Source organism: Psammomys obesus, unplaced genomic scaffold (genome assembly GCF_907164565.1).
Source record: "Psammomys obesus unplaced genomic scaffold, mPsaObe1.curated_primary_1811, whole genome shotgun sequence".
Taxonomy (NCBI): Eukaryota; Metazoa; Chordata; class Mammalia; order Rodentia; family Muridae; genus Psammomys; species Psammomys obesus.
In genome coordinates, this window is record NW_026596079.1 from 25,122,792 (window position 1) to 25,194,880 (window position 72,089).

Genomic DNA, 72,089 nt, shown 5'->3' on the forward strand with positions numbered 1-72,089 from the left:
ACTACCTGCTCAATGGCTTGAGTCTTCCGCTTGGTCCTCCCAGAGTCTGGCAATGCCCACGACTCCAGGTTGTAGTGACCCTCCATTCCCCTTTTCATCCACTGGAACCATGTCTTCATATTTTTTCGTTCCTCTTTGGAAAACCTCCAGCCTCTCTCTGCACCTAAAACCCAACCTGAAGGACTTTAAATGTATTCACTTTTCTAGTCAAATTTCTAATATTATTTAGAAATACTAAGAGCGATCGATGAAATGGAAAGTGATTCTCTATTTCTCTTTTCTCGAAGTCCTGTCTCTTTCTCTCTGCTTGCTCTACCATATACTGTATATGTGATTCAATTCTGGTTCAAAATATTCTTTCTATGATGGTGAACTTTCAAGGTTATAAAGGGCTATTCAGATTTAAAATGCATCTCTAATTACTTATGCGTTTGCTAGCTCTTGGATGCATGAATAAATGCTGCTTCTTTCTCCTGCCACCAGCTGCCTGTGCTCTAGGCTTTTAAGCCAATGGATTTGGTATAATAAATTCAAATGTAATTTTAAAGCTTTTTTTTAACTGTCCTACTGTATTTCTGACTCTAAAAATGGGTTACTGTTCACTCTTTCTCAGACTCAGGCATGTTTTAAAGCCCAGGATCAATAACAGAATATGGTTAAACTTGTTAAAAGCTCATGCTTAGATAATCTTAAACCAAGTGACAAAATTCCGAAGATACTTTTAAACTGGGATATAGTAATTCTGGAGACGTTCAATTATTTACATTGTTAGAACTTGGTTATTAGGCTCTTTCTTCACTTTCAAAAGGTTAATAATAATTGCCTCAAAAATATGTTGTTTTTGCTAGTGTTATTAATCTATAATATAGCTTTACATTTTTATAAGCTATAGACTTTTCATAAATTAAATCATGCAGGAAACTGTCATGCTCTATGCTGGTACACTATGAAAAGGGCCAAAAGTTCCCAGTCTCTTTATGGACTATGTTTATGATTTTAAGGGTCCAGCTTAACATGGATGAAACCTAAAGTCCCAGTCTTTAATGATTAAGAAATGCAAATTAATAGTCACTCATCTTATAAATGATCAAGTCCTTTAATGTGTCCAGAAATACATTTGTAGTCATGCATAGAACCAATACGATCAATTGCAGGATTCAGCTTTATTTAGCATCCTGTACATGTTTTCAAAGTTAAAAAAAAAAAGTAACTAGAAACAAAGCTTATCTATTCAGATCTACTTGAAATAGATGTTGTCCTCAAATGCTTATCTGCAGAATGTGGCATAATTATAGATCATAAAATTCTGTTTTGTGTTTGCAAGGTGTAGTTTAGAGCAGATAACTAAAGACAGAAAGATTAACTCAGATATGCTAGCCCTCAAGCTTTTTTGGAGACCTGCTGAATGTGACATTTAATATAAATTATTATGTCATGGACTTATTCTGACAGGCAGAGACTCCCACATCCTAACAGTAACTCTCAGTAACACTGGATTGTGGTACGAGAACTACTGGTCAAGACCACCCCTGATGCTTTGCCCGCTGCTAGGACCCAGTTGAACTGTGGGCAAACTGGACACCTGGAGAGTTATTGTCTCACATTGCTGAAGATGAGGTGAGGTCAGTCTTTCCCATGTTCTTCCTCCACAGAAAAAGCGTCTGTCTTCTGTGCCTGATGACCTGATTGTCTCTGCCTGCATTGACATGGAGACCCCAGGAACTTGGGACAACTGTCTAGGTAGTAGACTATGGACTAACCAGTCATTTCTGTCACTTTGATACATAAATTCATTTAGGTTTCAATTTATCCTCTCAGGTCTCTGATCACAGTGACAGGTAAGCTAATGGTAGCTTGACAGCTAGAGAACAGACAATTAGCTCATTGCCCTAAGGTGATCCACTATGTTAGTTCATTAGCCAGTTCATTAGCTAGTTAAAACTACTAGATCTGTTGCTATGTTACTGTTGTATTAAGACTGTTCAGAGCTTTGACATTAGTCAGTAGACTTCTGATTTATTAATCTAACTGGTAAAAAAAAAAAAGTCTACTATATGGTCCAAAGTCATGATTTTAAATTTCCTCTGGTTTGTCTTTTAAAAATGTTTCTCACTGTGCTAGACTTATATACCTCCAGTGTATATAACACCCCTTCCTAGATAGAGGGAAGAAGTCCTTCTTTCATGATGTGTACTCATACTGAAAATCAAGATCAAGTGAGCTTCTGCTCCTTCTATATCACAGAAGGCTTCTGTTTTCCCTGAGCTCACCTTAAAGAGTGTTGATGCTGTTAACCTAAAATAATTTCCCAAGACACTGCTATGCTACGATACAAAGATGAATGTTTACTGCCTTTTTCTACAGTGTGTATTTCATTGCAAATTACAAATAATGGTGATGCTAACATGCTTAAAACTTATCTTCTTTGTAAACTTAAAAGGTTTCTTATAAGCTGCCGGAAACCCACCCAAAGCCCCCTCTCATGTCAAATGGACTCCAGGTAAGTACTGCCAATCAACAACCTAAGTTCTCTACCTTTGCCTATTTCAGAGGTTGGGATTCCTTCTCCTTTCCATAGGTTTGGCCCTCCCCTCCCATAACTACCAAAACCATGGGGCCAAAAGTTTCAAATGTACACCTAAAAAATAACTTTCTCCCTAATCTGCTTAACTTTGTCTTCTGCCCACATATATATTTGTCCTAGTAGCCTGTCAAGTCCATGACAGTGTCAAAGCAACTATTCACCGGTGCTCCAGTCTAACCTTGCAGATTGTGTCAGCTAGACTTGCATTTTTCTTCCTAGCCAAAGGTGTTCTCAGATCCTTGACAGCAAGTAGGACAGCCTGCTCTTTCCGGACATGGCAAACATTTCAGCTTTTTGGCCCCCTCCCCAGTATCGACACCTCAATGTCAGAAGGAAGCAGTTATAGATGAACACACCACCCCAATTCATTCATTATCAACCGAAGGCTGGAATGGTGTGCTTCAGACCCCGGACTAGCAGCTCCATGTTCTCCCAGCATTCCTCAGTCCCAATCTGCTGCAGGACATGGCTGGCATACCCTGCCCTCTATCTTGAACTTCCCAGGGTAAGGGCATCCCCTCACCCTTCCCTATATAATCCAGATATTTTGGTGCTCTTCTCTCTCTCTCTCTCTGTCTCTCTCCAGTTGCATGGCAGTCAAGAGCTGCTTCCAATGAACCCACACTTATATACTTTAACTTGTCTTGCATGAGAAGCAGTCCTCATTTTTTAATTAAACATAAAGGGAAGGATGCTGTTCCAATAGTCTGCTTCTAGGTTGCCTAGCAACCTGTGACATCATCATTTGCCACCACCATGTGCATGCTAGATGTATGCCAAATAAAAAAGGTCCCGCCTGCCCTCCCATGCTCTTACTTCTTTTTTGCCTACCCTCTCAGTTTCTCTCTCTCTCTCTCTCTCTCTCTCTCTCTCTCTCTCTCTCTCTGTCTCTTTCTCTCTCTCTGTAATGGGTGCCTTATCTTTTTCTCTCCTCCCCCCTTTCCCACAATAAATCTCTTTCATATCAGACCTGTTGCTTAACCTTTTTGATCATTATTATAACAACCATCACTTCTGTTCCTAAGGATTTAAGCATGTGAATTCATCTCGCTGTGCTTCATTTTCCTCTTCAGATGGTGACAATAACAGCGTCCCCCATTGGCTTAGAGTGAGGTTGTGTGAGCTGACACTCTGAATGGCACATGAGGGAAGAATATTGATAGAGGTACTCATGCTGCCCACTATATACAGAGAAAATGAGTACAGCACATAAAAAGCTAGAGTTCCCTTCGCAAGTGGTAAATTATGGGTGATGCTCCTTTTAGTATAGTAACCTTTGCTCTTAGGCTAGGTAGCTCCTGCACTCAATACTCACTCTGTTTGTTTTGGAGCCAGCCAGGTTGCTTTAGCAGGTGATCCTCCTGCCTCAGCCTTGAACACTGGGAATGTAGGAGTATACTACTGGAACCTGCAGTGTGTGTGTGTGTGTGTGTGTGTGTGTGTGTGTGTGAACACATTGTATGCATTGCTGGACATTAAACCCAGACCTTTTGCTTTCTAGCTACATCCCTAGCCCTCCTACCCTAAATTCCATGAAACTTCCTAACCTGAGATTTGTAGGTTCACTTTTGAGAGAGCTCTCAAGCCTGAGCTTTTCTTCCACAGTACCTCTCCCGATCCAGCGCTCTCCAGGATTTTCTATTAGGAATGTCAGAGGCTCTCATGCATGACCAGCCACTCTTTACCCCATGATAAGGGGAACCTGAGAGAGACCAGCTGAGCCATATTAGAGCACAGTGAAGTTACAGTGCCATGGAAAGGGTGCTCTGATTTCTCTGCTCTATAAAACACCCCGTATAAACTATAAAACGAAATATTTACATTTTACATACCTACAAGTACTGGGTTGATTTAGTCAAGTGATTTGGTAGATTTCCAAGTCCATGAGGCTTGCAGGTTCTGGTTTTGTTTCACCTGGTGCAAACTGATACTCTAGCTTCCAGACGCGTACATTTTCATGGCTGGGTCATTCTCACAGGGATCTGGAGGCTGTCCTGGTGCTGAGAGAACTTAAATAGAGGTTGTGGTGGTTCTCCTAGTTAGAGACCACTCAAGTTCTTGATAACCAGAATTGGAAGTGTGTGTATATAATTAACTTTTCATATATGTATTATATACATATATGTGTATATGTGTGTAATTAGTTTTTCTGATTTTATGAAAGGGAATTTTAAGATCATATAACTTCTAAAAGCTGATGAGTTTTTTGAGCTGGGACGAAGACAGAACAAACACCCTGTCAAAGTTGAATCATGAAGTGAGAGTTATAGATTGGAAAAGGAAAGAAGAAAGAAAGAAAGAAAGAAAGAAAGAAAGAAAGAAAGGAAGAAAGGAAGAAAGAAGGAAGGAAGGAAGGAAGGAAGGAAGGAAGGAAGGAAGGAAGAAAGAAAGGAAGAAAGAAAGGAGATCTGATTTAACTATTCAAGAGGTAACTCAAATGGTAATTTATAGTTTAAAAGGGCTTTATTTAAAAATCATAGGTTTCCAAAGAGGTGGCTGTGTATTTAGAATATTATATGCTCTGGCAAAGTAAAAATATAGCTTTGGCCATACTACCTTACTAAAGTAATGTCTTATCTAGCTTTTTGTGGTTGTGATAAAACACCACGACTAAAATGCAGCTTAGGCAGAAAAGGGTTTATTTCATCTTATGGCTTGTAGTCCATCATCCAGGAAAGTCAGACCAGGAACTCAGGGCAGGAACCTGGAAGCAAGAGCTGATCCAGAGGCCACAGAAGAGTGCTGTTTCCTGGATTGCTGCTTATGATTCCTCCCTCCCTCCTTTCCTCCCTCCTTTCCTCCCTCCTTCCCTCCCTCCCTCCCTCCTTCCTTCCTTCCTTCCTTCCTTCCTTCCTTCCTTCCTTCCTTCCTTCCTTCCTTCCTTTCTCTCTCTCTCTCTCTCTCTCTCTCTCTTTCTTTCCTGCTTTTTTTCTTGACATGGTTTCACTGTATAGCTCTGGCTTTACTGAAATGCACACTGTAGATCAGCTTGGTCTTGAACTCACAGAGACTCACCTGCATCTACCTCCCAAATGCTGAGATTAAAGGCAGGTGCCACTATGGCTGGATTTGGGGTGTGGATTTCAACTGTCTCTGCTCAGGAGCAGAGTGGCTTTGGGGTCCTCTATTTTAGCCCAGTTGCTTCTGCTGCACAGAGTGCAACCGTGTTGAAAGGGAGCAGAGGTGTCCATCCTTATCATGCTTGTTCATCCATGCACTTAGCTCCCTGTTTTCCCCTTGAGGCTGATAAATGGAGCCCTATATCTGGTGGAATGGTTGGCTCACGTACGTGTCCTTGTGGCAAGAGGCTTGACTTGTACATTTACCTGGCAGAAAGGGCACTGCTATAGCCTAGATCTTGAGTATTATACCAAAGGCCCAAGTGTTAAATGTTTGACCTCCAGCCTGTGGCTTATTTGAGAGGTGATGGAATATTCAGGAAGCAGCACATGCCTAAGTCCCAGCAATCCAGAGATGCAGAGACAGCTGCAAGTTCAAGGCTACCTTAGCCACATAGAAAGCCTTCATATTTTATTCAAGAAAATAAAATAAAAATAGGCTCATTAGGAAGAAGTAGGTCAAAGGGGGCATGCTCTTGTAGGGACTATAGGAACGTTGACCTCTTCTCTCTCTCAATCATTGTGATGTACACAGGTCTTCTCTGGCATATGCTCCCACCATAACATATTATGCTATGGCAACAGAGCCTAGTGATTGTGGATCTAAGCCCCTGAAAACATGGTCCATAATGAACCTTCTCTCCTAATAAGTTGATTGTCTATGGTATTCAGCTACAATAAGAGCAAGCTGATCCACACAGCTCTTTACCTTGGTCTTTGGTGGCTAATGAAGAGCCCTGAAGAGGAGTGATGAGGGCCCATGGCAGGATATTTATCTTGGGTGCATTTTGGTCTTATTGTCATTAAGGCATAAAGTTCTATGGCAGTATATTAAGTATATGTACTAAGATGTATGTTCTCTCAAGACATGCACTTTACCTTGAATGGCATCAGTGCTTTGATAGATTGATTCACCATAATAGAAATGGCACTGATACTTCCAGTGTCAAATCTTCCCTAGCTTGTTTCCTTTTCCTCCTTGTGGAGGAAGGAAGCCTCCCTGTGAATCGCCATGTGGTAAGAAGCCCAAACCATGTGGAGTGGCTTGGAGGAAGCAGACACCAAATAAGAGCCCAAGATGGATGAAGGAGGGGCAGGCTCCTTACTGAAGGAGCTGTCTTGGAGAGAGAGCACCACCACTATCAAGCTTTTAGCTCACTGCAGCCAGAGGCTTCATCTGCACTGCAGCCCCCAAGTTAAAAACTTCCAGTCATCCCACAAAGCCACAAGAGAGAAGCTAAGTGGTTTAATTTAGTTTAATTTAATTAATCAAAATGTATATTTGTGTGTGAGAGAGAGATATATAGAGACAGAGATAGACAGAGAAATAGACAGAGAGACAGAAAGACAGAAAGATACAGAGAGAGAGACACACACACAAAGAGAGATCTGGGACTTTGGAATTAGGTACACAAGCTTGTATAGAAAGCAGTTTTCCCTACAGAGCCATTTTTTTTTTTAGCTTCCAACACTGTAATATTAAATATTAAGTTCTGGATGGCTGTGTGGACCATGATAACTGAAATCCCCCCTCCTCTCCTGTTCCCGACAAAACCAAACACTCCATGTTTCCAGTTGAATGCTTTTTTGCTTCTTGAAACTTTATGGCCAGGAACTGGAGCCATAGGGGAAACAAAAACTGTGGAACATGACATAAATTTCATTAAAATAGACCCTGGCAAGAATGTCCACAATTCTTACCAGAAACTTGGACTCTGTTCTTTTACTTTATATTTCTACCTGTTCCACTCTGACACAAGATGCATGAAAACATGAATTCCATTATTTGTTCATGTATTTAGTTATTTGATATGGCTACCAGTGACTGACAGTCCAGAGTTTCAAGTCACTGGGGTCTTCCATTATTTGATAGACATTTCATTTATACCCCATGGCTTCCTTAGTTAGACTATGAATTTCTTGAGGGTCTTCTTTTTGATTCCTCATGTAGGTTCTATTGGGCATTTAGAACTCATAATCTTTTAACAGTTGATGAATATGGAGATAAACTGGGTGGATTAAAACATCCAGATGTTGAGAAAAAGTCTTGGAGATATTTTGTCATTGGTAGAACTATTTTAGTATGTATCAGGCAAAGGCTAAACATCATTCCTTCTTTCCTTCCTTCCTTTTTTTTTTTTTAAACTGGGTCTAGATAGCTTAGGCTAGTCTCAAACTCCCTATATAGCCAAGGATGGCCTCGGACTTCTGATCCTTCTGGTTTCTCCTCCTGAGTGTTGGTATTATAATCATGAGCTGTTATGCCTGGTTTTTATGATCCTGAGGAATCACCCAGAACTTCCTGCATTTTAGACAACCACTCTGCTAACTGATCTATATACCCATTGTGTATGTGTGTGTGTGTATAAACACAAGGGTTTACAATATAGACTGGCTTTAAATTATAGATTCTCCTACCTTTGACCCTGCAGTTCTGAGATTTCAGACCTGTCACATTGTGTTATTCTGAAGTGAAGTGTCTTAGTCTTTGTTTACATCATTGTCACAGCTTGTCAAGCTAGGATAACATCATTCTTATTTTATAGCTGGTAAAGCTGAGTTCTGAAAGGGAAATCCTGGTCATGATCATACAGCCAGTGAAGTGTTAGGCTTAGGATTTGAACCTGTAAGGCTGCAGTTCAGAGATTCATACTCTACTGTCTCATCTTTAGTCATTCTGCTTATTTAATGAGGTCTGTCAGATATTGTGTAGTTTTTATATGTCTGGTTTCCCAATTATCCTATGTATACCTATACATTCATATTCTAAATCTTATAGTCATGGACTTCCAATTAGCCATCTCTCGTATCTGGTTCCCAACTTAGTGTGGAGAGCATATCCAAAAACATGGAACCAATATGTATGTCTATTTCTGGTAGAAGCAAAAGGCACAAACCCATCAGCCTCTGTTACTTACAAGAGCTCTATATTAAATTATATTTTGGATCTAAAATGGAAAAAGTACATTTTACTACCCAGATTTTGATGTAGAAAAGTGCAAAGGCAGGAAGTAACTGATACTGCACAGTTTTCTTCAATAAGAGATGATGTGTAAAAACAGTCACATGTTCAGAGAGGGGGCCCAATGCTGAAGTCTGCAAAGGAGACTGTCAAATTCTGTAGTTGAACGGGCACTAAGGACTAGGATTATACATTCTTCCTTAAAACTAGACTATTTAAATCTCAAAATTCTACCCACTCAGTTCCATTTATATTTCCATATTTAGTAGTTGTAGCAGTCTGTCCCTCCTGCTTCCGGCATGGGTCATGGTTGGAAGACCTGAGTGGATGACAATATCACACAGCCTTGTTTTCCAAACGAGGACTCTTGGTCAATCCATTTGTCTTACTTAAGCAAGAACTGTCAACTTGATACAATCTAGAATCACCTGCAATGATGATTCAATTAAGAATCTCAGTGAGTAACTGTCTTTATCATTTGGTCTGTGAAGGACTGTCTTGATTGTTAGTTGATGCAGGAGGGCCCAGTCCACTATGGGAGGCACAATCCATAGAGAGAGGTCCTGCGATGTAAAATTAAAGCCAGAGAGTAAGCCATCAAGCAGCATTCTTTCATGGTATCTGCTCTAATCCCTTCTTGAGCTCCTGCCCTGACTTCCCTCAATACAGGAGTGTGACCTAGAACTGTTAGCTGAAAAACTCTCTCCTCGCCTAAATTACTTTGGCCATGGTATCTATTACAGCAACAGAAAGGAAATAACACTGTGCATCCTTCCTTGGGTGAGGAAAACTCATACATAAGAAAAACTCTGGCTGGGTGGAAATATGAGTAAAAGATATATGAACAGGATGTGTTTGCTTGCTAGGGCTGCTATAACAAAACTATAGGAGCTTACTTTCACAAACTGGGTATAATTGACATTGTTTTAGCAACATTCAGAACACTGGGTTTATTATTTCACAAACACTGTGCCAAGTCTCAAGGTCTACTCATATAGGTAACCTATGCTGAGGCAGCTTCTGTTGTTACCATTTGCATAAGAAGAAGCCTGGAACCTAGAGAAGTCAGAAACCTGGCCAGAATTACATAGCTAGGAAACAGCAGTGCCCAAGTCCAAGATACAAGGCTGTGTGTGATGCCAGTATTTCTCTAAGGTGTTCAGACTTATTCACCCACAGCTTTTGGATTGATGAAAATTTTAAAAGTTCTCTCTCATTCAATTTTGCTCTCTTTCCATTTATACACACAAATACATACAGTTTGCTGACCACTTGTATGTGAAAATCACACTTTAAAGTGCAGTTCAACTGCTGTTGAAATTATGTGTGTGTGCATTTATACACTGAGCCAACAATTCTGTTTGTGGGAATTTACTTTATAAGAATGTAAGATTAGCCAGGCGTGGTGGTGCACCCCTGTAATCCCAGTGCCGTGGAGGCAAAGGCAGGTGGATCTCTGTGATTTTGAGGCCAACCTGGTCTACAAAGTGAGTCCAGGACAGCCACGGCTACACAGAGAAAACCTGTCTCAAAAAAAAAAAAAAAAAAAAAGTAAGATTATCCCGAAGATATCAGGGCAAAGATGCTTGTGGCAGTATGATTTATAATTGCCAAAAATTTGGAATAGATTTAAATGTTAATTAGCAAGGCAGAAGTGAGAAAAATGACATTTTTTTCCCTTTTCTTTTGCTTTTTTGAGACAGGGTTTCTTTTTTTCTTTTTTTAAATTTAATTTTTTTAATTTTTATTATTAGTTGCATTTTATTAACTCTGTATCCCAGCTGTATCCCCCTCCCTCATTCCCTCCCAATCCCACCCTACCTCCCTCACCTCCTCCCTGCCCCTTTCCAAGTCCACTGATTGGGGAGGACCTCCTCCCTTTTCATCTGACCCTGTTTTATCAGGTATCTTCATGACTGGCTGCAAAGTCTTCCTCAGTGGCCTAGCAGGACTGCTCCTTCCTTGGGGGATGGGGAGGTCAAAGAGCCTGCCACTGAGTTCTTGTCAGAAATAGACCCTGTTCCCCTTACTATGAGAAACCAATTGGTTACTGAGCTACCACGGGCTACATCCAAGCAAAGGTTCTAGGTTATATCCATACATGGCCCTTGGTGGAGTGTCAGTCTCAGAAAAGACCCCTGTGCCCATATGTATTTGGTCCTTGTGGAGCTCCTATCCTTTCCATGTCATACTAACTTCCCTTCTTTCATATGATTCCCTGTACTCTGCTGAAGGTTGGGTTATGAGTCTCAGTATCTGCTTCGATAAACTGCTAGGTAGAGTCTTTCAGAGGCCCTCTGCAGTAGGCTCCTGTCCTGTTACTTGTTTTCTCCTACGTCCAATGCACATCCCATTGAGACAGGGTTTCTTTGTGTAGCAGAGTTCCCTGGCTATCCTGGAACTTGCTCTGTAGACCAGGCTGGCCTTGAAGTCAGAGATCTGCCTTGGCTCTGCCTCCCGAATTCTAGAACCAAAGTTGTGTGCCGCCACCTGGCTGAAACTGGCAGTTTCTGTGGTGAAATAAGGCCTGTTCCTAGACACTGATAATCTATCACAATGAATTCTAGGATGTTATGTTATTTAACTAAGGTGTCATTAGCAAAGCACCCCATTTGGGGTAATAGCAGGGCTAAACAACACAAACTCATCCCACTGCGGTTCTGAAGGCTGGAAGATCAAGATCCAGGCATCTCAGGTAGGGCAGTTCCTCTGAAGCCTCTCTCGTGGTTTGCAGATGGTCGCATTCCTGTTCCTTCTGCCTACGCTCTCCCAGTGTGCATGTGCACCTTGGGGGCTTTGTGTAGCTTGTTTCTTCTAAAAAGGACACCAGCCAGATGGGATTAGAGCCTTCCCTCACAATCCTGCTGTCCTATATCTTTGAAAATGGCCATAATGTGGAATTCTGGGGGTTTAGGCTTCCTCATAATAACTCTAGGAGCAACAGAGTTCAACCCATAAAGTAGATGAAGTCAAAACATGGGTTATCTAGTGATTAGCATCATCGTTTATGGGTAAGTGTAAAAAGATACATGAAGGCTGAGGTAGTCATTAAACTACTATCTATGAGGTTCACCAAGGGACTCTGAACATTCTTACTTTTAGGGAAAAAAAGGAATATAGTTGGTGATACTCTCCCTTCATAGTCTGGAACATTCTGCACTTACTATTCTGCTTACACAGCTACTTTCCCTTTCCTACTGTTCCAGGGTGAGCAAAGGCTGTCTGGGCAGTGCGGGTGATGGGTCATTTTAATTTTTGCCTGGTGGAAAAACCTCATAAATATTATTATAGTGAAAATGTAGCTTAAGAAGTAAACAGCAAGAAGAAAAGGGAGGGCAGGTGAGGATGATGAGGAGATTTACTGGACTCAGTTAATTCTTTGTTATTGTTTCACTGTTTCGTGGTTTACTGACGTTCTGGGGATGGTGTCAGGGAGGGGGCAGTGATAAGTTCCACAATACTTGATATCGTTCCATTTTTACTGGCATTATCTTATTTGTAAAGATTAACCTTTGCCAGCAAAGCATCATATTTCTTCTTTATTGGGAATAGTTGAAAAAGGGGGGTGGGAATCCTTCAATCAGTTCTCACTGTCTACATTCCCTTGATCTGCTGTAGGGATTAGACATGTCAATTTAGTAATCGCAGACTACCTTCTGTTAAGGGTGGGCTTCTGGGTCACATTCTCAAGCCAACACCTGTGTTCTTTCAATGTCAAAAAACTTTAACATTTGTTTAAAGGAAATGTGATAAAGAACCAGAATCTACTGTCAAGGGGAAGCCACACACCTTTCTCCTAAGTGAAATCTTGGTCTTTTATTTTTTTCTTTTTCTTCTTCCCATTCCTTGCATCTCACAATTGACATGCTTTGCCTTCCCTCCAGTGTCCTGGGAAGACATGCTTTAAGGCATTAGCTTAAGGAGACAGCAAGGGATTGATGGCTTGCCGTGCACTGAAAAGACTGTGCACCTGCTCCGCACTCAGCTCTTGAAGGAAGGGTGCTTTGTTATTCCTTGCTATGGAGAGGTTCGGGATAATGTCAGAGTCCTGGGGCATGTGGAGTCAGGGCTGACCACCGAGCCTTTTGAGTTTGGAAGCATTTCACCCCAGCTTGGCTAACACTGTACGGAAGCTCTGAAAGGTTCTTGAGCTGCCAGGCTTTGGCGCTAGGCAAGATGGGACAGGAAGGACTGCCAAAGCTCTGGTTTCCTTTGGAAATAGGACGGAGGAAGACCCTTGGCTGGGCCTAGGGGAAACTGGTTAGGTAAGAGCTGTGCAGTTAGAGATTCTGCTGCCAGGCCTTGCTTTATAAAGGCAGGACAGGATGCTGAAAGGAGAGCAGTGAATTAAACTGCCAATCTCTCTCTCTCTTCTACCTCCTCCTCTTCCTTTGTGTTTATTTAAAAGACAAAAGGAACAAGTTCTCTCCTGCAGTAGTCAGTTCTACCCTGGGCTCTCTGTGGACAGTGTGGATGTACCCTTTTTTGTTGGTCGACTTTAGTTTATCCTGTGGTTGTCTTAGGATTTTTAAATTTGAAAGTTTTTTTTTAAAATAAATTAATCGTATTATTTTTGTTGTTATTATTATCATTACAATTATTATTGAGGAGGGGGTCCATTTATCTCAAACTGACCTCAATCTAGGCATGTAGACAAAGATGTCTTTGAACTTCTGATCTTCCTGCCTTTGCCTCCCAGGTACTAGCAGGAATGCCGGTGTTTGTCACCAAGTTTTTACCTGGTGCTGGGTCTCAAACTCAGGGACTCCTCCATGATAGGACCAAGCACTGACTTTAATCCTCCGCTAAAAGCTTACTATTAAAAAAACAAACAAACAGATACATATAAATATAAGAATTGCACGTATTTTTGGTACTATGACATGCTTGATAGAGGTAGATGTTGTATAGTCTTTCAGTCATGTTAAATATGTTTGCTTCCTCTACTGTACAGTTTTATATGAACTTAACACAAACTAAAGTCATCTGAGGGAAAGGAAATGCAATTAAGAAAATGTCTCCACCATGCTCCTCCTGACTGTGAAGAACAAGAAGGCTACTTTTGCAGTGATACTGATAACTGCAGATGCACAGCTGAGAAAGAGGGACATGGAAGACTTCTGTGACAACCCATACTCCCCCTATACGTCCCCCTCCAAAAAAAGAGTAATAGCCTAAACAGGAAGCCATCAAGATAACTCTTTTTTTTTCATTTTTGAGCAATTATTATTATTTATTACAATGTGTTCATTTTATATCCCGGCTGTGGCCCCCTCCCTTGTCTCCTCTGAATCCCATTCTCCCTCCCTTTTCTCCTCCATGTCCCTCCCCTAGTCCACTAATAGGGGAGGACTTCCTCCCTTTCTATCTGACCCTAGCCTATCAGGTCTCATCAGGACTGTCTGCATCATCTTCCTTGTGGCCTGGCAAGGCTGCACTCCACAGGGGAAGGTGAGCAGAGAGCCTGCCACTGAGTTCATGCCAGAGACAGTCCCTGATTCCCTTACTAGGAAACTCACTTGAAGACTGAGTCTATGAGCTATATCTGAGGAAGGGTTGGGGTGTCAGTCTCTTCAGAGACCCCAGGGCCCAGTTTTTTGTTTTTGTTTGTTTGTTTGTTTTGCTCTGTTGGTCTCCTTTTGGAGCTCCTGTCCCTTCCAAGTCTTTCTATCTCCCCCTTCTTTCAAAAAATTCCCTGCACTCTGCCCAAAGGTTGGCTATGAGTCTCAGCATCAGCTTTAATACCCTGCTGGGTAGAGTCTTTCAGTGGCCCTCTGTGGTAGGCTCCTACCTTGTTCCTTGTTTCACCATCTTCCAATGTCCAACCCATTTTCCTTTCTGAATGACAATTGAACATCCTATCCAGGGTCCTCCTTCTTGCTTAGATTCTTTAGGTGTACAGATTTTAGCATGATTATCCTATAGTTTATGTCTAACATCCACTTATAAGTAAGTATATAACATGTCTGTTTTTCTGCTTCTGGGACCTCACTCAGGATGATGTTTTCTAGTTTCCACCATTTGCCTGTAAATTTCATGATTTCCTTGTTTTTAATTGCTGAGTAGTATTCCATTGTATAAATGTGCCACAGTTTCTGTACCCATTCCTCAACTGAAGGACATCTGGGTTATTTCCAGATTCTGGCTATTACGAATAAAGCTGCTATCGTGAACTCTTAAAGAGTGTGATAAGGAGCTGGGGGTGGGAGGTGGAGGTGGTGGTGGAGACAGTAGCCCAGTAGTGAATGCCTTTAATCACAGCACTCTAGGAAGGGGCATGTGCATCAATGATGCCATCCTGGTTTACACAGTGAGTTCCAGAACAGCCAGTATGACACAGAGAAATGTTGTCTTGAAAAACAAAAACAAAAACAAAACAAACAAACAAACAGAAAGTAATAAGAATAGTAATAAGTAATACATAATAAATATATAAGTAATAAATAAAGTAATAAGTAAAAGTAATAGCTGTGCTCTACACAGCTGATAGCTTCTGTTGGGGCTGTGGGAGGGCAAGAACTCAGTCTGTTTAAGCAGTAGATCACTGACAGTTTGACTATGCTCCTGTGAGTATGCAGCTAACACAAACTGGACTTTTCTCTATTTTTTAAATTATTTAATTTTTTAAATTAAATTTTCATAAGGGGGATGAGATGGACATGGAAGTGAATGTGATCAGGGTGCATGGTATGAATTTCCCAAAGGATCAATAAAAATATTATGTTGGGAAGGAAATGGCACCATAAGATCTGGCTGTAGGCAAGTCTGAGGGGTATTTTCTCAATTAGTGATTCATAGGGGAGGGACTAATGAGTGAGGGCCCAGCCCAGTGTTTGTGGTGGTCCTGAGTTCTATGAAGAAGCAAGCCAAGCAAGTCAGGGGAGCAAGCCAGTAAGCAGCATCCCTCCATGGCTTCTGCATCAGCTCCTGACTCCAAGTTCCTGCCCTGTTTATGTTCCTGTCCTGACTTCCTTCAGTGATGGATTACAATGAGGAAGCATAAGCCAAATAAGCCCTTCCCTTTCCAACTTGCTTTTTCATAGTGTTTCATTGCAGCAATTGAAGCCCTAACTAAGACGCTTCCTCAAAAAATTTTCTTGAGCTGAGAAGATGGCTCAGCAGTTTAGAGTGCTTGCCATTCTTCCAGAGGAGCCAGATTCCATTTCTATCACCTACACCATGACGTACAACCTTCTATACCTGCAGTTTCACAGGACTGAACTTCTTCTGGCCTCTTCTAGCCTCTGTGCACAGGATGCACAGATGTACATGCAAGCAAAACAATTATATGCCTAAAAACATAAAATAAATTTCAAAATATTGTTACTTTGAAAATCTTCAGACTCTTTTCTTGTGGCTGTTTGAGATAAATTTCTGTTATTTATGCCCATCTTACTGCCAGTAGCTCAACGGAGCTTCCTGTCCTAATTCTGAATTGGTAATCTCTAAAAAGATGTTGGACTTTAAGAAGTTGGACTCATTACTGTATACAATCTCAGACTTTTATTATGGAAAACAGAAATGTGTTTTTTTCTTGCTGTCAGTGCTAGGCATGCACAGATCAACTTGGTATATCTTCATTTTGTATTGTTTTAGAATGTTTGATTTTTAAAAAACACTGTTTGAATTCCTGAAATACATCCTGAAAGTAGTTTCATCAAAGGCAATTAGATGAAGTTTGGTTTGAGATTAGAACAGTATTCAGTAATTTCTGAAATGGCCCTAAACATACTTCTGCCATTTTTTTTTTTCATGAATTTTGCAAAGTAATGTTCTCAGTATAGGCAATTGGAAAACCAAAATAGCTATCAACTCTGCAGGAAATGGAAGACCAGTGTACCTTGCAGGATCTCATATTCTTTCAGCCAGAATGTTCTCATTTTTATGTAAAAAGATCATTCATCTCATTCTCTAAACTTGCTTTTGTCTTTACAAAGTGGTGAAATTGTATGCATGCCAAAGATTTTCTTAACAGGACATTTATTTATGGTTTATTATAAAAAATACTTGATCTGGAGTCTATTTTTCTGTACTATAGACTGTGTGAAACTTTCTGAGGTCCAAACTAGTTGCCAGTAGAAAGTGGTTAAGAAGCCCTTCTCACCTGGTGTGGTGGTGATCTGTACGAGTTTAAGGCCAGCCTGGTCTACAGTGTGTGTTCTAGGACAACCAGAGAAACCATGTCTTGAAAAATAAAACAAAACAAACAAAAAAGAAGCTGTTCTCTCACTCACCACACACTTCTTTCTTTTTGTCTCTTTACATAGACTGTTCTATCGCCCACATTTGTTTTTTTCTTACTATGTCAAAAGACTCTTTGCTCTCCTTGGATTTCTTATATAAATAGAATTAGCAAGTTAAAAAGCCAACCAACCAACCTGCCAGCCAGCCAGCCAACCAACTAACCAAGCATACAAACAAATAAACCATAAAGATGTCTTCATAACTCCTCCGACCTTCTCCACCAACCCATTTCCTGGCCAGGCCCTGGCTTCTGTTTGTCTCAGGAGTCCTTTTTCCCATGATGCTTGTTGCTCCTTCTCTGATGCTCTTATTTTGAAGGTAACTGACTAAAGCCAGAAAGCTGGTTGCTGTATGCAGAGCAGGCCACCTCTTCACAAACTCAGGGAAACATTTGGAGCACAGATTGCAGAGCACCTGAATTTGAAATGTTTATTTCTTGGCTGGCTTTTATTTTCTTCCAACTATCAAAGGAACTCTGGCTCAAGTTGATGCATTAATCACTTGTCTAATTTCATTTCTTAAATCTCAGTTATTTTTAAATGATAAGTAACATGATTTGCTGCCCTTTTGGAGTTAGAAACCTGTTCAGAATTTAGAGCAATAGCTGCTTCTTTGTTAGCAGCCTTTAGATGCTTTTTTTCTTTGCCTTTTGTGATGATTAAATGCTTGTGTTTCTTCTCTCTGAAGATATGCCCCTTAGTGATACAGTTCACACACTCTGGGCTGTTTAATTTAGGTGTTACTTATTTCCAGTAAACTGGTTGTTTCTTTAGATAAGTGAGCTATGACTCTGACCCATCCTGATTGTTATGCAATATGCTTTCTTTCCATCCTGAGGCCTTGGTAAATCGGGCTGACAAGATCACTAATTGAACTCTTCCATGGTTCAGTTTCTGTAGCCTGCAGTGCTAAGCCAGAGATGTGGGACGCTGATGACAAGGGACATGTGCACTTGTATGTATGCATATATGAGTTACCAATCTCAGTCTTTCACTATTTCCTGTGCTATGAGCAGTTAAGAGCATAGGCAGACCCAGATCCCTTTCAAGTTGGTGTGTATTCATTGTGGTGTGTGTGTGTGTGTGTGTGTGTGTGTGTGTGTGTGTGAGAGAGAGAGAGAGAGAGAGAGAGAGAGAGAGAGAGAGAATTCAGATGCTATTGTTTTAATCCTCTGGTACTTCAAAGTGTGAGTGTATTTGGAGATGGTGTTTTAATAGGTTTAATTTAGAAATGCAGTCATCACTGGTGAGTCTAGTCTTAAAAAAAGAAGAAAGCAGAGGACATGTGTGGAGGGACATGTGTGAATGGACCCCCACACAGACACACACACACACACACACACACACACATACATACACACACACACACACACACAGAATGCACGTGTGAAGAAATAGGGGAGAAGATGGCTTTCTACAAGCCCTGGGTAGAGTCCTCAGAAGAAAACAAAGCTGCTGAGCCCTTGTTTCCAGACTTTAGGCTCCAGACTGTGACCCTTGCTGCTATGGTCCAGATAAACTCATGTAGCTAAGGGTGAGATCACTTTCTGAACTGAATGATACATTTTTTTAACTTTCTTAATTACGCTTTATTCACTTTGTATCCCCCCCATAAACCCCTCCCTCTTCCCCTCCTAATCCCACCCGCACTCCCCCTTATTCATGCATGCCCCTCCCCAAGTCCACTGATAAGGGAGGTTCTCCTCTCTTTCCTTCTGATCTTAGTCTATCAGATCACATCAGGAGTGGCTGCATTGTCATCTTCTGTAGCCTGGTAAGGCTGCTCCCCCTCAGGGGGAGGTGATCAAAGAGCAGGCCAATCAGTTTACATTTTTATTGAGGTGGTCCGAGAGATGTTATATTAATTTTTTTATCCCTGTAATTTCCCTCCCTGTAAATAGGCTTTCTGTTTTAAGTGCCAGATAGTTTTATGTCAACTTGATACAACCTAAAGTAATCTGAGAGGAGGGAACATCAATTAAGAAAATGCCTCCAAATTAGTATAACCTAGAGGGGACAGGGAGCCCCACAAAGTCCAAATATATCTGGGCACAGGGGTCTTCTCTGAGCCTGTTTATCCTCTTCCCATTGCTATGGAACCCACTTGGACACTGAACTGCCATGGGCTACATCTGTGCATTATTTCTATTTCTTGAAAACAATGAATGAATGCATGTGCGCTAGTGTTCTGTTTGCCTTCTCCTCTTTATTTATTCTAGGCTCCTCCATTTAGGGAATGGTCTGGCCCATAGTTAAAATGGGTTTTCTCCAATCATCTAACAAGATCAAGACAGCTCCTCACAGATATTCTCAAAGGCTAACCTTAATCTTGACACTGTTCACAGGTGTTCCCACAGGTTTGCTTCTTAGGTGTCTAGTTCACAGTGAATACTGTCATACTACTCTTTATTTCTTTCCTTCTTCTTTTAATTGAAAATAGATTCTTCTCTCATATAATATATCCAATCACAGTTTCCCCTCTCTTCACTCTTCCCAGCTTCCCTACCTACGCTCTCCCCCTTCATTTCTTTTCAGAAAGGAATAGACCTCCAAAAGATAACAATCCAACATGAACAGTACATCAAGGCAAAAGCCTTCATACTGAGGCTGGACAAGACAACTCAATAGGAGGAAAAGAGTCCTAAGAGCAGGTGAAAAAGTTAGAGACATACCCACTGCCACAGTAGAAGTTCCACAAAAAACACCAGGCTAACATCCCAAACATATTCTCATGGTGCAGACCCATGAATGCCCATGCTTGACACTTCAGTCTCTGTGAGCCCATAAGAGCCCTGCTTAGTTGGTTCAGTGGGCCATGTTCTCTTGGTGTCCTCTATCCTCTCTGACTCCCATGATTTTTCTTCCCCTTCTTCTTCAGGGTTCTTTGAGCTCTGAGGGGAGGGACCCAATGGAGACCTCTAAATTAGACTCTCTGAAAATTGTCTGGCTGTAGGTCTTTGAACCTTTTCCCATCTGCTACCAGAGGAAGCCTCTCTGATGATGACTGGACAAGGCAACATGCTATGAGTATAGGAGAATATCATTAGAGATCTTTTTTTATTTATTCATTTTTTAAAAAAAATTTGACAGTCCTGTTTGTTTCTATCCTAGATCTGTGGGCTATCCAGTCAGTTGCTGGACATCTAGGCAGTGTAAGGCATGGGCTCTCTCTCTCTCATGGAGTGGGTTTATTTTCAAAGAGAATATTTAACTTAAGGAAGAGGCAGATAGCCACGTTTGTTACAATACTCTTTCTTTTTTTGTTTCTTTCTTAGAAATAGTCTTATGTATCCCAGATTGGCCTCAAACTTTCTGTGTAGCTAAATATAACTTAGAATTACTGATCCGCCTGTCTCCACTTCCTGTAGGCAAGGTTTCTTGGCTTGCACTATGGCCAGTTTATGCAATGCTAGGGATTGAATGTAAGGCTGCCTGCATGCCAAATAAGCCCTCCACTAACTGAGCTGTAATCACCTGCCCTCATTGCATTTTTATTTTTAATAGAGAGAAAAAATGGGTGTCAAGTTTGAAAACATCTAATGGTTACCTGTAGCAATGAGCTTCTTTCTCTAAATACTCAGTGTCTTACTAGCCACTGGTAGAGTGAAAATTAAAGAGAGTTTTGATTTCAATTGAGTAGGAAAAACTGAGGCAGAGTCTATAATTGAGTAACTGCCTGCCACATTGGAGTTGTATCATCTCTGAGAGCTGAACTGGGGTAATTATCAAGACAACTTTCCTAACTCTAAAGGGCCTCCTTCCCGTTGGCCTTTGGAGGTTCTCTTGGTGCAATGGAAGTGGAAAGAGGTTAGAGTCAGGTCAAGGGGCTCTATAACTGCTGCTGTCAAGCAGAGGCACCTGCTAGAAGAATAAATGATGGTTTTATAAACACACACAATGACTTGTGTCTACTGAGCAGGGTGTGATGGGCACAATAACCTTGCAGCTGTGGACTGACTCTCTCTCTTCCTTCTGGTTTCTTGAGACAGGGTTTCCCAGTGGAGCTCTGGCTGCTGGAACTCACTGTGTAGACCAGACTGGCCCTGAACTCAGAGACCTACCTGCCTCTGTCTGACTTCTCTCCGCCCTGCCACCCCTGCCCCCTGCCAAGTGCTGGGATTAAAGACATGTGCCACCACAATCTCATGGACTCTTTCTTAATCTATCCTTTGTCATGACAGGTGAGCAGCCTGGGCCCTTTGGCTGGGGTCTGTTCCTTCCTCTATAATTCTTGACAGAGCATAGGGTAGTGGAGGGAGATTTCCAGTGTAAAGTTTCTAAGAGAAAATTTTTAAGCAAAGGGACAGGCCAGGAACAAACAGGAACAAACAGCCCACTGGAGGTTCTGCTTCTAGAATAAATGTAAGTCAAGTCTTTGGCTAGTGAGATGGCTCAAGGGTATAGTCATTTGTCACCAAGGCTGATGACCTGAGCTTTTTTTCTGGAGCCCATGTAGTGGAAGGAGAGAAATGGTTTCAATAAATTGTCCTCTGACCTCCACAGACACATGCACCCTCAAGCACACAAACACATACACATTAATTATTTGAAAAGATAAAAGTGTAAATTTTCCCTAGAGGAGTCCTATAATTCTTCAGCTACTTACTTTTTCTCCTGAGCTACCTGGGGAATACACCATCAGCTTCACTCCTAAGAGCCTTGGAGAAGTCAGCCTAGCAGTCTTGCTGATGTGTAAGTTATGATACATCTCTCCATAAATATATACACACATATGAGAACATACATACATTTAGTACTCTTGAGCTGTAGCCAGGGGATCATAAGTTCCAGGTTAACCTAAGCTGTATGTGTCAATATCCTGTCTCAAAGAGAGGTAAATCCACAAAAAATATATGCAATACATCCATGTAAGTATGCATATAAATAAATACAAATACATATTATACGTAATATTGTAAAGTTCTCTCTGTATAAGACACTAGTGAGAACAGATTTACTAAGAGAAATGGCAAAAGAGACAGAAATCATAACAGCCAACACAATAATTATAGGGTGGCCCAGAACACAATAACAACTCTTGCCCAATCCCTTCCACTGTCCTGGCTGGACTCCCTGGTTACTGGCCTGAGGCCGGTGCCCATGACTACTGTGGTCCGTGCAGTAAGTGCTGGGCCTGCTCCCTGGTGCTGCCACCAGCCCTGCCTGGAGTCCTGGGCACGCACACCACAGTGGAGCTTTAAATAAACACAGCCGAGGGGAAGAGAGGGAAATAAAAAGCCTGTGTTCTCACACACACAACAAGGCTCCTTGTGGCTGCAGCCCGGGAGCTCCCCTTCCAGCTGTCCCAAACATTTTCTCTTCCAAGGAAGCACTTTACAAATGACACCTTGGACAACAGCAAGGGTTCTGAGTCACCAACCACACAGCAAGAATTGGTTTGGGAAAGTCCCTTAGTGCTGGGTCAAGGTGGGCGGCAACTTGGAGGCCAGGACAGGATGTTCCTGTGGTCTCAAGGTGTGATCCAGACACCGCAGGCCTTTCTCTCAGAGAGTGCTGGAGTGGGTGGTGGGCCTTGGCTGCTGGCCAGCCATGAGGACCCACGGATTCTGAGCTCCAAGCTGTGCTCCCGGGCTCTCTCACTCTTCCTCCCTGCTCTGTCTCTTTTACACCACTGACAGTTATTGAATGTATACTTCCTATACAAGAGGCTGCAAATAAGTAAAAAGCAGAATTGTTCTCTTTGGAGATGAGAGCCTGACTTTGTACCCTGGACTACAGGTAAAAGTCTTTGGTTCCTAATGTCTCTGTCACAGATTAGGGACAGTAGCTTGGGCAAGTCACTGAACATTTTTTTGTTTGTTTGTTTAGTTTCCTTATCTATAAAATAAAGATGACTGCAGAAGGGTATGATAACCTTTTCAAGTTTCTGAGTTTCCATGGGAAGCTAGTGTCAGGTCAGTTGGCTGATTAGTTAGGGGATGACCCTGGTAGTCCCGGCTTTGAGCAAATACAGGAAGAGCTGGGTGTACCAAGCAGATGATATTGTGGAAGAAAGGCCTTAGGCATGGGAAACAACCAGTAAAGAGAGAAGTTCTTGGAGTTTAATCGCAGACTCAATGACAATGACAACACTGAGTATGACAAAGGAAGATCATGGTGCAGAACTGTGGGTTTTGAGAGGGGCTGAGGACATCCATTGAAAATGGTAACTGTTTGGCCAAAAACATACCACCCCGTACTGGGAGAAAGGTCATGAACGGCCTTTGAAAGCCAGTAGTTGCTAGGCTAGAAGTTCATGCTGACATCACATGAGGTTTGACAAATGTGAACAAAAAGTAAATAAACAAAAGGAAGAGCAGAGAGCTGAGGACTGATGTTGGATGGAAGGAATAAAAAGCACAGAAGAACACTAGAGGTGGGAGTTGAGCTAGGAGTGTGAGCTGGGGAGGTGGATGGATGGGTAAAGGCTCATGGTGCCACCTAAGGTGAAGGTGACATGGGTTGGTGCTGTACCATGTTTGGCAAACATGCTCACTATATACTGATTGTGTTTTTCACTATTAGGAAAATGTCTGAGAGGACATTTGGGAAACTTTGGTCAAACTACTTTTTTAAAGTGACTTTTTGATTTTTTTCATTATTATATTTGGAGAAAAATTAAAACTTTTCAAAGCCATTGCCAGATTTACAGCCAATTTAGCATCATGCTTAGTTCACTCACATGAACACTATTAGGGTGAAATTCAATGCATAAGATACCTGAACTGTTGGAGGGCGGCCATCACAGGGTACTCCGGCAATCTGAACACAAGACGACCTCTCAGAAAAGACACACAAAAATAGTGCACAAATTGAGCTGTCAGGGCACTAATGCCCCATCTGGATCTAGGAACCTGAGTGAAGACCTTTTAAATACACTTTGAGCTCTCCATGTTATATAGCCTTTCTGGTCCATTTTCCTGACTTGTAAAGTGAGTACAGTCTCTGTGAAATGAATTTAAGCTAACACAAAGAAAATGCTTAAAAAAAAAAACATCGAAGTAAGTGCTCAGTAACTGGCATTTGTTATGGTTATGATTGTTAGGCTATTACATGAGGTTTCTTCAAATAACCAAGGCGATTCTGGGGACAAAGCCTTTTTCTTCCCGGAAGTGATGACTCAATCCACATTTACGTTTTCTTTCTGTCTTTTAATTTCTTCTAGGTAATTTTCTAGGGATTCAAAGGAGACCAACACTCTAGGCATGACTGAATGAATACTCAGAAACCTGATGCAGGATTGTGAGTTGAAGGCTAGCCTGGGCTACGTAGTGAAACTGTGTCTCAAAATAAACAAGCAAAAAACAAGAAACAAACAAAAACTATAACATGGACACAAAATCCTTATCATCAAGAAATCTGTACTCACTGACATGCAGCTTCCTTCGACGCTTTCAAAGATTCAAGGAACAGTAGTAATGAATGACATTTGGAGGCAAAGAGTGCTTTTGCTGGTACACTTCTAGAAGATTGTGGACATGATGCCGTTCACAGAGTAAGATGATATGTGTTGGGATTAGATGTGGAATGAAATCTTATGCTGAATAGTGTCACCTTTCTCTATCCTGTATTAAAATTATTTACTATCCTTAGTGTGGTGTGTGTGGTGCATGTGTGTATACACCTGTGTCATAGCACTGGTTGAGGTCAGAGGACAACTTGGTGGAGTCGCTTCTGTCCTTACACTTGTATGTAGATTCCCGGGATCAATTTCAGTCACCAGTTCCACAAGTCAAGCATCTTTTTCTGCTGAGCCATTTTACAGGCCCACCTTTTACTAGTCTTAAAAATGGGGCTCATTAAACAAAATAAAACTAAGAGGATCTTTGGGCCTGTCTGTTAAGTGCTCTGATATGATCATGACTTCAGTGTTACCACAGTATTTTAAAGGTATTTTTACTGGATTGTCTAAACTGGATTGTGACCTGCCAGAAGGCAGGACATCTAACCCATTCGGTTCATACCTAACCCTAGTAGGATGGATGAATTCATTTAACGGGTGAAGGGCTGCCATTCTTTCTTTAAACCATTATATCAGAAAGTTTTTACACTGACCTCCCCAGAGGCATAGTGTAATTATCTGCTCACTCAGATATCTGCTAGTGGGGCTGGAGCCATGGCTCTGTGGCTAAGTGAGATCATGGCTCTTCCAGAGGACCTGAGTTCAGTTCCTAGCACCCATATCCCGGTGTTCAGAACTGCCTGCTTCAGATGACCTGATGCCCTTTTCTGGTCCCCTTGGGCACAGGTGCTTACTCATATACCCACATTTATGGATACACACACCCACACTTAAAATTAAAAAAAATTTTTAAAAGCTACTATTAGTGACTCATTTGTTAATATGTGGCCTGTATTGTTCTAGAAAGTATTAAGATAATATGACGTGTATTGAGAAATTTGGACTTTTTCTTACTAATTTGAGTGATGACCTCAATTAGATTGAATTAGCATGATGTTAATATTTCTTCTTTAAGAAAAGCTTTTATCACAGGGAAAAAAAATGGAAGAAAACTTTAAAACTTTATCCTTTCTTAGATATTTTAAAATTAAAAAAATTTTTTGGAATAGTTTATGTATACCTGGATTTCTGAATGTAGAAATAACCTAGGCTTTGCTTCTGGATGATATAGAAAGAAAAACAGACTTAAAAAAATGATTATATTTGGGTTAGTAGGAAAACGTACTTTGGGCTAAAATGTTTGTCATGAGCTCTGAAGACAAGGTGGTCCATTCCACTGAGTAAGGTAGAGTGGGGGCAAAACCAAAAAGGCATCCAAGATTCCAGCAAGACCTGCTCTCTACCCACTTTTCCCTGCCTTCCCGACCTTGTAGTCCATTCCATTCAGATCCATCGATCTTCAGATCCTCAAACTCACATGCTTTCTAGACTGTTCCTCAAATTCTGCACAACCTGCTCCTACTGAGTTTCACCATGGAACACTACAGCCAGATAAAGCTCCCCATCAACTCAAGTCCCCTCCAGAAGAATTCCCGCCTACACTTCCCCTTAATGACTGACTACTGAGGAATGACTCAGGCCGCTCAGGCTGCTAAGTGCTTTATAGGCGTTATCATAAGAACTCTTCTTGTAACTAATGCCATTAGCCCCATTTAATAGGTAGAAAAACAGGCTTTGAATGACTAATTAATTTTCTCAGTATCAGATAGCAAGGATTTGAATACCAGAGCTGGGAAGTCAACCCATTCCTACATGATGCCAAGGCAAGAGTGCTGGAGTCAAGTTCTCATTCACTGTACTTTCCTGCTTCCTGTGCCTCACTACGGTACTTTTGTGACTTAAACAAATGTCCTTTCAGTCAAAAAGTGTCTTAGTATCTAAGGGTTTTTAACACACAATTTTGTTTAATTTCCTATGGTTCTCTGCAGCCCATCAGAGTAAAAGTCAAGTTCCCCTTGACACCCCTTTGGTTATCAGTGCAGCGTCTTTTACATAGTGGGTGCTTGAGAAGTACTTCTAAAGAAGAAACATTAAAATAGATTGCCCAGAACCAGACTGTCATCGCAAATCTAGGAGATCACAATTAGTCCACATTATGTTTTCCTCTCCTTATGGATTATTACCAAATAAATATTTTTTTTCTTCTTTAAGATCACACGTGGAAGTTCTTTCTCATTCCTTGTGCATTGAGATGGGACCTTTGAGAAGCAGTTTGAGTTTCTAGGGCTTCAGAGTGGAGACCTTAGGAGAACTCTCTTGCTCCATCTTATGAGACAGCACAGAGAGGGATTGCCATCTACAAGCCAGACTGAGCTCCTCACAGGAGGCAATGGTCAGCATCTTGATTTTGGATTTCCAGTCTCCAGAACTAAGAGAAAATAAATGTGAAATGTTTAAGCCACCTACTCTATGGCATTTTGCTGTAGCAACCTGAGCTTACTGGTTTACAAAGGGAGAGTCTTACACTGCATAGTGATAATTTGGTTAATGTGGACCACATACACAATGGCAGAGCTAAAAGAATATATTGCCTAGTGATGTCATAGCTGTAATAGTTTGTCGTGAGTATGCTCTATGGTGTTTGCACAATAATGACATCACATAAGGAAACATTTCTCATTAAGCAATTCATGGCTGTATATGAGAAATAAGTAGTCTTTAGAAAATTTATGGAGTGTTTAGGAGAAAGAAAAACACAAGATGGGGGAGGGGATCTGGAGAGAGAAGGGCTTTTGGAAACCCTCATTACACACCTAGAGCCATAAAGTGAGTTTGCCTTGAGAATTGGCTGGGCCCGCTGCACACCCTGAGCACGAACAACTTTGATAGCTGACACTGACAGGCAATTAAAGTCTATTTCAGTCTCAGCTAATCAGTAAGGAGATCACAGCCCAATCTTCTCTCTGGTGTAGTTATTCCAAAGTCCTACTGATTGGAGCACAAAACCTCTTAAACGTCCTGCTCTCTTTTGGTTGTCTAGGTCCTCCCCGCTCCAACCTTTGTCACAATGCACCCTGTTCTGGTGGATGTCTGGGTACTACTGCTAGAACTAAAATGTTCTTTCCGTGTGAACACAACACCTTCCTGGGGAGGTGGAAATGTATTTAGGCAATCCTACTTATAAGAGGCCGAATTAATTCTGGAAGTTCTGGAAAAGGCTGCTGTTGAAGACTTGGGAGGGGACTCGGTGGCTTTCTGAAGAGCTAAAGGTTCTGTGACACTCTAGATCAGCGGTTCTCAACCTGTGGGTCACAGCCCCTTTTGCAAACCTCTGTCTCTGAAAACATACACATTAAGATTCATAACAGTAGCAAAATTATGTTATGAAGTAGCAGCTAAAACAATTTCACCGTTGTGGGTCACCATAATATGAGGAACTCTCTTAAAGGGTCGCAGCATAGGAAGGTTGAGAATCATTGCCTAGACTGAGTTGGTAAAACAAAACAACATGGGGAGCTGTGAAATGAGCTACATGGCATGCTGTGGTGGCAAGCATGAGAAGTAGCAACATGCCACACTGGATATTTTTTGTTGTTGTTGAAACACTCTCGCTATGTGGCCTAGGATATTCTTAAAATTGGTTTAGAGCTTAGGTTAGCCTTGACCTAATAGTCTGCCTGCTTTTACTTCCTAAATGTTGTATTATGGATGTGTGTTACTATGACTGACCTTTCATTCAGAATATATATATATATATATATATATATATATATATATATATATTTTTTTTTTTTTTTTTTTTTTTTTTTTTTTTTTTTTTTTTTTTTTTTATTTTTTTATATTTTTTTTTTTTTTTTTTTTTTTTTTTTTTTTTTTTTTTTTGAGACAGGATTTCTCTGAATAGTCTTAGCTGTCTTGGAACTCACTCTGTAGACCAGGCTGGCCTTGAACTCAGAACTCAAAGATCCACCTGCCTCTGCCTCTGGGATTAAAGTATGGTGAGTGCTGGGATTAAAGGTGTGAGCTACCACCCCCAGCCCATCCAGAATTATTTTAATTTATTAATTTATTTATTCACTTTACATTCCGATCATAGCCCCCTTCCTCCTCTCCTTTTGGTCTCACCCACCCTCCCTCTTCCCCCATTCCTCCAGAGGCTCCTTTTTTCTTTCCATCAAGGATTTTTTTTATAAGTATTTTTATTTTTTATTTTTTATTTTTTTCCATCAAGGATTTTTAACACTACTGTAGTGACATGAAATTCTTGAGCCCTTGCTGGGGACTTTTTCTTGTTTGCTCAGTCTGTCTCTTCTTATCCCTCCATTTCATAGGTAAGGAAATTGAAGCAACTATAGTTCAAAGCTATAGAAAGCAAAGGGGAAAAGCTGGCACCGAGTCCAGACTGACTGGTCCTGGAATGTGTGCTTTTAGTTGTTGTTCCCTGAAGGTGGGGGATGCAAACTCTTATGCTACCCTGGGTGGGGCTCGAACTGTCAACATTGACAGTTACTGCTCAAGTCACTATTTTATAGGAATGGCTATTTATGATGGCATCAGTTTTTGACTCAATAAGCATATATTTTACATTTCATTTCCTTGATTGCCAAGTGTGTTTATATAGAAGGTAAACTGATAGTTTTGCGTGCAAGGGCGGTGTGAGAGAAGGTTACATGGTGAAGTGAAAAGGAAATTCTAACATCAGCTCTCTGAGATCTGTGGTTTGGGTCACAGCGTGGTGGCAGGGTCTTGTTTCTTATGTTGCATTTCCAGGCCAAGTCAGGAGGGTGCACTCCAGTTACTCAGGGGTCAGGATAACTGAGTTCTAACTTTAAAAGATTCATACAACCTTTGCCCTAGGAAGAATCAGGGAGGAGCACTCCCTACTGCATCAGCTTGTCACCTGGAAGTGACTTGTAGCTTATCGACATTCATTGGATCAGGCAAGTCCCTTGGGCAAGCCTGATTTCAAAGGGATGAAAAGCTACAATCACATCCCCAGCTTTGGAGAAGAGGCAGTGACTGGACAGGCCACAGACAGATCCTTGTGATGGTTGGTTGTGATGGTGACTTGACAGGCTCTAGAGTCACCTGGGAGACAGGCTTTTGGAAACATCTACAAGGGAGTATCTGGATTAGTCTGTGGCTGAGCCTATGTGGAAGCATCTTGATTAAGTTCATCAAGATGGGAAGATACACCCTAAAAATGGCTGACACAATTCTCCGGCCTTGGGTCCTGAGCTACATGAGAAGGGGAAATCTGCTCAAGCACCAGCATTCGTCTGCTTCTGCTTCCTGGAAGTGGATACAATGGAATTTTAAATTCCTGCTACCACGACCACACTGCCATGACATCCTGGTCTGGAACTGGAAACCAAATCAACCCTTCCTTTTTCCAGTTCTTTCTGTTCTGGTACTTCATCCTAGCAAGGAGACAAATAAGTGGCACAATCCCCATTTAGCCGTGGGTGATGAAAGGACAGTTTGCAGACATGACAGCCACTCAAGGAACGGTGGAAAGCTGGACCAAAAAGATGACTTCTCTCAGTTGAGAAGACAGAGCTTGCATCAGAAACACCCAGTGAAAACACCATTATTTTAAAACATTGCCACTCAAATTACTTTCTGCCCATCACAGGGTGCCCACCAATGGTAGACATGTGGCTGTGTGGTTATCTCGAGAAACAAGCCCTCTTTCGTTTCTATCCAGGCTTGGCACAAACAAGCTTTATGACTATTTTCATTCCCAAAGAATGTCTTTATGCAAGAAATTCTATTCATAATCCACAGTTTGTGAAATTTTATCAAGTGCTAACAGTAAAACCCAATTTTCTTATTTCCTTTGAAGTACCTACCATTTCATTTTTTTACCCTCTCTCTCTCCCTTCATAGTTTGGGTTAAAAGCTCTTTATATTGACAGCAAAGCTCGTATCTTACAGTGTGATTAATAAGTGCTCCTCCAATTATGCTTCCTTAGAATTGGAAACAAAATTACTTTTATATAATTTCTGGCCCTTCCTGGTTTGTCATAAAAGTATGAACTTAACAGATTTGACGTTTTTACTTTCTCCCCCATTCATCCTGCTTTCTCACTCCGTCCCTCCCTTTTCTTTTTCCCCCCTTTTCTTGTTATCTTTCCTATCTCATCTTCTCATCCCATTTCTTCTATTTTATATTCTTGCCTTTCTTCTATTCATTCTTTCTTTTCCATGTTCATTTTCTCCCTATCGTCCTCCTCCTCTTCCTGAATCCCTCTTCTCTATCTTTCTAATAACCATTTCACATTTCCCCAGCTTCATACCCACCATCTGACCAACTCAATTGTCATATTCCCAAGGTCACAGTCAAATACTATTATTTAGGTTCTCCCCGCCCCCGAGTAACAGCTGATGCTATAGTATGAGCTTTTATGGTAGCCAGCACTTTCTCTGTTGAGCTTCCATGAAAATTATTTCTGGGGTTATGTGTGTATTATCTTTTCCCAATAAAACTGTTGTCACTGTGAAGGCATTTGTCAGGAGTGTCTTGTTTAGTGTGGCTGTGGGTCCAAGTATAACACCTTAGCTATAACAGGTGTCTAACAAATATTTTGATAACTTTAGTCAATACCACTTAATACATTTTTTATTATTTTATTTTATATATGTGTGTGTTTTCCCTGCATGTATGTGTGTGTATCACATGTGAGCAGAGCCTGTTTATGTCAGAAGAGGTGTTGGATCCCCTAGAACTGGAGTTGAAGATGGTTGTGAGCCACCACGTGGGTGCTGGGAGTTGGACCTGGCTCTTCTGGAGTAGCAGCCATTGCTCTTAACTGCTGAGCCCTTTCTCCAGTCCAGTTAGCAATCCTTTTATCTTCCCTGTCTTTATGATAAAGAGACTTGGGAATTTCTTGTGGGGTTGAGAGATGTAGGCTAACTTAGGTGGGAGTCAACGGAAGAATCTGAATAGAAGGACTGGACATGGCTGTCCCTTCTGTAGGGCTTTCGAAGGTGGGGATGCTTTGTGCAGAGTGGTCACGTGCCTTGTGAGACCAATTTAAGTTTGATGTTTCAAAGCTCCGAAGTCTGAAATTGATATTGATGGAGTGGTGCATGAAGTGCAAAGAAGGAGAAAAATCCATGTTTCTACCAGTTACGTATGGCCCCTTTCTGCCTGCCAGCATGTCTGATATGAGAGACTGAAAGCACCGTTTTCTTGGTAAAACAAATACAGACTTCTTTCTAAAAACACCTTTTGATACTTTATGAGTAGGGCTGGTATATGTAACCGATCAAGACCAACATATGGTTTATTATGACATTTTGCTGATTAAAATAGTCTAGACATAAACCTGAGATTTCAGAAACGTTCAGGTTAAGTAAGAAATACATTTCAATGTACAGTAGAGGTGCACTTAGTGCGGGGACACCTGTGTCCCTACAGGAATTACGGGGCAGGAAGTACTTTTGACTCAAGAAGTGTGTCTGAAAATTAAGGTTGTAAATTAACAACAGCTAGTCTATTAGATTATTTCAGCCATAAAGGACTCAGTATGTTTCAAAACGCTCGTGATTTTCAATACATCTCTGTGGCTTGATTTAATAAAAAGTGATGCTGGGAATGACTTTGGCTCGAAGCTCTGTAAAGGCACATTTTTAGAAAATCCCAGAGAATAAATAGTAGCTGCTATTTAGGCTGCGGTAAAACACACCTGTGGTAAATGGAAAAAGGAAAAGCCAGAGCCGCCCCTTGGCTGAGGCGGCCCTCTGGGTGGACACCAGGGGGAGCGTGTGTCTTTGGTGCCAAGAGGTCTGGGCCCTTCTCTGCCTCAGAACCTTGAGTACAGCTGCTTTCTCCTTCTGGCATTGTTTTCCTGGTGTGTAACTCATGAATAATGAGGCCTAATTAACAGGCGGGGTGGCTGTGAGTATTAATTGGCTAATATTTGGGACCAAGCACTTTGAAGTGCAGTCCATTATGAGGAGTTGTTGGGGCAAACCCGAAGCTCCTTTAGGGCTCCCATTTGATTAGCTGTTCTGTTGGTCTGACCCTCGGAGGGTGAAGTCAGGGAAAGAGCCGGGACCTGGTAAAGGAGGAGGGCCACTGGTTCCATACAGAGAATCAGATGTATAAAAAGTGGGGAGGGAGGGAGGAAGAGAGAGAGATAAGGAAGAGCAGAGGAAAGGAATGGGGAAGGAAGAGGAGACTGAAGGAGAGAAGGGAACAAGGTAGAAGGTGATAAGAAAGAGAAAAGAAAAAAAGAAAGGGAGAGAGAGAACAGAGAACGGAATGCTAATGTCCCTGAGGGCCTTACGTCCAGGTGGCCTGTGAGCTTTGAAGTCGTGGCATTGCCAGGACCAAGGTGGGCAGAATGCTTTTTCATTTTTCCTTTCGTCTGCAGCCAGGCTATTGAGTTGGCAGAAAACGTGGGGCTCATGGTGATCTGAAGCTTCTGATTCATATATTCTCTCTCTCTCTCTCTCTCTCTCTCTCTCTCTCTCTCTCTTTCTGTTTCTCTGTCTGCATGTCTGACTCTCTCTGTGAACTATATTTACCATTTTCTTTCTAAACTCTTTTAAGGCTAGGACATTGGAGGGGTAGTCAGGAGAAGCTGGTTTGTTTTCTAGTTTGGTGGCTTTACTGTGAGACTCTGAATGGAGATCTTCATTAACCTCATTGTTTTCCTCATTTGAGCAACAAAGAGGCTACCTCGTGCCGCATGAGAAAGCAGCCCAAAACTGTGGCGCACAACAGAAAGCATTTCTTTCTCCCATGGTTCTCTGGGTTAACATTCGGATCTAGATTCGCTGAGGTGGATAAGCCTGTGCTACAGTGGGCCTAGCTGGGCTCATTCACAGTCAGCGGGTGTTACAGGTGGGGTCAGCCCCATCTAATGATGGGGTGACTAGAGCCTGATTTTGCAAGCCTGCTTGTATCTCCAGCCCCTGCCGATTCAAGGAGTGGTCAAATTTCCAGTGAAAGAGGGTTGTGAAGTGTCCCGGGGTCTAGCTCCCGGGAGGTACCACAGCCCCCTACACCAGCTACAAATGTGGCAACAGGAAAACAGACTGCAGTTCTTGCTGGGAGCGGCAGCCAGAAATTGAGGCCAGTGTTTTCTTCAAATTGCTATACCAAGGGACAGTACAAACCCAGTAGACAGTCAACAGAAATTAGAACCAACGTGAGGACACCGTCTGTTTTCTTTGGGTTCAGCTCCAAGAGTCTGAGGTTACAAATCTTAGCTACGGTTTTGAATTCATTTTGTGACTTTAAATAAGATTCTCCACCTTTTTGTTGGTTCATCCTCGGATGGGGCTTTTTTAAAATTTTTGTTTTTTATTTTTGGCTCAATGCGAATAGGAAAATAATCAACTGATTATTATGAATTTTAAAATTTATTATTTTAGAATTTATTCATTTTGATATCCCGATTGTAGCCCCCTCCCTCAACTCCTCCTGTCCCACCCTCCCTTCCTCTTCCCCCATCCCTTCCCCTAGTCCACTGAAAGGGGGAGTTCTCTTCCTCTGCCACTTGACCCTAGCTTATCAAGTCCCATCAGGACTGCCTGGACCATCTTCCTCTGTGGCTTGGCAAGGGCACATCACCAGGGTATAGTGATCAAAGAGCAGGTAACCGTGTTCATGACAGAGGCAGCCTCTGTTCCCCTTACAGACTAAGCTGACAATCTCAGCTACATCCAAGCAGGGTATCCTCTCCATGCATGGTCCTTGGTTGGTGCATCAGCCTCTGCAGGACCCCCTGGGCTCAGATTTTTTGGCTTTGTTGATCTCCTTGAGGAGCTCCTGTCCCCTCCCTGTCCTTTTAGAGAGAACTTTACCTGTATTTCAGAGCCTGATGAACAAGGGGCATTTGATAAAGAATTATAAAACATAATAATGAACACACATATTAATACCCGCGTAGGTCCCTTAAGCTACTTTTGTAAGATAGAATTTTATTCACAGAAGAAATTGATGAAAGAGACATAAAGAAATGAGAAGTTGTGTTTTATTCTATTCTGAAGATAACAGTGTGTAACAAACAGTACATGTTTTAGTAGGATTCTGTTGCGTCCTCTTTCTTCCTTAATTCCTCCCTTTTTACCTTCGTTCCTTCCTCATTTCTGTGTGTGCGCATGTGTCTGTGTATACACGCTGGTACCTGCAGTGGCAAGGAGAGGGTGTCAGATTTCCTGGAGTTGGCACTGCAGGTGGGTGTGTGCCCTTGACCCGGGCATTGGGAACCACACTCGGGCCCACTGGAAGAGTAACAACTGCTCCTAAACACCATCAGTCCAGCTCCAAGGGCCTCTCCTTAATGGTGTATGGGTGGGTCTTCTTCAAGTGTAATATCATTTATCTCCAGTTTTATCATGTGCTTTTTTTTTTACTTCAGTAAATACATTCTTATTGCCTAATTTTTATCAACCATACAGTATTCTGTTGCATATATGTGCTGCAATTTATTGAACTTACCTGTCATTAATGGGCATTTAAATATTTTTAGGATTCTAAACATATTTTGAGAAAAACCATGTGATTATTTTAGTATTATTTCTTTCAAACACATTTTTCAAATACTTCCTTAGGTTATATTTCTACAGATGATGCTGTTATGCCAAAAAGTAGGTGTGTTTTACAACTCTTTCTCTCTCTCTTTTAATCACTCTATGTGCCTATCTATCTATCTATCTATCTATCTATCTATCTATCTATCTACCTATCTATCATCTATTTGTCATCTCTCTCTTGTCCTCTCTCTCTCTTGTCTTCCTGTGTATGGGTACATGGATGCCACAATATACTCATGGAGGTCAGAAGACAACTTGTAAGAGTCTGTTTTCTCTTTCTAACAGTGAATATTGAAGATCAAGCTGAAGTTGTCAGATTGAGTGATCTGTGCCTGTACCCACTGAGCCATCTCACTAGCCCCAATTTTAACAACTCTTGATTTCTTCTAACAAACCTCAATAAAAGTCTCACCTTTTGCTTGTGTAATACTGTAGTGATAATACTCTCTACTTTCTATGGTCCATCATGTTCTATGCACGTTGAAAAACAATCCTTAATCCCTATGTGATGGCTTTGCATCCATGTGAAAGGTTAAAACTCTCACACCACAGAACTGGAAAGACTTATGGAGGTTGTTAATTCTAATCCCTCATGTAAGACTAGATGCTACCTTCTTGTCACAGCATTCACTTAAAAGTACTGGTATTAAAGAAATGCAGCAGACATGGTATGAAATCAGACAAATCTCAATCCCACTTAAAGCTATTAATCAGAACTGGATTTCTGCTCTTTCCAGGACCAGAGAGGGAGGGAGAACAAGCTTCTAAATGGTCTTGATTTCCCAAAAGGAGCAAGATTACTTTTGCTATAGTTCAGTCCATGTGTCTTAACACACCATGCAAAATAAGTAGCGGAACCTTTGCTTAGTGCTGGAGTTTTAGAATGAACCATAATGAATGCAGAGCCAGCTTCCATGAGCAGAAGAAATAGTGAAAGATGCCTTAGCAGCATCTGGAAGAACAATGAAGAACATGCTAATTGTATTCACACTTTCCTGACCAATATTCACCAATTTTACAAGCTCAGACAAAAAGTGTTTTGAATTTCCCTCCATACCTGGTGTTCTCAATCCCATTCTCTTTAAATGATGGACTACCCAACCTTAGAGAGTAGAGACATCTCTTCAGTCTCATGTTCTCCTGGTTCTGAACTGATGTTGAATTTGATTGTATTCTTATTAAATTAGAGGATTTACAATTTCCTTATGAAGACATGTCAGTATTTCATGATTTCATTTCTTCCAAGGTATTTTACAGGGCCGTACCTGTCACTCCATCTCTTATTATGTTACTGCCTGGAAGACTGACATTCACTAAATTTTCCTGCTCAGTTTACCTCTTCAGATACAACAGACACTCACTGAGTATTTATTGTGGGAGGTGACATGGCTTTGGCCTGAGCTTAGCACTCTGATGGCTACTCTGAAAATCACTAGTTTTCCAAGTGTGGGTGTTTGTGGCCCACTCTTATTTCACCCATAAAGCACCCCAAAGCACACAGTAGATGTTGTGTGTTCTTGAGCTCATTGGCTGTTCTTCCCTTGGGTTCCCTCATGGAATTCATTAGAACACAGAAACTTGAATTACTCAGAAGATTCTAAGAATTGCTAAGCATCTTTGTTTTTGTCCATCCATGCTAGAGCATTTTTTAAATTGAAAACATAGAAAGCCATAACCACAGAGTTTCATCTTTCCAATCCCTTGTTACTGTCTTTTTTATTTAGCAGAGTTAAATTGCCATTGCTTAAGGGTTTTTGTTTGTTTGTTTTTGTTGCTGTCTTCTGTTTTTCTTTGAATGTGATAAAAAGAACTTTTTTGTTTTCCTGGATATTGTTTCTAGGTATAGCTCATCCTGGTTGCGTGCCCCATTGTGTCAATATAATTAGCAACACAAGAAGATGTCAATTTCAATGTTTAAAGTGTCTATAGGTTTTTAAAACAAATATCAATTCTGCCAGAGAACTAGCAAAATTGAAAGATTTGAATGTAGACCCATAGACACGAAAAAAAAAAAACATGACAAAAGTCTGCTTTAAAATGGTTGCAGAGTGAGTGTTGTGGTTTGAACGTGACCCCTAAGATTTTATGGAAGGTAATTTCCAATTCCATTGGCTGCTGGTATTTGGAGGCAACCAGGGCTCAGTGAGGTCATGAGGGTGAGACTACCATAGTCAGAATCTTTAGAAGGAGGAGGAGAAAAAGAGATCAGTCTTCTCATGTTCTTGCAAGCGCTTGCTATGAGTTGACTTCTGCCATGTTATAAGACAGCCAGGAGCTCTCATCAGAGGCCATACCTTGGATATCAGCCTTCATAGATGCCAGAACCATGAGCCGGATAAACTGCTATAATTTACAAATTTTGTAGTCTATGGGATTTTGTTATGAAAGCACGAAATAAAATAATATAATAAGGAGAATTTTTTTGTTTATTAAAATAGCTAGGGCTGTCTCTCCTCTCTGAGCCACTGCATTGGTGCCAATGGAGAGAGCAAGCTTAAGCCTGAATAAAGCTCTTTGCTCTTGCATTAAAAAAAATAGCTAGGAAATAGATTTTCATTTTTTGAGAAGAATTTTAGAGACTATAGGCTCTTCCAGAACCTTCCATTCAAGCCTTCTTTCAAACATTCTTTCCTCTAGCTTTTCACTACGGATGCTTTGTATCTTCTCTACCACTAAAGGTGCACTACATGTCTCTACTCTTTCATGTTTTTTTTTTTTTTTTCTTTTCTAAACATTGTTCTAGAATCTTTGTCAGTTGTGTAAGGCAGAGGTGAGTTTTGGCTCATCCTCATTTCTACCCCAAGCTCCTAATGCTGTGCATGACCTGAAGGAGACATTCATTCAGACCTTGTTGTATGAACAAATGGCACCGAAAAGGAAGGATTACTATTAAGGATACTTTTCGCATGGGCAGACTCTCTAAGTCATGGATAGTCATACACAGTGAACAGATACTATTACAAAAAATGCTAAGCATCTCCTCAGTGTCAGAGGTAGGATATGGACTTACAAGCTCTTAGCTAGGGAGACCCCAGAGGACCACTACCTCATAATATATATTCTTACTATTCCTCTTGGTTGTCTACCAGAGCTAGTTGATAAGACACTATTGATGATACCTTGATTGCAAGATACAGAGAAATCACACTGGAACTGAAATGGAAACTTTATTTCTGGTGGTTAGCTTTTGGGAGTCAGCAAGCTTTTGGGAGTCAAGACACATCAATGGTATCACCTATAAACCATAACACAAACTCGCCACTGGTACTATACTGGTATAAACATTATGGGCTTAACCATCTACTCTCTGGTTAGATATGAATCTTATTCCACAGGAGGGAATCCATGACTGGTAATGTAAACCTTGTCAAAACTCATGGAAGAGAAGGCTTTAGGCCCTAGAATTTACTACTGCTGTTTAACTTAATTTTTCTGGAGCCATTCTGCCTTCTAAGTAATTATATTTATATCTGTACACAAATACTACTTTCAGCCTTAATTAGAGATGTTTCCTTTTGCAACAAATAATGGTGAGTGCAGAGATGTATCACTACTCAAAGTACTGATAATAAGTGATAGCTGAGTGCCTGGTCCTAAATAGGACATTAGTACTAACTCTTCCAAGGCTCAGGAAGTATCATAGATGAAGGAGAAGAAAGAATATAAGAGCTGAAACATAAGGAAAAATGCTATCTTCTGGGCATAACATAAGCAGTTCCATGATGATCTCACAGCAACTACAACTGCCCTCATTGAGTCTAACACTGGACCTGGCAACAGTCAATCACAGATTGAAGAGGGGCTCACAGTTCCCTATACCCTACTGTTGAACTAGCTACTGATAGATTCGGGGAAGGAAAGACATTGTCTTCAGTTACACACCCACTGATGAGCCTACCAGGCTCCAATAGTTAGTTCGAAATGCATGGTCACACAGACGGCATAAACTCACAGACAAAAACAAAACAAAAACCCATGAGTGTGGAAAAGAGACTTGTAGGAAGAAGGAGGGGTCAAACAAATTGGAGGGGTTTCAGGGGGTGTGGGACATGATGGTCATCAGAATGTACTCTTATAAAATTGTCAAAAAACCCATTTCAATATAGTTTAAAAAGAGAGAAAAATAAAAAGGAAAGACTCGTTAGAGCATCTAAATCTTAAAATGCTCAACCCCTTCTCTGTGGTGTTTTAGTTGATTCATACAGTAAGTTGAGTAACGATCTAGTGCTTTTAGGGGACACTGGGTAAAACAAAACGTTGCATTTTTCTGCAAAGAACTCTCAGAATGCTCTTCCTGCTGCTCCCCTCACCATGATGGACTTTTATCCCTCCATGGCTATGAGCCCAAGCAAAGTCTTTCTTCAATAAGCTGCCTTGGATATAATGTTTTATTGCTGCAACAGATAATTCACCAATAAAGTGCTGTTGTAGCTACAGAAAATTCCACCTTTTTCTTTGTAAAAGAACTAAAGTCCATACCAGTTCCAGAGAAGAAAGCAATGGTTCAGACAGGACCATTGTTAGGCTAGAAAGGACATGAGCTCTGTTGCCAGACAGAGCAAACCTGCCCACATCGAACAGCTATCCCAAGTAGAACAGGTAGTTTACTGTGACTAATAAAATTTAAATTTCATCGTACCTACAGAGATCATTCTATCAATGAATACTTATCTCTTTTGTAGATGTCAATATAAGGCTTAAGGTTCAAACAAAACTTGTTTGATACTGTGCTACTAAACTGAAAGATATATTAGAAAAATCTTAGTTTCTTTTGAAAATGTTTTCTTCTGTTCTAAGAGTGGTAGTGATTCTTAACCTACTACCAAAGCCTTTTAGAAAAGTATGTGGATTTTCCCTATTTTTTTCTAATTATTTTAAAATAAAATAGGCAAATCTGGGTATTTGCCATCCCCTATACCTTTAGATAAACATAAATATATACAAATTATTTATTTATTTATTTACTGTAATTTTTTTCCGTTAGGCTAGAATAGATTTAAAAAAAAATGGAGACAATGGCATTTGGAAGGAGGAATAGTTAAAAAGTTGTCAAAGCTGCACAGAGCTAATCCTGGCCAGTGTTAGAGGAAGGATTTTTTGACAGTAGCTATGATGTACCGACTTGCCAATCTTTGGCTTTGAAACTTCAGGCAAGTCGCTACAACTCTCCAGGGTGGGATTTCTTCATAAACCTGAGTCTGGATGATAAGCCAGTGCTAAGCAGAAGATGGCCTGAGCTGATAGGTATTTGTAAAGCCCCTGCGGAAAACTTGGTACAGCAAAGATACTCAACAAATGGCATGTTTGTGCATCTAAATCCATCTGTGTTCAAGTCTATATCTTCATTTGTTACTTGCATTTCTGTCTTTATTCATCCATGCATCCTTCACTGTGTGATATTTGAACAAAAATTCAAATTTAGCCTCTTTTTGACGTTCATATGAAAAAAAAATTCAGTGTCAACATGAACTTGGTGGAAGTGCTTACTGTCCTGATGACTACCTAATTTATTCATAATATGATTACTTTTTATTTTATTATCATGGTTAAAAAGAAAACATACAAAATGCAAAAACATTCATGGTTCCTATAACCTACAAGAAGCCAGTGATTTGCATAAAAGATAGTTGCAGAAAGCTTTTTAAAATTCCTCTTTTACTATTAAATACTACTTGTTTTTTTCCCCAAGGGGTGGTGGGTGGTTAGTGAAAGAAAAACCAAGAGGAAATAGTGAAAAGGAAAAGAGACACATAAGAAATACATGCTCACTGTGTGTAGGGAGCAGAGGGAGTCCTGTGTGAGTGAAGGTTTGAGTGAATGTGTGTTATTGACATAGGCTCAGACAAGCCAAAGACTCCAAGGTCTTAGACCCATAGGAAACTGGCAAAGCCAATACCCACATGCATCAGGCTCTGAGAGGTGAAACCTTTCTCTGTCCAAGTACAAGTGTTTACAGATGATTGATCAGTGTGTACAAAAACTAGCGACTGCAGCTTCCTTCTCCTGGATGTTTACAGCCCGAGACTACTAGCCTGCAGACACCTTCTAAGCAGGCTACCTAACCCCTTCTCCTGTGTTTTACATAATAAACACACCGGGGTTCCCGGGTGAGGTGAACTACTCCATCAGAGTGCACACCTGACCTGACCCCAGCCCTTCTGTGCGTGTGTTCATGTGTCTGTCTTTTCTCCACATTTCCTTGCTGTCACCAGTCAGGGATCTAGGACCCAAACTGTGTGGCATGCAGTAACTGTCTTGCTTAGTTGCTAAGACAATTAGTGATGGCACCGCTTTAACTGACTGTCAACCTTGCTTTATGATAAAGCTAAAGAGCCGAAAGTTTAGCACAGGATTGGGGTTGATCTTCATATCCTTCCTGTGTTGTATTTGAGAAACTGTAATTTTCTGTCTGTCAGGGTAAGCCTTATCACATAGTTTAAAGAGCCCTCATTGACTTCCCAATATACGAGTCAGAATATGAAATAAAGAGTTTCACTCGAGATCCTCCCGGTGCTGTGTATGAGGTAGCTGTTCAGTGAGTATTGCTTCACTGTGGAAAAGTGTGTGGAATGTTGGAAACAGAGTAGGAAAACTAGAATTCTACATGACCCTGGGGCACAGATCTGAGTCACTCAAGGCACAGCCAGAGGGAGCAAATCAGAAGGAGAAAAGCAAGCCGTAGGAGTCATTTCCTTAGGTGCTCTTCTGACATAATGTGAGGGCTCTGTCTAAGGTTGTTGATGACTCTTGAGCAGAAAGTCCAAAAGACCCGAGGACTCAAGAAGAGGCACGAGAGGACCTTGGCGGAACATCACCTTTCATCTCTGGTCCTTTCGTTTCATTCTCTTCCCTGTCAGCAATTTACCAGTTCAAGGATTTTGTGCTTCTCACATGCAAACACAGCTCTAAGTTCATGAGGCTAGTATCATATTTAATGAATCCTACGGATGAAAAAAAAAAGAGAGAGGGAGAGACACCGAGAGGCTAAGTGAATTATCTAAGGTGAGTTCGAGTTTAAACTTCGGAGGTTTTGGCTCCAAAGCCCATGTTATCACTCATATTTAGCAAGCCTGGCTGCTGAGACCCTCTGCAGTCTTCCCTGTGCCAGGACACTGCCAACCTATTTGCTAAGTGGTTATTATTTATGTCTTCATATTTCATGTTTTCAACCAGGCTCCAAGAAGCCAGAGACATTGTCTTTTCTCTTCGAGGGGATTCAGTCCTCAGGATCCATGCTCACATACAAAGGCAGTAAATAATTGACAATACTTACTGCTTTTAGGGAGGGAGGGACGGGGAGGGAATGAGGGAGCGGGACACGGCTGGGGTACAGAGTTAATAAAATGTAGCTGATAATAAATACATACATACATAATTTAAATAAAAAATACTTACTGCTTTTGGTTACCCTGATATCAAAGTCTATGTTTTAAAAAACCAGGTAGCCCAAGGCATAAATACAGTAACACCTTACCTTGATTTTAGGGAAGAAAAATAAATGAAGAAGTGATGGATTTCCCACCCTCTTTCTGGTCTGTTGTCATAGTAACATCACCCCCTTTCCCTTGACCACCCTTGTTCCTTAGTGAATGCTTTCTGCACAGAATGTCCAATTGAAAAAGTACCATTGTTTGACAGAGCATCTTCTCAGGATCTAATTGCTGAGAACCTGCCTGGTCTGTGTTGCACAATAGATAATTTTACTGTCTGATTTTCTGTGTTTTCTGCATCTTGGGATCAGAAAACCAGCAGTTAAAAGATGTTTGTCTTTGAAAACATGTTAGAGAATTAACTGTTGCTTTGAGATTTTTATCTACCAAATTTGAGTTCCCTAAACATTTAATTCCTGGGCCAAGTCTCTGGAAACAGGGATTGGGTAATTGAAACAGTGACCTGATGTTATTTGTGAAGTAGGGAGACAGGCCATGCTGTGGGAGCAGAGCAACTTCTAAAGCATGAATGCAGAAGGCAGAGAACACTGGAATGGTGAAGAGTTTCCAGAAACATTTATTACTCCTATCTGCATACATACCCTTATTTGCATGAAATGGTGTGTGGAGCCGTTTCCATTTTATTTAATCATCCTTTGGGCCTGGACTTCTTTTTAAAAGCGTTAATCTAAAAATTACTCTATTCAAAAATAAAATTCAGAAATCTATTCGCCAAAGCGGAACACAGAGCTGTGATTGATGGGAGACCCGAGGCCTGTATTTAAGTCACAATCTTTAATTCTAGAACTTTATTTTTATTTTTTTAATAAAGCGTTTAACCTTTTTCCTCTCTTAGAGGTCAGTTTCTCCCCTCACACCCTGCTCACTAAATTATATCTTAGGCTCTTAAAATAGCTTCAAAGCTGAAGCCCGTTTTAAAAATAGCCTGGTCTTCTCTGAAGGTGGACTGTTCAAGTTTATTTCAGGTTTTGAGGTAGGACACACCTCTGTGAGAAAAACAGCTGTCCAGCTGACTTTGCCCTTTCTTTTGTCCTCTCACAGATGTCCACTAGCACCCGAGGCTCAGCTTCCCATCTTTACTGTGAAAATAGGCATCACCTCAGTTTAAAAGGAGGTGCTCAGGCAGAAACATGCTGTTCCCCACTTCTGCATACATTATGGTGCTAGTGTTTTTTGCTTCCTCAATGACACCTCTGGGACAGACACTTGCCTTTCTCCCTCGGGGACTGTTTAGCAGGTTGGTTGTCTTCTGCCTTGCTTCTTGCCCCTAAGTGCTCCCTATTGCTGGCCTTCACAGTGCCCGCTGGAACGTACTTTTCGAGCCAGGCTCGCAGAAGCTCCAGCCGCCACCTCAGGTCTGGCTGCTGGCCAGAGGGGCTGAAGCACAGCGCTACAGACACCAAGCTTCTTGGCAGCCACTTCACACAGAGGGAAGGCCGGTAACCACCAGCCTCCAAATGAGACCGTCCGTGCAAACAAACAAATAAGAAAATGCCAAACACAAACACAAATGAAAGAAAACCACACACACTCAGAAAGACACAAAGCACAAACTCAAGCATGCTGTTGCCTGGGCCTCTCATCAGCAGTGGGCTTGCTGTCACACTCAAGAGCTGGTGGGATGGCAGGAGGTTTGGAGATTCCTGTGGTCTGAACACACACCCTCCTCATCACCATGATGTGCCTGGAAAAAAAGCAGTCATGGTCCAGGCTTCTGATTTATTTCCTGATAAAATAACCTTTCCTGCCCCAGGCTGAACTTGCTCTCCCAGATCCCAGGGAAGCAGCTTATTCCTGTCCACCAAAGCCATCTGTGAATTAGGCCATTCCTTCTGTGGCTGTGAAGTCTCTCAGCTCCCAGTCTCTCTTGTTGGCAAACAATGAGCTTTTTTAAATGCCCCCTCCTAATTGCCACCGCCCCGATGACTCCTGCTTAGAGTCACACTTGGCGAGGCCAAGTGTCCCCATGAAGAGATGTGTATCACAGGCAAATTATAGAAGTCCTTAAACAGGAGTTAGTTTTTATTTCATGACAACATGGAAACCTTGTCTGATGCGGGAAATAATAGCGATACAGCATCTTTCTCCTGTCTGGCTTTCCACCCATATTTATTTTCTCTTGCTTAACATTGCACATCCATTTGCAAGCCTGTCTTGAATAATCTGGAAGCCTCTGGAGGCTGCCTCCATTGGCTAGACCTCATGATGCATTCCCAGTCTTTGTCATGTCAACACCTTCCTTTAAATTCATGCTACTTGCTTTCCCCTGGTAGGCGTAGTTCACATCTCATGGAGGGGGAGAGATGGAAACTTCAGTGGGTGAATGGCAAAACAAATAATATCTCCCTCTGCTTTGTCCGCTTCATTAAATGTAAGGAATTGCAAGAGCTGTGTATCACTATACAAGATGTATGCTCAGGCCCAGCATGTTGTTGGTGTGTAATAAGCTCTTAGAAATGCCCCCTTCTAATTGATTAAGACCATTGCTATGCTCTGTTTGCATATCTATTACAGAAAAAATGTTATTTATAATCTTCTATGGCCTCCCAGAGAGGTAGATGTTAATGGGGAATGCCTTCTTTGCTGTTCATGTTGTACACATGGCTGGATATATTTGGATCCGGCCATATAGTTTTACAAGGCTAAAAAGATATCTAAGACTAAGGTGGGTAGCATTAGAATAGACATGTGTAGTGTAGAAAGACCTGGGAGAAGCGGCATGTTAAATCCACGTAGTTGTGGATTTGGAGGCTGAGAGATAACTCCCCTACTAAACCTCACACTGTTTCCTCCAGTGAATGTTGTAATAAAATGGGTAGTTTTTGCTAATGCTGTTGGAGTGAGAGGGTTACTTAGCCAGAAATGAAGGAACTGGCTGCAGTCAGCTTAGGCAGCACTCATTTTCCTTCATCCTTTGCTTCCTTCCTCATGTGGAGTTTCTTTTCTCACCTCTGTTCAGATCTATCATAGCCCTGATCTTTTTCTTTTTTCTTTTCTTTTCTTTTTTTTTTCGTCTTGTCTTGTCTTGTCTTTTCTTGCCTTGTCTTGCCTTGTCTTGCCTTGCCTTGTCTTGTCTTGTCTTTGATGACTTGGAAGTTCTGGGTCATTACAGTGTATGCTCTTTGTATCATATGCTTTTTAAAGGGAATACAGACTAGGATTCCAGGGCATGAGCCTCAAGATTGTGTTTTTCTCCCCTGCTGGAGTATACTGACCAAAAAGAAAGAAAAGGCGGAAGAGAAATTTAGTGAGAATATTTGCTTTTTAACTGCTTAAAAAGGTCTATTAGGGAAAATGGTGAAGTCAATAAAGATAGTATAATTTTACTACAATGAAGTTAGACTTAGGATGCTGTGGAAGCTCAGCAGAGTGAAGCATTTTACGTTAAAAAGGGAATGAAAGTCCAGCAAAGAACCAAAGTGACAGCTAACAGCAAGCAAAGAATGAGGAAGCCTAAAGAAGGACAGACATGAAAGATGATCTCTAAAGCTTAATCCTGTCTCAGGCATTAACCGTAGCCTTATTTTACCGACCTCACTACGACAACCTGTGCTTGCTGTCCAGATGGAGCAAGAGTGCAATGCATGCTGGGACAGCACCAGGGAAACTGGGGTTACCATCCAGCACCTTGTGTTTGTGACTTCAACTGTCAGACTTCGATAAGCACTGTTTACATGCAAGTGTTTGTGGCCTATAGGTGCACATACCTGATACAAGCAACTCACCGGAGGAGAGGTCTGTTTTGCTCAAGGCCTAAGAGCGTTAGTTTATCAGAGTAGTTAGGGTGACGCTGTACTATGGCAGGAGCTTGCAGATGGCTTCCTGCCCTCCTCTCCCAGCCCTCACGGCACCACCTCGGAAGTAAGGAGCTTGGACTGGAACCATGGCACATTATATAGTCTCAGAGCTTTCCACTCCTCCTCCTCATCCTTTCTCCAGTTCTAAGTGTTTCACAGTCTCCCCAAATAGTACCAGGACTGAGTGTTCAAAGCCACAACCCTTTGGGAAGACATTTGACATTAGAGCTATAGCAAATATCACGTAAGCCACAATAAAATTGTAAGTTCCAACTCTGTTGATATAAAAGATAGTGTAAGATAAAAAATTTACTTTTATAACTTTGCTACTGAAAATATCAGTAAACATTTTTTAGAACCTGATTAAAGCTGGAAACCAATAGTTTTTCTCCTCAAAAAGAAAGAAGTCTTGGTCAATGCTAGAAAATTAAAATCTTTGAATTTTTCTTAATGAAGTATGTATTAAAAAGCATGCTAGAAGCCGGGGGCAAGATGGCGGCGCCAGGAGGACTCTCATTCTGAGGGGCAGCACAGCAGGATTGTCACAGCGACCAGCAATCAGAACTCATGGTCATAAAACACAAGTGATTGTGTTTCACAGGTGAGAGGATACCCCACAGTGGGGGATTCAATCAGCTTTAACTCACCTGGCTAAACCTCGGAAGAGATCCTGGTTCCAAGAGGCGCTTGGTCGCCAGCCCAGAGCTACACACCAGCGTGATCTGGTCACTGTCCCAGGCTGAAATGTGGGCCCACAACACCACAGACTGGATTTTCCAGTCGAGAGATAACCCCACGGAGCAGGAAACGATTGGAACCGACCTTAGGTCACCCAGACATCCCCTGGAAAAGACTCGGGTTCCGCGGGTGCCCCAGGAGCCAGCCCGGACCCAGAGCCGGGACCCAGGCGCCTGCACAGAGCCCTGCCTGCGTGCCTGATTCACCGCCTCAGATAGAACTGTGGGCACCAGGGCACCAGGGCACCAGAGACTGCGTTTCACTGTCAGGTGCAAACCCACAGGGAGGGAAATGGCTGGTCTGATCTCAGAGCACTCAGCCGTCACCCCCACCCCGAAACGGTGTAGGAAAAATTACCCAGTTTAGGCAGACGTCCAGGCTCCCAAGGCCAGAAAGGCGGAGCCACGGGCAGGCATCTGTGCCTGTGGGTTCTACTCGCCACCCTAGACAGAACAGCGGTCCCCAAACCAAAGACTGCGTGTCTCTGGCAGGAGGAAACCCCCAGAGGAGGGGATCATCAGGTCTAACGCTCAGGACACCCAGCACCAAAAGACTTCCTGAATTCACACAGACTCTAGGCTCTAATGCAGGCAGGAGCGCTGTGCTCAGCCGCCATTATTGAGTTCCCCTAGGGCACTGGGACACACAGCTGCATCCTCAGACCTACAAAAGCCAGAGAGCCTTTACAGCAGCCCTCAGATACTGTGCCAAGGATCAACCAGTTATCCCTAGCTAGACTGTCAAAACTGTGGGAATCCCTGGTCCTTCAAGAGGGCTGCACCCACAACGTCTGGACCAGAGCAGTGCCTGCAGCCGCCATCCCAGACAGGGACACACAGCTTCTGGTCCAGAGTGAGGCACCCAGCCTCCAGACCAGAGCAGCGCCCCCAGGCGCCAACTCAACCTAGGTGCACATTCTCCAGGCCCAGAGTGGAGCACTCCGCCTCTGGCCCAGAGACTTGCTGGGCGAACCTCTCACTTTCCCGGACAGAACTGTGTGCCCCAGGATAACAGACTGAGTTTCCCTGTTGGGAGAAAACTCCACAGCTAGGGAATCAGCAGGTTCTTCAAGAGGACTGTACCTGGAAATTTAGTGAGCAGCAGCACACTAAATTTATAACAAGAAACCCAGCAGTGGGGTAGCTGTCTTGAGAACTTCTATGGATAAGAGGAGATCCCCTCCCCTGCCTAACAAAGACCACAGCTACTACTCAGGGCTATAAACCTGAGGTGAGCAGTGGAAATTCCTGAGAAACACTGGCCATACAGTGACCATAACCAAAAAGCAGAGGACTCCTTCAGGAAAAAAATCATCTTCCGGCCAAGGGGATTCTCCCTACCTCAGGACTCCAGGAAGCACAGAAACTAACAGCCAACACCTAAATCAGCCCAATGGGTAGAGGTCAGCGTAAAAGCTCAACCAACAAAAGACAGAGCAATATGGCATCTCCAGAACCCAGCCATCCAGGGGCAAATAGCCCTGGACAATGCAGCACAATAGAAAATCAAAAAGATGACCTTATATCTGTGCTGATGGAGAGGATAATAGAGGAAACAAATAAAATACATAAAGAATTAGAGGAAGATAAAACCAAACAGATCATGGCTATCCGTAAAGAAATGGAGGAAGTTAAAAACAAGCAGATTATGGCCATCCGTGAAGAAATACAGGAAGATGCAGCCAAACAGCTTGTGGCCTTCAGAGAAGAAATAATTAAATCACTGAAAGAAATAAAAGAGACAGAGTTGAAGGAACTAAAAGAAAAAGAGGAAAATACAATCAGACAGGTGAAGGAAGTAAACAAAACAACTCAAGACCTGAAGATAGAACTGGAAAAATTAAAGAAAACACAAATGGAGGAAATAATGGAGAGGAAGAATTTAGGGAAGAAAACAGGAACTACAGAGTTAAGCATAACCAACAGACTACAAGAAATGGAAAAAAGAATCTCAGGTGTAGAAGATACAATGGAAGAAATCGATGTATCTGTCAAAGAAAATGTTAAATCTAAAAAATTCCTGACACAGACCGTCCAAGAAATCCAAGACAATATGAAAAGACAAAACCTAAGAATAATAGGAATAGAGGAAAAAGAAGACTCTCTTCTCCAAGGCCCAGAAAATATTTTCAACAAAATCATTGAAGAAAATTTCCCCAAGTTAAAGGAGAAGCCAATAAGGATACATGAGGCCTACAGAACACCCAACAAATTTGACCAGAAAAGAAAATCCTCCCGCCACATAATAATCAAAACAGTAAGTATACAGAACAAAGAAAAAATACTAAAAGCTGCAAGGGAAAAAGGCCAAGTAACATATAATGGCAAACCCATTAGAATCACACCTGACTTTTCAACAGAAACTATGAAAGCCAGAAGGGCCTGGACAGATGTCATGCAGACCCTAAGAGAACACAGATGTCAGCCCAGGCTAATATACCCCGCAAAACTCTCAGTTCCCATAGACGGAGAAAACAAGATATTCAATGACAAAAACAAATTTCAACAATACCTACACACAAATCCAGCATTACAGAAGACACTGGAAGGGAAAATACAACCCAAGAAAATTAGCTTCTGTCAAGAAAACACAGGAAATAATTAACCTTACTACAGTAAAACAAAAAGCAACCAAGCACACAACCTTATGAACACAGCCAACATCAAAATCAAAGGATCTAACAGCCACTGGTCATTAATCTCTCTCAACATCAATGGACTCAACTCTCCAGTAAAAAGACACAGATTAACAGAATGGATACGTAAACAAAACCCAGCAATCTGTTGCATACAAGAAACACACCTAAGGCACAAAGATAGACATTACCTGAGAGTAAAAGGTTGGAAGACGACTTTCCAAGCAAATGGACCCAAGAAACAAGCAGGAGTAGCCATTCTAATATCTGATAAAATAGACTTTCAACCAAAATTAATAAAAAGAGATGGGGAAGGACACTTCATACTCATCAAGGGAAAATTCCACCAGGAAGACATCACAATCCTGAACATCTATGCCCCAAATACAAGAGCACCTACATTTGTAAAAGAAATATTGATAAAATTTAAACCACATATAGTTCCCCACACATTAATAGTGGGAGACTTCAACACCCCACTCTAACAAAGGACAGGTCAACAAAAAAGAAATTAAACAAAGAAACAATATCTCTGACAGAGGTCATGAATCAAATGGACCTCACAGACATTTACAGAACTTTATACTCAAACACAAAAGAATTTACCTTCTTCTCAGCACCTCCTGGAACCTTCTCCAAAATAGACCATATAGTTGGTCACAAAGCAAGCCTCAACAGATACAAGAAGACTGAAATAATCCTTTGTATCCTGTCTGATCACCATGGAATAAAGCTGGACTTCAACAACAACAGAAATAGCAAAAAGCGTACACACACATGGAAACTGAACAACTTGTTACTAAATGACAGCTGGGTCAGGGAAGAAATAAAGAAAGAAATTAAAGTCTTCCTAGAACTCAATGAAAATGAAGACACAACATACCCAAACTTGTGGGACACAATGACAGCAGTGCTAGGAGGAAAGTTCATAGTACTAAGTGCCTTCAAGAAGAAATTCGAGACAGCTCATTTAAGCAACTTAATCGCCCACTTAAAAACCCTAGAAAAAGAAGAAACAGACACACCAAAAAGGAGTAGATGGCTGGAAATAATCAAATTGAGGGCTGAAATCAATCAATTAGAAACAAATAAAACAATTCAAAGAATCAATGAAACCAAGAGCTGGTTCTTTGAGAAAATCAACAAGATCGACAAACCCTTAGCCAAGCTAACTAAAAGGCAGAGAGACACCACCCAAATCAACAAAATCAGAAATGAAAAGGGGGACATAACTACAGACACTGAGGAAACCAAACAATCATTAGGACTTACTTCAAAATCTATACTCAACAAAATTTGAAAATCTAAATGAAATGGATGATTTTCTTGATCGATTTGACTTACCAAAGCTGAATCAGGACCAGGTAAATCAATTAAATAGTCCTATATCCCCCAAAGAAATAGAAGCAGTCATCAAAAGTCTCCCATCCAAAAAAAGCCCAGGACCAGATGGCTTCAGCACAGAATTCTACCAGACCTTCAAAGAAGAGCTAACTCCAATTCTCTTCAAACTATTCCACAAAATAGAAACAGAAGGAATATTACCAAACTCATTCTATGAAGCCACAGTCACCTTGGTACCTAAACCTCACAAAGACTCAACAAAGAAAGAGAATTTCAGGCCAATCTCCCTTATGAACAATGATGCAAAAATTCTTAACAAAATACTTGCAAACCGAATACAAGAACACATTAAAGATATTATCCACTATGACCAAGTAGGCTTCCCAGGTATGCAGGGGTGGTTCAATATACGGAAATCCATCAATGTGATCCACCATATTAACAAACTGAAAAAAAAAAAAAACTACATGATAATCTCCCTAGATGCTGAAAAAGCTTTTGACAAAATCCAACATCCATTCATGTTTAAAGTACTGGAGAGATCAGGGATACAAGGCACATATCTAAACATAGTAAAGGCGATATACAGCAAGCCTATAGCCAACATCAAACTGAATGGAGAGAAACTTAAAGCAATCCCACTGAAATCAGGGACAAGACAAGGCTGCCCACTCTCTCCATATCTCTTCAACATAGTGCTGGAAGTCCTTGCTAGAGCAATAAGACAGTTGAAGGAGATCAAGGGGATACAGATGGGAAAGGAAGAAGTCAAATTATCACTATTTGCAGATGATATGATAGTATACATGAGTTACCCCAAAAACTCTACCAGGGAACTCCTACAGCTGATAAACACCTTCAGCAAAGTGGCCGGATACAAAATTAACTCAAAAAAATCAGTAGCACTCCTGTATACAAAAGACAAAAGGGCTGAGAAAGAAATTAGGGAAACAACACCCTTCACAACAGCCACAAATGACATAAAGTACCTTGGTGTAACCCTAACCAAGCAAGTCAAAGACTTGTATGAAAAAAATTTCAAGTCTCTGAAGAAAGAATTAGAAGAAGATATGAGAAGATGGAAAGATCTCCCATGCTCATGGCTTGGCAGGATTAACATAGTAAAAATGGCCATCTTACCAAAAGCAATCTACAGATTTAATGCAATTCCCATCAAATTGCCAGCACAATTCTTTACAGACCTGGAAAGAAAAATTCTCAACTTTGTATGGAATAACAAGAAACCCAGAATTGCTAAAACAATCCTCTACAATAAAAGATCTTCTGGAGGTATCTCCATCCCTGATCAAGCTGTACTATAGAGCAACAGTTATAAAAACTGCATGTTACTGGTATAGAAACAAAATGGTGGATCAATGGAATGGAACAGAAGACCCAGAAATAAACCCACACACTTACGGACACCTGATTTTTGACAAAGATGACAAAACCATACAATGGAAAAAAGATAGCATCTTCAACAAATGGTGCTGGTCCAACTGGATGTCTACATGTAGAAAAATGAAAATAGATCCATACTTATCACCCTGCACAAAACTGAAGTCCAAGTGGATCAAAGACCTCAACATAAAACCAGACACATTAAATCGGCTAGAAAAAAAGTGGGGAATACCCTAGAACTCATTGGTACAGGAGAAAACTTCCTGAACAGAACACCAACAGCACAGGCTCTAAGAGCAACAATCAATAAATGGGACCTCATGAAATTGAAAAGCTTCTGTAAAGCAAAGGACACCGTCATCAAAACAAAGCAACTGCCTACAGATTGGGAAAGAATCATCATCAACCCGTTATCTGACAGAGGACTCATATCCAGTATACATAAAGAACTAAACAAGCTGAAAAGCAGCAAACCAAGTAATCCACTTAAAAAATGGGGAACAGAGCTAAAGAGAGAATTCTATGTAGAGGAATATCGAATGGCAGAGAAGCACTTAATGAAATGCTCAATGTCATTAGCCATTAGGGAAATGCAAATCAAAACAACCCTGAGATTTCACCTTACACTCATCAGAATGACCAAGATGAAAAACTCAAGAGACAACACATGCTGGAGAGGTTGTGGAGAAAGGGGAACCCTTCTCCACTGCTTGTGGGAATGTAAACTGGTACAACCACTCTGGAAATCAATCTGGCGCTTTCTCAGACAACTAGGAATAGCGCTTCCTCAGGATCCAACCATACCACTCCTAGGCATATACCCAAAAGAGGCTCAAGTACACAAAAAGGACATTTGCTCAACCATGTTTGTAGCAGCTTTATTTGTAATAGCCAGAAGCTGGAAACAGCCCAGATGCCCCTCAACTGAAGAATGGATGCAGAAACTGTGGTACATCTATACAATGGAGTATTACTCAGCAATGAAAAATAAGAAAATCATGAAATTTGCAGGTAAATGGTGGGACTTGGAAAGGATCATCCTGAGTGAGTTGTCCCAGAAGCAAAAAGACACACATGGTATATACTCACTCATATAAACATACAACATAGAATAAACCCACTAAAATCTGTACATCTAAACAAACTAAGCAAAAGAGAGGACCCTAACTAAAATGTTCAATCCCCATCCTGAAAGGCAAAGAGGATGGACATCAGAAGAAAAAGAAAATAGGAAACAACCTCAGAACCTGCTACAGAGGGCCTCTGAAAGCCAGAACAGGAAACAACCTTGGAACCTGCCACAGAGGGCCTCTGAAAGCTTGTGCAGTATAGACTGTCAAAGCAGAGGCTGAGCCTGATGGACACTGATGGGCAGAGTGAAGGGAATTCTATGTAAGAAGTGGGAAATAGTAAGAGCTGGAGGGGACGGGAACTCCACAGCAACAGAACAAGACAATTTGAACACAGGGAACTTCCCAGAGACTCATATTCCAACCAAGGACTATTTGTGGAGATAACCTAGAACCCCTGCACAGATGTAGCCCATGGCAGTTCAGTGTCCAAGTGGGTTACATAGTAATGGGAAGAGAGACTGCCTCTGACATAATCTGATTGGCTTGCTCATTGATCACCTCCCCCTGAGAGGGGAGCAGCCTTACCAGGCCACAGTAGAGGACAATGCAGCCACTTTTGATGAGAACTGATAGACTAAGGTCAGAAAGGAGAGGAGAACCTCCCCTATCAGTGGACTTGGGGAGTGGCATGCATGCAGAAAGGGGAGGGAGGGTGGGATCAGGAGAGGAGGAGGGAGGGGCTTATGGGGGGATACAAAATGAATAAAGTGTAATTAATAAAAAATTTAAAAAAAAAGAAAATTAAAAAAAGCATGCTAACTACTATGGGCTGCAACTCAGAATAAGGCATGCTTTGAATGAGATAAACTGCTTAAATGCAATGTAGTCACAAACTCCTCTTCATATAAGCAACCCCTGGCTGCATTTCGGCTGAATCACAAACAGCATCTTAATTGACTTTCCTTTACAGAGACATCATTAATGCGCATGCTGGAAGTGGGGCTTTATTCCACCTGGTCCACTCTTAACCCCATGGAGCTAATTTTGTATTTGATGGATCATTTCTTTGGGCTCAGAACCATGTGTCCGTGATGAAACCAAGGTATCATTTTTGGAACCACAATCGACGCTTTCAGAAAACTGCATGGGGATTTGCAAACGTGCCCCCGCCCAGGGCTGAGGTGGCAGGAAGATGATACACATTTGATACAACTATTTTACTGTTTGTGTCAACTTGCTTGGAGCTAAACCACGTACTTCCTATTCCAGGCTTGTTTGTCTTGATGCCTGTGTCCGTTCATATTTTCTTCATGAACCACCTACCAGCTGCATGCCCGACATTCATCTCACCCTACCACGGGTGCTCAAGGCCCACTGTGCATGCTACCTACCACTCGCTGCCTCCATTCCGAACACCTCTGATTGCCCAGAGTCCCTGTCATTCTTCAGTCTGCTTTCCCTTTGGAGAAGATAATTTCCACATGCCAAGTCCTCTGCTTGCGATGTCTCCATCTACCGTTTCCACCTTAAATTCTGCTCATTGTTAGGACTACCGCAACAATACTGTCTCCCCCTCTGAAGCCTTCTGTGTGTCTAAATTGAGGATTAAATACTTCTTTATGGCTCTCGTCCTTTACATATAATCACAGACCAACCAGAAGTTATTCCCCTTCCTATTCATGGCTACCTTACAAACTTCTTGGGGATCAGGGTGGTAAGCTTTTCTAGGCCAAAGAAGCCCAACCAGGAAAGGACTTTATTTGAAGGCACACAAATCTTATTTGCCCCACCCCCATTAGTCACCTTGTTGGGGTGTGTGAAGGGAGGGGAATGATAAAGAGATGAAGTGGGACTTTCATACTGAGACTTGTTCAAGTTAAATTTATATTAAATGTATAGTTCGGATAAATTTTACCTATATACACATACATGTATCTGCCCATTCATCTGCCCACCCACCCATGTTCTCAACATACAAATCAAGATAAACAAAACACTAGCAGATTAAAAACTCTCCCTTGAGTCCTTAGTAAGTACTCCACTGGCTCCCACCCAGATACTCAACATTCCAACTTCTAGCTTAGTTTCACTCATTTTTTCACAAGATTTTTTCATTATGATTTTGTGTATGGGTGCTTTGGCTTGCATGTATATCTGTGCACCAGGAGCAGGCCTAGTGTCTTCAGAAACTAGAAGAGGGTGTTGGATTTCCTAGAACTGGAATTATGGGTACTTGTGAGCTACCATACAGGTGCTGGGAGTCAAACTTGGGTCCTCTGGAGGAGCAGCAAGTGATCTTACCTACGGGACCATCTCTCCAGTCCTGGTTTTGCCGGTTTTTAAGCTTTATATAGCAGAAGTATGTATTAAACATTTTCCGTTTTTAATTTTTCCTTCAGCAACTTATCAGATTCTTTCCCCTTGTTGATTAATGTATCAGTGGGCTTTGTTATGTTTTATTGCTGAGTATGACTCTAGCATGGTATATTTGTATTTTTGATTGTTTAATAGACATTTGTATTATTTCTAAGTTTCAGCTCTTACAGTGAAGTGACTACGAATACTCAGTGCCTGTGTGAACATGAAGAGGATAGATCCTAGGACCAGGGATTGTGCCAGGGCTCTTGAATATATTTAGTTTTTGTGTTTGGAAAGCATTATAAAACACTTTCCAAGTGGTTGTTCTGATTCAGACTCTCATCGCAAAACAGGACTTTTGGTTTCTTCGCATCCACGCTGACTCTTGCTGTGGCCGGGGATTTACAGCCTACACATTGTGCTGAACATGCCGTGGTATTTCATTGTGATTATTGTGGTCTGAGTCAACTTTTCCCAGGATGACGGATGAAGCTGAGCATCTTTCATGTGTTTGGGGGGTCTTTTTTGATATTCTTTGTGAATATCTTGTCCTGTTTTGCGTATTAGACTCTGAGCTGCCTTATGCAGGCATATCTACCCACCTAGTTCAAGATCTGTTATCATCATTCAGATAATGTCTTCATTCAGATAACTTAAACAATATATTATTTCATTTGTAGAAAACATATTCAGTTTTTTATATAATAAACATATAGAAGGGCTAGAAACAAGTTTCTGTTCCCTTCTTGCTATGAATCTTGTGAGGTACTTAGCCAATAGACATTTCTCTAAGAGCTACATCTAGCCCGTTACAGATTTAGAGTTCTTTTCTTTGAGGGTTCAGCTCTATAGACCTTACCTGTATATTTTAAGATATATACACCAACTTTACTTTTTAAAATAGATGTCTTTATTGCTACTTTCTGGCAAGCTTTTAGCTTGCTATTGTTAAAGTGGGCCTTCTAAAGACAGGAGATTCATCATATCAATTCTATCAAAAGAAACTCCTCCATTTTCTTCGTTCAACAATGCCACCATTTTTTTCCAGAGTGGCCTCTCCTTTGAGGCTTTCTGTTTATCAGTTCTCTTTCTGTTCCTGTCATACTGAACCTTGCTTTTCATATTTTCCCCAAACAAGAGCTATAGGAGAACTTATTTTGTCAGAACATGTTTATGCTAAGTGGAGCCATAGGCAATTATGTCATTTTTTCTGTTAGAAAATTAAATTCTATGATTTTTCTTACAATATGTTAAAAAAATCTTCCTGGCTATAGTGTATCAAAGATTTTTTTTTTCTTCTCATCTATTTGACTTTCGGCATCATGTGAGCTATTGCCTTGTAAGTGCTTGGTGCTCAATGAATGATGACATCCTCTGAGCTAGGGTTTGAACAGTATGGAACATTATCTGTAGTGGCACCAATGTGATTTTAAAAATTAACAAGCAAGCAAAAAAACAAACAACAAAGTTCAATGTGACAGAGGGGAGCTCCAAGATGGTGGTGTCTAATACATACTGTATCTGAGTACCAGAAGATCAGAGACTGTGAATCTGATGAGTGCTGGCTGCTGACTCTAAGATACCGACATTCCTGTTTCCCTGAGAAGTGGTGACAGCCCAGGAGCTGGGGACACAGGGTTCCAGGTCCGTTGTAGCAGTCTCCCAGGTCCAGGACTCCCACAAACTGAGCTCCCTGCACTTTCTGCCTACTTAACCATGGGTCCCTAGTTTCAGAGTGATCTGTCCCAGTAACCAGGCCTCGGATTCCTCCTGCTTCCAGAGGGCAGCACAGAGACACTGAGAGCAACAGCCTACCTTCCAATACAGGATTCTGCTGGTCCCCCTGTGGAGACAGGCTGGACAATAGGAGCATACAGCATCCCCGTCCCAATAGGGTGGAACCCAGCTGTGTCTGAGTGCTAACAGCACAGAGTAGCTTGGCCAGCAACCTCCAGTGTAGCAGACTTTGAAACACCAACACCCACAATGTTGACTCTGATCGGCACCCATTCCTATTCTTTTGGACTTCTCCTGCCAACCTGAGGATGATTCTGAACTCCAGAGACATTTGGATCTAGCCTTCAGTTCAGCTCTACTAGCTGTCCTGAGGAGACTGGCAAGACCTCATTGGATCACAAAAGCCCAAGAAACCAGCAGTTTCCAGGAACAAATAACCAACCCCACAGAGAGCAGGCACCAGGAACTACCAGCCAATGTCAGAGACGACCAGATGGCTAAAGGCCAGCATAAAAACACAATCAACAAAAGCCAGAGCAATATGGCACTCTTAGAACCCAATTATTCCAGGGCAAGCAGCCCTTGATACCCTAACCAACTAAAGCACAAGAAAATAACCTTAAATCAATGCTTATGAAAATGATAACAGAGGAAACAAATAAAATCCTTAAAGAAATACAGGAGAATTCAGTCAAACAGTTTGAGGTCTTTAGAGAGGAAATGAATAAATCACTCAAGGTAATACAGGAAAATACAAACAAACAGGTAAAGAAAAGTCAATGAAATTGTTCAAGATCTGAAGACAGAAATAAAAACAATAAAGAAAGCACAAACTGAGAAAATCCTGGAGATATAGAACTTAGGGAAGAAAACAAGAACTATAGAGGTAAGCATCGCTGACAGAATACAAGAGATGGAGGAAAGAATCTCAACTGTGGAAGACACAATGTAAGAAATCAATGTATCTGTTAAAGAAAATGTTAAATCTAAAAAATTTCTGACACAAAACATCAAGAAATCAAGGACATCATGAAAAGATGAAACAAGAATATTAGGAATAGAAGAAAGAGAAGATTCCCAGCTCCAAGGATCGGAAAATATTTTCAACAAAAACATAGAGGAAACTGTCCCTAATCTAAAGAAAGAGATGCCTATAAGCATACAAGAAGGCTTACAGAACACCAAATAGATTAGACCAGAAAAGAAAAGACTCTCGCCCATAATAATTGAAACACTAAATGTACAGAACAAAGAAAAATATTAAAAGCTTCAAGGGAAAAATGCCAAGTAACATATAATGACAAAGCTATCAGAATCACATCTGACTTCTCAGCACAGACCATAAAAGCCAAAAGGTCCTGGGTCGACATCTTGCAAACCCTAAGAGACCACAGATGTCATTGCAGACTACTATACTCGGCAAAATTTTCAATCATGGAAAACAAGATATTCCATGACAGAACGGCATTTAAACAATATCTATGCACAAATCCAGCCCTACAGAAGATACTAGAAGAAAAACTCCCACTGGAGTAGGTTAATTACACCCTTCCCCCCAAAAAACCCAGGATATAAATAACTTCACTACAGCAAAACCAAAAGTAGACAAGTACACAAATACACTACCACAACTAACACCAAAATAAAAGGAACTAACAGTCACTCGTCATTAATATCTCTTAATATCAATGGACTCAACTCTCTAATAAAAGACACAGACTAACAGAATGAGTGCCTACAAGACTCGCTGCATACAAGAAACACATCTCAGCCACAAAGATAGATATTACCTGAGGGCTGGAAAAAGTTCTTCCAAGCAAATGGACCCAAGAAGGAAGCTGGAGTAACCATTCTAATATCTAATAAAATAGACTTTCAACCAAAATTAATCAAAAGAGATGAGGAAGGACACCTCATACTCATCAAAGGAAAATTTCACCAAGATGACATTTCAATTCTGAATATCTATGCCCCAAATACAAGAGCACCCACATTTGTAAAAGAAGCAGTAATAAAGCTTAAACATCACATGAATCCCCACACATTAATAGTGGGAGACTTCACCATTTCACCTTCACCAAAGGACAGGTCAATGAAACAGAGAAATAATGACATTAACAGATTCCATGAATCAAATGGACCTAACAGACATCTACAGAACTTTTCACCCAAACAGAAAAAAAATATCTTTTTTTCTCAGCACCTCATGGAACCTTCTCCAAAACTGACCATATAGTTTGTCACAAAGTAAGCCTCCACAGATATAAGAAGGCTGAATAACCCCTTGTATCTAATCAGACCACCACAGATTAAAGCTGGACCTCACCAACAACAGAAATAACAAAAAGCCTACACAACATGGAAACTGAAAAACTCTATACTCAATCACAAGTGGGTCAGGGAAGATATTAAAGACTCCCTAAAATTCCATGAAAATGTAGGCATAACTTAATGACACACCTGAAAGACCTAGGTAAAACAAACAAACAAACAAACAATAACAACAACAACAAAAAACCAAACCAGACACACCCAAGAGGAGTAGACAGTTGGAAATAATCAAACCCAGGGCTGAAATCAATAAATTAGAAGCAAAGAGAATAATTTAAAGAATCAATAAAATGAGCTGGTTCTATGAGAAAATCAACAATATAGACAAACCATTAGCCAAACTAACTAAAATGAAGAAAGACACTATCCAAATCAATAAAATCAGAAATGAAAAGGGGGATATAACAACAGACACTCAGGAAATATATAGAATCATTAGGTCTTACTTAAAAAACCTATATGCCACAAATTTGAAAATCTAAATGAAATGGACAATTTTCTTGATATAGTCAATGGACTATATCAAAGTTGAATCAAGACCAGGCAAGCAAATTAAATAGTCCTATGTTACCTAAGGAAATTGAAGTAGTCATCAAGTTCTCCCAACCAAAAAAACCCAGGGACAGATGGTCTCAGTGCAGAATTTTACCAGACCTTCAAAGTAGAACTAATACCAATACTCTTCAAACTATTTCACAAAATAAAAACAGAAGTAACATTACCAGACTCATTCTGTGAGACTACAGTCAACTTGATACCTAAACCATACAAAGACCAACAAGGAAAGAGAATTTCAGAATTTCCCTTATGGACATTGATGCAAAAATACTCAATAAAATACTCGCAAACCAAATCCAAGAACATATCAAAAATATCATCCACGATGACCAAGTAGGCTTCATCCAAAGCATGTAGGAATGGTTCAATATATATAAATTCATCAATGTAATCCACCATATAAACAAACTGAAAGAAAAAAAAATACATAGTCATCTCCTTAGATGCCCAAAAAGCATTTGACAAAATCCAATAGCCATTCATGTTTAAAGTCTTGGAGAGATCAGGGATACAAAGCACATACCTAAAAAACAGTGAAGGCAGTATACAGCAAGTCTATAGCCAATATCAAACTAAATGGAGAGAAACTTAAATCAGTTCCACTGAAGTCAAGTACAAGGCAAGGCTGCCCAGAGAGCTGTGTCTCGTCAACATAGTACTTGAAGTCCTAGCTAAAAGAGATCAAGGGGATATAAATTGAAAAGATAGAAGTCAGTATTCATGGATGATATGATAGTATTCATAAGTGACCCCCAAAATTCAACCAGAGATCTCCTTTAGCTGATAAACATCTTCAGCAAAGTGGCTGGATACAAAATTAATTGAAAAAAAATCAGTATCCCTCCTGTATAAAAAAGACAAATGGGCTGAGAAAGAAAACAATACCCTTCACAATAGCCACAAACAACATAAAGTACCTTGGTGTGACTCTAACCAAGCAAGTGAAAGACATGTATGAAAAAATCTTCAAGTCTCTGAAGAAAGAACTTGAAGATGATATTAGAAGATGAAAAGATCTCCCATGCACATGGTAAAAATGGCTATTCTGCCAAAAGCAATCGACAGATTCAATGCAATTCTCATCACAATACCAACACAATTCTTTACAGACCTTGAAAGAACAATTCTCAATTTCATATGAAAAAACAAGAAACCCAGAATAGCTAAAATAATCCTATACAATAACAGATTTTTCTGGAGGTATCTCTATCCCTGATCTCAAGCGGTACTAATAAAAACTTGATGGTACTGGCATGGAAACGAACTGGTGGAGCAGTGAAATCAAATAGAAGACCCAGAAATAAACTCACACACCTAAGGACACTTGATTTTTGACAAAGAAGCCAAAACCATACAATGGAAAAAAGACAGCATCTTCCACAAATGGTGCTGGTTTAACTAGATATCTACATGTAGAAAATGCAAATAGATCCATATTTATCATTCTGGACTAAACTAAGTATCAAATATCTCAGCATTAAACCAGACACACTAAATCAATTAGAAGAAAAAGTGGGGAAGAGCCAATTCATTGGCATAGGAGACAACCTCATGAACAGAATACCAACTGCTCAGGCTCTAAGATCAACAATAAATAAAAGGGACTTTATGAAACTGAAAAGCTTCTGTAAAGCAAAGGACATTGTCATCAGAACAAAACGACAGGCTACAGACTGGGAAAAACTCTTTACCAACCTTTCATCTGATAGAGGGCTAATATGCAGAATATATGAAGAACTCAAGAAGTTAAACACTGACAAACCAAATAATCCAATTAAAAAATGTGATACAGAGCCAAAAAAAAAAAAAATCTCAACAAAGGAATATAGAATGGCAGAGAAGCACTTAAAGAAATTCTCAACATCTTTAGTCCTCAGGGAAATGCAAATCAAAATGACTGAGATTCCATCTCATACCTGTCAGAATGGATAAGATAAAAAAACAAAAAACAAAAAAAGACAAAACTCTAAGTGCCAGCACATGCTGGTGAAGTTGTGGAGAAAAAGAAACCCTCCTCCATTGTGGTGGGAGTGCAAACTGTACAACCACTTTGAGAATCAATCTGGCGCTTTCTCAATAAATAGCAAACAGTTCTACCTCAAGACCAAGGGATATCATTCCTGGGCATATATACCCAAAAGATGCTCCACCATATAACAAGGACATTTGTTCAACTATGTTCATAGCAGCTTAATTCATAATAGCCAGAAACTGGAAACAACCCACAACTGAAGAATGGATAAAGAAACTGTGGTATATCTACACAATGGAATATTATTCAGCTATTAAAACAAAGACATCATAACATTTGCAGGCAAATGGATGGAACTTGAGAAGATCATCCTGAGTAAGGTAACCCAGACCCAGAAAGACATTCATAGTATATACTTACTCATAGCAGATATTAGCCAGGCAATACAGGATAATCATACTAAAATCCACAGACCTAAAGAAGCTAAGTAACAAGGAGGACCCTAGGGAGGATGCTTAATCTTCATTTAAAAGGGTAAATAGAATAGAAGCTGGATACTATTGAAAGGAGGGAACAGGATGGGAGCCTACCATAGATGTTCTCTTAAAGAGGACAGTCCACCCATGAGTGGATCAAATGCTGATATTAACAGCCAAATTTTGAGCAGGGTACAGGGAATGCTTTGGAAGAGTGGGGGTGATAGAAGGACCCAGAGCAGACAGAAGCTCAACAAGAACACCAATGGAGCCAAAAAATTTGGGCCCAAGGAGGCCTGCAGAAACTGATGCACCAACCAAGGACCATGCATGGAGAGGGCGTAGGGCCCCTGCTCAGATGTAGCAGATAGGCAGCTCAGTATCTATGTAGGTCCCATAGTAAGGGAAGCAGGGACTGTCTCTGACATGGACTTTGTTGACTGTACTTTGATCACTTCCCCCTGGGGAGGTGGCCTTGCCAGGCCACAGAGGAAGAGGATGAAGGCAGTCCTGAAGAGAATTGATAGTCTGTGACCAGTTGGAAAGGGAGGAAGGATCCCCCTTTCTGAAGACTAGGTGAGGGAGATGGGGGAAGAGAGTAGGGTTGGGAGGAGAGTAGGGAGGGAGCTATGATAGGGATGTAAAGTGATTAAATTAAAAAAAAAAACAGAAATAAAACAAACAAACAAAAAAAAAAACCCCATTGCTCTTGTGTTCCAAAAATGTAGTTTTTGCAGCTTGTCATTGGCCTGGGAGTTTTCAGCTGGATTAAACTTCAAGTTAAGACATGGATCTAGACAACTTTTCTTAGATTCTATCTTGTCTAAAAGGAAGAGTTTACAAGGTCAATAGCATCCATGTGTATTACAGTGAGGATGTGTTAGTGGCTCTCTGAGAGAAGGGTACTAAGGAAGAGGACTACTAATGAGGTGATGTAGAAGTGGGGCTCATAGCCAGGAGAAATGATGCTGTGACAGATGTTTGTAGGAATTATCCAGAGACACCACAAAGAAGAAGGGAACCCTGTACAAGCCACATTTTACTGTATAATGTCAGCGCATCCAGTTTTCATCAATATAGTTTGCTTATATGCAAAATGGAGTCTCTTTAAAAGTTATTACATTTATTTGTGCGTGTACATTTGTTTGGTCATATCTGGGAGTTGGTCATTTCCTTTCTTAATGCAGGGATCAGGGGTTGAACTCTGATCATCATGTTAGACACAGGGCAGGTGCTTTCACTCAGAGAGTCACTTCACCTGCTGCAGGCACTCTTGTTTGCTTAACGTGAGACCCAAATAGAATGAGACATATAAAAATGCTTCTAACAATTTAACAGACTAGTCAGGCATGTTCTAGTGTTATATTAAGTGTTGTTGGAGTGTGGTGGAAAATGGGTTTTGATGACATTGTTTACTTTATAGATGCCCGGGGCCATTGCTTGTACAAATAAAGGCTGGCTGATGATCTTTTTTTTTTTTTTTTTTTTTTAACTTACAGTTTTACACTATTTTACAAACAATGGCAAAAAAAGCTCAAGTACATGCATATGATGGGACAAAAGACAAATGAACCCTCCAGTGAAAGGTTATTTTTGTAAAAAACTAATTTAATGAGGCTGGAAGAATACCACAGTCAGTAAAGTACTTACCCTGAAAGTATGAGAATTAGTTTGATCCTCAGAACTCATAAGGCTTGACAAGATGACATATGTTTATAATCCCAGCAATGGCAGGTAGAGACAGGTGGATGGCTGGAGCTCAACAGTTGGTCAGCCTAGCCTACTAAATGAGTTCCAGGCCAGTGATATACAAACTAAAGATGATGAACAAGGAAGAAGCCTTGAAGTTGAAAGAAAGCAAAGCTGGAAGTACATGAGAGGCTATGGGAGAAGGGAAGAGAAAGAGAAGTGATGTAATATCATCTAAAAAATAAAACCAGTTATTTAAAAAGAGAAAATGACTCCCAAGGAATGATGTGCAAAGTTTTCTTCTGACCTCCATCTGCACACAGAAACACATGCATGTACATAAGTACCTATGTACAGGCAAAGAAGCACACACACACACACACACACACACACACACACATACATATATTTATACAAAACTGAATTAATGAATAAAGTTGCTTTATTTCTAAGATGCAGTAAGAGCCAAAACAAACCAAAGAAAAAAGACCTCAAACCATCCTAGGTCAGTCTTTTCTTCTCCGGAATGGGTTAAACTCATCTAGTTTGGTGTAGGCAGACCCAGAACAGAGCACATCGCTCCCCAGGTTGACTGAGCAAGTTCAGAGTTCAACCTATAAATGCACATGGCCAACCCAGTACTCGGGTTCCTTTAAAGTTTGTGATTTCTGATCTGTTATTTCAATCCTCATGATTTCTCTCTGGTTTTACTTTTCTGGAAAATACAATAGGGGGTTAATATTTTTCATTGAGGTGGTGACTGTCCACATTTTATACTGCATAGAATTTCAATTATAGTATTATAAATTTCTTAAGTCATCAAACAAAGGTAAGTTGCCTGTTTAAATTTTTATGTACTTATAAGTACTCTAAAGTGATATGAAGTGACCTTCACTGTGGCACAGCTTAAAAGACATGTATTTTATCTGTCTTAGTCTGTTGGCTCTCCTCTAGCAGAACACTGGCCAAGAGATATAAAGAACAAAAATGGCCTACTCACAGTTCTGGAAGCTGGAACTCAAGAGCAGGTAGCAACAGGGTTGACATCTGAAAGCCCTGTTTCCCAGATGGTGTGAGCACACATGATAGAAGGTGGAAGGGAAAGAAAGGGGCCATCTCCAAGATGTCTTTTGTAAGAGAAGAACTTTCATCACAATCTTTTTTCTAGAGTTCTCACCTTTTAATGGCACTACAATGGAGATTAAATTTCAACATAATTTTAGAAAATGAGCTAATGCTATGATATATGACTTATACCATAACACTAGTTCACCATCTAAATGTGAAATGTTGAAAATGAAGAACATATTATTTCAGAGTTAGTTCTTGCCGGGGCCATGAATTCACTATGTATCCAAGGCTGGACTTGAACTCCCGATCTTTGCACCTTCATCTATCAAGTGCTGGCTTTACAGTCATATATAACAACACCTAGCTGGATAAACAATTTTAAATGTTTAGGTTTATAAACCAGATGGCACTTTATGTATGTCTGTCTCCAAAAATGAATCAGTATGTGGAGCGACACCATGACCAAGGCAATCTCTAACAAAAATCATTGAATTGTGAGCTTCCTTACAGTTTCAGAGGGATAGTCCATGACCACGATGGTGCGGAGTATGGCATCAGGCAGGTATGGCATGAAACTGGAACCAGAGACAAAGACACACATCTAATCTGAAAGTTGCAGGCAGAGGTGGAGGAAGAGCAGACACAGTGGAGTGACAAACCTCCTAACCCTTCCCACACTCTGTCCCAGCTGAGGACCAAAGACTGTGAATCTATGGGAGCCATTCTCACGTAAACCTCCATAGTGTGCCTCTCATTTCCAAACATTTTTTAACACCTTAAAAACTATGGAGGTAGAATTTCCTAACCTACTTGGAAGTCTAGTGAAAAAAATGTAAGGTACCCTATTGCTCAATTAGTTTGCAACAAAAATGAATGGCAAAGGGATGATGGGTAGTATCATCTAAATCTTAACCAGAAGCTTTGAGTAATTAATGCATAGCAAACAGGCAGGACACTATAAGTCCAGATGCTACTGTATTTCCTTTACCAGTCCGTACATACCTTGGAGGTGGGGGGGGGAACCCTTTAATTCCAGATGCAAATAAACAGAACAGGAAAAAGCATCAATTGAATCATGGTATTACTGAAATTTTTTTCAAAGTAATGCCAGATGTTCACCAATTTGTTTGCATTGAATAAGGTATTTTTCACTTAGAGTTAAGTTTTTGTTCTGGTATTACTATACAACATGATAGGATGATAGCTCTCATTTTAATTTCTCTCTTCAGCCCTATGTTACAAAGGTATGCATGAAGGGCATTGTGTGTAAATAAATGAAAGCATGTTGAGGATGTGTGTTCAAAGGCCCTGAGGGCTAAACTCAATCAGAGAGAACCTGCCTACCTTGCCTGGAGCCATGAGTTCGATCTCCAGTACCACAGAACAGAAGGCTTGGAGTAACTAGGAAGCTTTGGAGCGCAAGGTTAGATTCTCAAAGGTTGATGACTGAAGGGTGCCCCCATGTGGTGGGGGGAAAGGCAACAGCCACCAGCCACCAGTCACAAGCTTTAGGGCAATACCTAAGAACAGGAAGTAAAGAAACAATCTGAACGCGGTGGAAAACCTCAGGGGCATCGAGCGATGCTGAGGGCAACTGTGCCAACTGGCATCTGTCCAGGATGCTAATGCCCCTCTTCTTACAGAAATATCAGGGGACCAAGAGAGGAGGAGGGAAAGAGGCTAACTTGGAAGCCTATCAGGAAATACAGGAAATTTAATTTTAAAATTAGAAAAAGTTTTCATTTAATGGGATTAAGGAGAGCATTGGGTAAGTACTGTTTAAAAATGTAAAACTGCACAGGATGGCAGCCTGCCAGCCATATAGTAAGTCTCCTCCCCATTATCTAGAATGGTTCTTTGTGTTTAACTTTTTCTTTCTGAAATATTAAACTTGTTGGCTGGTTGGTCCACTTTAGCACATGCTTGCAAATGGAAGAGATGCAATGTGACAGTGTGTTTATTATTTTTTTTCTTTAGACTGTAACTTTGGTTGGAACTATTGAGGTCTGGCGGAGTAAAGGATTCCCTTTCTCAGTTAGCCAGAGAGGCCTTTAAATAAAAAAGAGGATCTAAGAGGCTCAAACCTGATAGGAACAGACCCAGTACCGGTATTTCTATTGCTAGAACACTGCCCAGGAACAGACCTGGTTAGGCGGGTGTGTGAGTGTGGCTTCTAGAGACACACAGGAAGGGATGAGGTCTTCAAAGAGTGCATTGTGTGTAGTTGCACAATTCTCCTTCCTCTTGGCAAAGGCTTGACTGTTATGCAAGGGTGGGAATGACAGCTCTAAAGAGATTAGGGAGGGTACACCCCACAGCTGAATTCACCTTCAGAACCTCCGGGGGTTTAAATAAAATTGAAGAGCTAGAGTCAGGTTTGAATACATGCCTTACCACTTGGCACATGGTATATTTCAAGTTTGTAACTATTCAAGGCTTATTTTTCCAAACTCACCTTTCCATGTTTTCTTACTGGGTAAAGGGCAGCCAGCCTCTGATTCTCAGAAGGCTGAGCAAGATGCTGTCCCTGACTAGGGGTTTAATAAAGTGTGTAGGGCATCTCTTTATGTCCTGGAGGAGAAATATTTTGTCTTTGAAATATAATAATCTCCAGAATATGGTCCCAGCAGCAATACCTTGCTGGTATTGCCAGCACATTGCTTCCAGTACCCCTTCCACAGGCACATATGTTTGCAGATACCAAATCCATTGTGCACATATAGAACTGCACAGTGATGGCACAGGTGTCCAGAGAGACTCATATGGTGTAAATCATCTCTGGATTCTTATAACCTCTAAAACAATGGAAATGTATCTGAGTAGTTGTTAGGCAGCAATTTTAGAGAGAATGATAAGAAAAAATATAGCCACACTCAGGAGGTTTGTGATTTTTGTGGGTTTAAAAAACACTTTTCATTTGGATACGTGGAGGCAGACAAAGTCCATGGATACAGTTACATCCACAGAATCTGACCACTTTTCAACCATTTGTTATTATCTTGGTGTCCAGGTCACCATCACTGTCCACTGGCCTTTTCTACCACTCTGTAGCTATTGGTCTCTCTGTTCCACCTTTGTGGGTGAGTTGGTGTTTCCCTCCCTTTACTAGGAGTCCTGTTTGGTTAGAGGGTGGCCTCTTCAGTCTCCATGACTACTGATACTTGGAGTCTCAGCTAAAGTCACCTTCCTATTCACCAGGAGCCTACTCTGTTGAAGGTCTCTAGCTTGTTGCAGAGATGCCCCCGCCCACAGTTTCTCTTCTCTCTCTAAGCCCTCTGTCCTCCCACCCTTTCTCCCCAGTTTGATCTACACCCTCATTTCTCTCCACACTCATTCTTCAACCCTGTTTCCTCTTTTCAACCACTTCTGCTGTCTATTTTATTTCCTCTCCTGAGTGAGATTTAAGCACCCTCCTTTGGGTCTTCCTTGTTACTTATCTTCTTTGGGACTGTGAATTGTAGTATGGTTATCTTGTACTATATGGCTAATAAGCTAATAAGTTATATACTCACTTATAATAATAATAAGTGAGTATATAACATGAGTGTTTTTATGGGTCTGAGTTACCTCACTCAGGATGATCTTTTCTAGTTCCATCCATTTGCCTGTAAATTTCACGATTTCCTTGTTTTTAATAGCTGAGTGGTTTAATGGAATCTGTTCTAAGAACAAAGTCACAGTGATATTTTGCTAAGTTAGATCATGTCCCTCCCTATTCAATGGCACTCCATTTTACTCAGATGAAAAGACCAAATCCCTCCAGAGGCCTAAGGACTCACTAGGCTGGCACCATGCCTACACCCCTTCTCTTTTGCTCCCTTAAACCTAGCCATGCCTCTTTTTGTGTTTCATCAAGTAGCCCAAGGTCAGGCTTTATTTTTCAACTTCCTCTCTCTGAAATATTCTTTTGTCAAATAGCTGCATGGATTCTTTTATGCCCCTCCCCCTTTGCTGACCTATACCGTGGAAATACCCTGCAGCATTTCCTGTAGAAGACTTTTCACTACCTACTATGTCCAATGATTTATCTTTGTATTCTTTAGAGGTGTGCCTCAGAGACGCTGTCTGTGGTGCCCATGCCTGTTGGGACTGTACTACTATTTCTCAACAGCAATTTGTTTTCTTCTAGCTTATGTAAAATATATTTGAATTTCATGAAGTCAATATTTCTTTAATTTGGGCAGTTATACTGAACCATTAAAGGCCTTCTGTGTGGATTCTTGGAGTGGTTTTTGACTGCTGGGATTTGCTATCAGGATATTTGCTGTGGAGTGAATTATAGTCCCCCAGCCTGGAGACTTGACCCTCACTGTGATGGTATTCGGTGAGAGATCCTGGTGATAGAATGAAATCATGATACTTGGTATCAATAGGACCAGTGACCTTATAGGAGAGGAAAACGTTTGTTCTCTCTATGCACATACTGGAGAAAGATCACACGAAGATACAGTGAGAAAGTAGACTTCATACTCAAGGCAAGAGGTGTCCTTACCAGAAAGTCTGTAGGCACCTTAGACTTGCTGGAGTCCAGAACTACAAGAAATAGATCTCTGTTAAGCTCACCAGTCTGATGTGATATTTTGTTATGGCAACATGAGCTACCATAGAGAACAGCAGAGTCATACAAAAAGGTCAGCCTATCCAGAGAAAGCTCTAGATGCTGTTTGGCCACTAGTATAGTTTCTATATATTTCTAATAAGAATAAGGGTGAACCTAGGGATATATATCTATATCTATATCTATATCTATACCTATATCTATCTATCTATCTATCTATCTATCTATCTATCTATCTATCTATCTATCTATCTATCTATCTATTAACCAGACAAGCACTTTCCCACTGAGGCTTCAACTTCTTTAAAAAAATTTGAGAGAGGGTCTCACAGAATTGTCCAAGTAAGCCTTGAACTTGTAATCTTCTTGCCTCGGTCTTCCCGGTAGCCAGGACTGCACATGTGTGTGCTTTTGCTGCTCATGGTTAGAATTGTAGTAGTTCCGAAAGAAAAGATTTTGAAGGATAAGAACACTTGCCAGCAATATATTAATTCACAGCTTCAAGAATAATCCTTTGTTGACGGTACTGGTGTGGGAATGCCACGTCTGTCAGCTTTCCATTCCTGAAACAAAATATCTAGGATAATTAACTTAAATAGAGGAAAGGTTTATTTTGGCTGATGGTTTTGCAGTTGCAGTTGTTACTTTCCTGCCCGTGGCAAGCCAGTAGATCCTGGGAGGAATGTGAGAAGGAGAAAGCTGCCTACTTCATGGTATCTAGGAAACAACCAAGAGGAAGAAAGAGGAGGGGGTGGGGTCCATACACCCCTTTTGAAGGCAATGGCTCAGTGACCTAACTTTACTTCATTATGTGTCTTGAAAATTCCATCCTTTTTCCCAATATTGTGGAGACAGAGCCTGCGACATAGAGCGAGACTGTTGGTAGATTCTTGCTGAAGCCACCGCTCTGTGTGGCCCACTTTGTGTTTTCCAGCTTGGGTGGAGGTTACTGAGTCATTAGCAAAAGAGAAGTGTTTCTCCTTGTGTTTTCAATTCCATGAGCTTTAGGAGAGATGTCTCAAGCTCGGGCAGTGCCTGTGTTTCCCGATGTCCATCCTTTCTGAACACAGCCTGAAGTTATATGCTGCTGCAAAGATAGTTTTGACCTTTGAGATGATTGTAACTTGATATCCCAAACCATATCCCACTGAATGCAGGACAAGGGATACAGCCCATAACCAAACTAGCATCTATTGACGTCCAGAATTCAGGTTTTGATATTCAGGAACTTTCTACCAAAATTTTACCAAGGTCCTTGTGGGAACTTCCTGCTTCTTATTGAATTTCCTTGCACTGGGAGAGTGCTGTGAGCTCCCATTTATGTCATCACGACTTCTTATGGCTGCTCTCTGTCAACGTGATGAAATAGTTAAAACAATCAGTAGATGTTTCCTCAAGAAAGGAGACATCAGCAGTTGATCAGAAGTTGCAGAAAAAAATTTTTCTGTATCTCACTTTGTACTATTGCACAACTTAGCAGAGCCTTAGCTTCTTATGGAAGCTCTCATGTCACCCACCAGGCTCTTTCAAACATCCCCAGGAACTGGGTATTAAAAGCTGTACGAAAAACATTAATGTTGGTGACAGGGAATTTGTTCATTGGAAAATTATAATAATTAGGAAATTCCTTATAGTGGGTGTAGGCTGCCTTCTTATTCAAATTTCTTATCTGAAGCTACTGAGTGAATCTAGGATTTTTTTCTTTACACCAACCTCTGGATCACGTAAAACATTGGCTATGTGCTTCTCGGTGCCTCTCTCCTCCAGGTAGAATACTCTAGTTCTTTAAGGAATTGTCATATTTCTTTAACTCCAGCTGAAAAGATGATTTAAGGTGGGGCTATGGGTGATGTCAGAGATGCTGCCTTAAAACCCAGTGAAGCTAGCCATGCAAGAGGCACACAAAGACAGCGAATAATAATATACAATTCAAAAGCCAAGACTGTTCATTAGAAAGGAGCCGGTGCCAGCAAGCTGCTATAGAAGCAGGCTCAAACAGAAAAAGATCATAGCTACTTAGGGTGATGGCAGAGACTGGG